Below are 68070 nucleotides of genomic sequence, written 5' to 3'. Positions count from 1 at the left end.
GCAAAGACGGTCACCGGTCACCCCACGTGAAAGAGGTTCTGCTTCGGAAGCCAGCCACCGTGACCAGGGCGGGGGTTTTTAGTGAAACCACTGGAGCTCCCCGGTTTAATTCCTGCTGTCCCCTGGGATGTGCACAGGACAGAGGGACCCCAGAGGAGGAGCTGTGTCTGGGCTTGGGTGGGATCTGGCTCACCAGCGCCTGCATGTCATACATGGTGCTCAGATGGTCCCAGATGACCTTGGATGGGACCTGCCGACCAATGTTCTGGCTGAACTTGTCCCGAATACAGATCATGTGGAAGTGTCGGTTCACACCTGTGGGAAAAAGGAGTAAGCCTGTGAGGGGGCTTGGCTAGCACATAAGAGGGGAGAAGAGACGTGGGAGGCAGCGGTCAGCAGCAAAACGGTAAAGACAGGGGCAGGAGAGGGGGCGTAGCAGCTGCAGACAGGGTTCAGGAGGGGACAGGGTTGGAAGAGCACAGGCAGGGGTGGGGGGTGACGGGGTGGGGGCGGAATACTGGGGGTGGAGGGAGGCAGAAGGGGAAGACAGCGGGTAAGAAAGGGTGGACGCGCGCAGGAGGGGACAGGAGTACAGAGAGCGGGGGTACAGCAGGGGCGCAGGGTCGGCAGAGGTGGGGCTAGGCTAAGGGGACGGCGGGAGGTACAGCAGGGGCGCAGGGTCTGAGAAGTGGGGGCGCTAGGCGACGGGGCGGACAGAGGGGGGGTGCCGGAGGGGTGCCGGAGGGGTCGCCGGACGCAGAGGGAGGAGGCGGTGCAGGTGGGTGGGCGGGCGTGAGCGGCCCCGCCCCGCGCCCCCCGGCCGTTGCCCGGTCTGCCCCGCCCCCACGCGGGTCCGCGGCCTCCGCGGCGCTCCGCTCACCGACGGGCTTGTGGCCCAGCATGGCGTGGAAGAGGCACACCTCCACCTCGGGGCTCCACACCACCGTCTCCTCGGCTGGGCTGGTGGCCGCCTCCCCCGGCCCCTTGTCCCCCGGCGCGCCGCCGCCGCCCACCTCGGCCTCCCCCATGGCCCGGCCGCCCAGCGACGAGCCCCCAGCGGGAGCGGGCGCGGCCACGGCCTCCGCGCAGGCGCACTTGCCGGGCGAGCGCGCGCTCGGCGGGTTTGCTCTCGGGCTCGTGCGCGGCGCCAGCGCAGGCGCAGCTGAGGGGCGGCCCCCGCGGCGCCCCCTGGCGGCCGGGCCCCGCGGCGCCGCGCGGTGGGCGCGGGCGGACTGCGGAAGCGCTCTGGCGGGGAGGTGGTGACGCCGGCGGCGCGGGGCCCGGGGCGGCCCCTCCGAGCCGTGCGCTCCAGGGGCGGGACGGCAGCCGGACTTCGCCGACTGAGGCGCTCAGGGGGAAGAGCAGGCAACTGACCACGCCCGCCGGCCTGGGCTCCCTGCGGCCTCCGCTGCCCCGGCCGGACCTCGGCGCAGCGCGCCGCACGAGTCCGCGGCGGGGGGCGGGGCCTCCTCCGGGGCGGGGCCAAGGCGGGCGGCCGGAGGAAGTCCCGCGAGGAATCGAGGCATTACCCAATCAGGGCCGCCGGCTCCGCCCCGTCCCGCCCCAGCCACGCCCACCGGTCTTGGGGCCCCGGGGCGGGCGCCCGCGTGCGTCGCGGCCCGCCCGGGCGCGGGCTCTGGTCCGGGCGGGGTGCGGAGCGTCTCTAGGCCTTCGCCTCCTCCTGCGTGCGGTGGAGCGCGTGACGGCGCGTTCCCGGGGTCCTGCCGAAGGTCGGGCGCCCCGCCCCCTGGCCGCTCGGGTGCTCGCTCAGGCTTCCCCCGCTGCCGAGCGCTGCCCCCGGCCGGTGCGGGCTCGGGTCAGCCCCACTCGCTCGGACGGACCGGGAATCAGAGCGGGCTCAGCGGGCTGGGGCCCGAGTCCTCGCTGCCAAGGGGGCTGCTGGCGACTCGCGCCCCCCGCGTGACACCGGCGAGATGTGGCTCTCCTGTCCCGGGGTCCGGAGAGAGCCCAGGGGTGGTGACCTTGGACCTGAGAACTGAGGCCTGGGACGCAGGCTGAGGGGCGGAAAGAGAGGCCTGTGTGGTCCTGGTGCCAGAAGGCGGCTTGCAGGGGGAGCCCAGCTAGGGGTCCGGTGGGCTTCAGAGCAGGCCAGGCCCAGCTCCTGGGAGGGAACTGGGTCATGGGTGGTGGCTTCTGGAGGCTTCAGTTCCTCGCTTGGTGTTTGACCATCAGACTGTCTTGAGGTTTCTCACCCTGACCCCCATGCAGAAGGATCCCACCTGGTGCCTCATGGGCCCACACCCCGCCAGTGCTCCGCAGTACCCACACTGCCTATTTGTCATCCAAACCATCCGTGACTGCTTGTTTGGCATCTGCCGTCCCCACCAGCTTGTCTCTCAGATCCAGGGGCCAGGGCTGATCTGGCCCACAGCAGGAGGACCGAGACCACTTGTTCACGGACCCAGTAACCAACTGACCAACTCTCTCTCTTGATCCCTGAAGCTGAATGATCCCCCGTCCCCCCACTGCGACCTGTGTCGTCCACATCTTCCAAAGATGCAGTAAGCCTCCCAAGCGTCCTCACCCCAGCAGCGGGGGCTTGGACCCCATGTGGAAGCACCCAGGCCCTGGAAAGAGATCTCTCCCGTGACCAACAAGCACACAAGCCGTCTGGTCTGTTCATCAGTCTTAGAGGAGTCTGGGTGCTGTACATTATTCCCAAGACATGCTCTGGGTGCTGCCCAAGTGGAGGTTCTTGCCTGGGAAGCTGATGTCACCTCTGGAAGGTAGTGACCGTTGCTTATCAAAGGGCACTTGTCCTTCACTCCTAAGGGGACATCTGGTTCTTGGTTGTGAGAGCTGGGTTCCCAGGAAGGAGAATTTGGAAGGCTTTGGTCAGACGTGCTCTTGTGTGTCCACCTTCCTTTGGGCACTCTGTCCTCGCCTCTGAGTCTCTGGGGTGGAAACGGAATCCTACCCCAGCTTGGCTGGCACTGCTCTGTGGACCACTCCTCTGTGGCAGAGAGAGGAGCTCACCGCCGGACGCCAGAGGAGTATGCTGATGCAGAAAGCACGGCCTTCAGAGTTGGGAGGCCCGCCGTGGTGGTTCACGTCCACTTGCTCAAACCTGGGCCTCCTCGGACCTTGTCCTGACATCTGGACGTCCAGGGCAACAGCATTATCCCCGATCCTGGGCTGAGGGGCCTCAGAAGTGGGAGGTGCCCAAGGCACCCAGGGTTGCCAGCGAGGGTGACAGGAATGTCCCATCCGGTGCTAGCTGTGACTTGCAGCCCACACATCTCGCCGCTAGGGGACGTCTCCCACCCACTGTTTGACTCGGACGGGCACTCTCCACTCAGACGCCTGCAGTCGGGCACCAAGTGAAGGCTTTTCCTGTTCCCTGGGAAAGAAAGTCCAATTCTTCACACGGGGCATATGAGGAATCGCCGGATCACCGGGACGACCCGGTTTGTCCTGCCCACCAGGCACGGCTATGCCACGTCACCTGCGGTGCCAGGCCTGGCCCAGGGGCAGCGGGGAGCCGTGCGGACACCAGGCTCCCGGCTGGTCACTGCAGATGGGTTAGGTGGCGTGTTGCCTTCTTTGCGGGGTTGCCAAATTTAACACATAAAAATAAAGGATGACGCTCAGTTAAATTTGAATTTCAGATAAAAAATGAGTAATTTTGCAGTACTGGTATGGCTCAAATGCTGTGTGAGATATGCTGATATCCAAAATTATTCTTTGTCTATTTAAAGTACAAATCTAACTGGGTGTTCTGTGTCGTATCTGCTGATCCTACTCCTTTTGCCTTAATTACGGTCTGGTCAGCAGCTTGCTTTGTCTTGCAATAGAGAGACTGCCAGGCGCGAAGTGTCCCCTCTGCCTGTCACTGAAGTGAGCCACGTGAATGAGGGAAGGGGAGGTCCTGTCCCTGCTGGCGCTCATGAGGGCTTGAAGGGGGAGTGAGCGACTCAGGCTGTGTGCGATGAAAAGCCCTGCTGGCGTGGAGTGGGGTGCGTGTGTGCACTTCCCACCCCTGGGCTCTGGGACAGACCACACCGAGGGGGGCTAAGTTCTGGCAGCCCGGGTTTTTGCGAAGGCAGCCCCTCGCCAGCAGCTTGCATGGCACGGGACAGGTCAGAAATGCAGATATTCCCACACATGCATGCGCATGCCCGCGGCTCTGCTGAGTCAGGGTCTGGGGGGCCAGCGCTCTGGGGGAAGCAACCCTCCAGGGGCTTCATGGGAGGCACACAGAGGGGGCTCCACCCAGCAGCCTCTCTAGCAGGCTTCAAGTGGCCTTGAGGCAGGGGCGGGGGTGGGGGTAGGGGGCGGGCGAGGCTGAGCTGCCCGGGATCATCATCTTTTCCATTTCCAGTTTCCTGGAGAAAAGGAGCCTCCTGTCTGCTGCCTGTCAGGGGACACGTGGCCTCCCAAGCCCTTGGTCATCAGAGCCAGCCCTGCATACAGCTGTGGGTGCAGTGGCCTCACCTCTGACCGGAGGGCCCAGCCGTCAGCGAGGACCTGGTTATTTTTTGCTGGTGGCTATTACTCTCCCTTCCGCGGATGGGGAAACTGAGGCACACGACTGTCGGGCAAGTGCTCTCCTACGCCAGCTGGGGAGCCAGGCTTGGACCGTGGAGGGCCAACCCTGTACCGTCTCACCATCTCTGAGAATGGGGTTCCCCAGGGGACTGCACTCCTTTCATCCCCCCGAGGGGACTGACGACCTGCCCCTGCTCCTTCTTGTCCCACGGTCCCGGAGCCTGTGGGCCAGTTTGTGGGATCGCGCTTATCCAGGACAGTGTGGACGCTGAGGGCCGTGGAGAGTGGGGGCGGGGATGCACGGAAGGGAGCCCCGGCACAGACCGGGTTGTCTTCTCAGCTTCTGGGCTGGACAGGGCCCAGCCGCGGGGCACAGGAACAGACCATTGATTTGGAGCTATGGATGTCGGCTTTGAAAACCTCCTGCCCCCCAGATGATTCAGAGCCAACTCCAGCCCTACTCCTGCCCATGGAGCTCTTACCCCTCTATTTGTTTAACATGAAGGTCTTTGCTGGCCATCTGATGCCAAGTGTCCTGCAGCATTTCTGACGGTTGCCCCCGCTTCCTTGGATCTCTAGGAGCCCTGGGACGACCCTGAGGGCTGGGATGTGACCACAGTAAAATGCCCTGGCACCGTGCCTGGGCTGTTGGTCATTTCAGCTTCACGTCCATTTCAAGGGTACCGACGAGGGGCCCAGTTTATTGCTCACAGACAGAATCCTTCCCCATTCATTCACCTTCCCAAGGCCAGCTCTGCTTCCCTGTGTACATACGACAGAAGGAAATGCTTCGTGGGGTCAGCGCGGAGAATGACTAATGGTCTCTTTGTACCAGCGAACAATTCTGTTTCATAGGCAAGAAAAGTCACCCTGGGAGCACACCCCCACGTCCCGCGCTTCCCCCGCCCCGCGCCAGGCTCTGAGGTCTCCAGGCTTTGGTGCAGCTTCTGTCCCCTGTGAGGCGTATTGGCCAGGTGGGAGGGCGGTCAGCTGGAGCCGTGGCTGGGACGGACCACGGGGGGACGTGAACCTAGCCGCACTGGGGCAGAAGGGCCCACCTGCTGGGCCTGTCTCAGACTCCAGAGATCAGGAGAAAAAGAGTGAGCTTTCGGAGGGAAACAGTGGCACGGCCGCGAGACAACTCAGAGCTGGGATGAAGGCCGGCTCAGGCGAGCAGAGGTCCCAAGGACGACCATGCTGGGCTCAGACCCCCGCCAGCCTGTGTCCTAGTCTGGTGTGAAGACACAGTGCCTCGGGCCCAGGGCCACAGCTCACCAGACGCCCAAGCCTGGCAGCGAAGGGAATGTGGGGGCTGGTGCAGCTGGAGTCCAGTTCTATGGTTCAGTGGAAGGGGACAGAGTTTCCTCCCCCAGGGCCCAAACCCAGCACTTCACGCCTCATCATAACATTGAGTACTGACAACCAGCGTGGCCGGTTACACCCCACCTTACAGAACGAGCCGGAGGGCCTGAGCTTGTCAGGGAGCAGAGGGCATGCGTCCCGTGGGGCACAGGGTGGGCACCGGGCGGGCGGAGGTCACAGCCCCCACGCTGACCTGTGTCGAGTCACGCAGGTGTCCCCAGAATTTGAGGAGCCCTGTCGCGGCCGGAAGAGTGTGGGGAGACGCGGCCCAGGCAGGGCGTCCTTCAGAGTGACAAGCCCTGAGGGACCAGGAGGGAAAGCCGCCACCGATGGAAACTTCCCGCCCAACTGCCGTTCAGCGTGATACATGCGGATGCCCCGTCTCAAGCTCCACCTGTGGCCGGAGCCCCAAGGTCATGGTGCTGCCTCTGCCCAGGCTGTGTCCTCCCCAGGCGCAGAGCAGGGGTGGAGGTTCCCTCCCATGCCTTTTAGAGGCCTCTGATCTCATCATGGGGCTCTGTCCCCACGATCTAACCACCTCCCAGAGACCCCGAGAGCGAAGACCATCACTCTGGGCATTAGGTTATCAACAGAGGGGCTTCGCGGGGACACAGGCACCCAGAAGGGTTAGGAGGAAGCCTGAGACAGCGTCCCTGGGGCGGGGGGCATGGGCCTGGCCTGCGCCAATGGGAGAAGGGGGCGTGCGGTCAGGATGGAGCCTGGTGCGCGGCCTGAAGACCGTCACCGCGCTGCCCCACCGTCTGACCTTCCCCACCCACTCAGCTTTTACTGTTACTAAAAAAATGAAAATACACAAAGAAAATAATCTCAAATGATCCAGAAAAAGGGTTCCCAGAGACAGGGATTGGAAGGCAAATCGGGGGAGCCCGGAGCCTGCGGCCGCCTGGGGCCTTGCACAAGCCAAGCAACTGCTTAGCTTCAAATTAGTTTGAAATAAAACTTTAAAGAAATATGTAAGGATTGGGAAGGAAAACAGACACATGAAGGAGACCTACCCCCATGGCAGCTTTTTACAAACAGCTTTTGTGTAATTGCACACGTGATTCCCCAAGACGGAGGCGGCGATCAGGGCATGTGGGCACGTGTGCGTGCACACTCTTCCTTAGCAACCGGGGGTCTCTGCTAGGACCGCACAGAGTCAGAGGTGGGGTGTGGAGGCCCTGTGGGGAGTCATGCGGTCTGGGTCCCTGGGGACTTATGCAGAGCAAGGTTCCAGCTCTGGTCGGAGGAAACACACGCACAGATGGCAAGCTGCCCCCTTGGTTTTAGACACGAAGGGAAGCACTCCCTTGCTCTGTTGTGGGGGCAGCCGAGGGCCCCCCCATGGCTTCTGGCTGGAGCAACAATGATCATGTGAGTTTGGGGCTCTGGTCCCCCCTAGGGCCACCGCAGTCCTGGCAACAACTGTGGTCTGTCCCGGACGGAGTATTTGCAGAGAGCTGCCCCAAATGGCTGTGCCTCGTCCTCCCGGTCGGGTGTGACGGCGGGGACTCTGGTCCACCCCTGGGCACTCAGCTCCTACCGGCATCTGGTGCACATTGCTGGGGTAACTCCTGCCGGGATGCGCCTGGGGGTCAGTGGGGGTGACGACTCAGGAGGGCCCTGGAGGGAAGATGTCGGCCGAAAGTCCTCTCCGTGGCAGCCGCTGGTCTGACAGTGCGCAGGGTGCGCACGGGGCTCTTGTCTTGTTGCGCCTGGAGGGCGCCTCTCTCACGCCCCTTCTTGGAGACGCATGGGGTAGCATCAGCAGAAGGGACCCTGGCCAGCTTAGGGGATGGAGAATGACCGAGTGCCCTGGGCTTGCAGAGCTGACGGGAAACAGGGGGTGACCAGGGGCCCTGAGTCCCCGCTCTCAGACTTGGTTCCTCTGGTCTGGTGCTCCTGCTGGTTAGCTCCTAGCGGGGTGGGTTGTATCGGGAAGAAGGCCTTTTTTTTTTCTTCTTCTTCTTCTCTCTCTCTCTCTCTCTCTTTTTAAGATTTTATTTATTTATTTGACACAGAGAGACACAGCGAGAGAGGGAACACAAGCAGAGGGAGTAGGAGAGGGAGAATCAGGCTTCCCGTTGAGCAGGGAGCCCGATGCAGGACTTGATCCCAGGACCCCGGGATCATGACCCGAGCCAAGGGCAGATGTCCCGGGAAGAAGGCCTTTTCTTTCTTCCTTTCTATCTTTCTTTCTTTTTTAAAGATTTTATTTATTTGATAGAGACACAGTGAGAGAGGGAACATAAGCAGTGGGTGTGGGAGACAAAGAAGCAAGCTTCGGAGCCTGATGCAGGGTCCAATCCCAGGACCCTGGGATCATGACCTGAGCCAAAGGCAGACGCTTAACAACTGAGTCCCCCAGGTGCCCCAAGAAGGCCTATTCTCTCTCTCTCTTTTTTTTTTTTTAAGAGTTTATTTATTTAACACAGAGAGAGAGAGATCACAAGTAGGCAGAGAGGCAGGCAGAGAGAGAGGAGGAAGCAGGCTCCCTGCTGAGCAGAGAGCCCCCCCAATGCGGGGCTCGATCCCAGGACTCTGGGATCATGACCTGAGCCGAAGGCAGAGGCTTTAGCCCACTGAGCCACCCAGGCGCCTAAGAAGGCCTATTCTTAAGGAACGTTGAGGTGTTGGGAGAGAGACTGGGGGCCCCACCGCATGCAGGTGACTCCAGGTCATGTGAGAACGTGTGTGCCTGCTGCCTCCGTTGGGTTTGAAGGGCAGGGGCAGGCCCTACAATCCTTGTGTGGAGCCGGCCTCTCGGGCTCAGAGCCCTCCCACCGGGCTCCCTGCCCTGGAGCCCTGTGCACTGGGTCTCCGGACCCTGTGCTCGGTCCCCACACAGGGCACCCGCCCAGGCGGGTGCCCCTGACTGGCTCATCTCTGAGGCGGGTGAGGTCCCAGTGGGCAGCTCATGCTCATGCTGGGTTAAGCTGGAAGTGCCGGCCCTTTCCGAGACGAACTCCAGCCTTGGGATGATGCAAGTAGGGCTCAGAGCCAAGCACCCCTTCCGGGGCCGATGGTGGGAGCCAAAGCTGGGAGCTGGGCTCCAGGCTGGGTGGAGCTGAGCAGCGGCTGATTAAGCCCAAAGCCAGGGATGTCATTCGGGGCCTGGGCTGCCTCAGCCTGGAAAGCTGCCCTCAGCGCCCCGGGGTCATTCCAGAGCTCCCAGCGGTCGGGCATGGCCCCTGAGCCACACGCCAGCCTGCTCGCTGGGGCGCTACGGGGACGGCGTGGTTTGTGCTCCCGGCCAGGGAGCTGAGCACATGCGGTTTTCTGGCAGTCCAAGCTGGAGAGCCGTGCTGCTGTTGCTGATGCCTCTGGCTTGGGTAAAGCTCTTGGGTTTTATGTAGCGAGGCTTGGCGGGTGGAGAGGAAATTGTGTGCTTCCTCTGGGACTCCCTGCCGGCCTCTCCCTGGGGCCACCACGGTCTAAGCGTAGCAGGTGACGGTTCTGCTGCTGGCTCTGGGCCAGAACTTGCTTGTCCACAACCCCCGAAGGAGCCTCTTGCTGGTCCCTCGGAGTACCCTGGGTCGTCTGGGCCTGTGTCCGGGTCAGGGGGAGGATTCGGGGAAGAAGCCCTCTCCTGGCGGCTGCCCTCGCAGCTTCAGAGGCGCTGCTCACAGGCTCCCCGGTCCCTGAGGTCCCCCGTGTGGGACACAGAGCCCCTCGCTCCTCCCTGGCAGGGAGTGATTATAAGCACAAGACTTTGCCGTATCACACTGCCCCATGAAGTGGGCACCAGACCATCCTCAGACCGAGGCCCCGGGCTTTGGTGGGCGGGGGTAGGATTCCCTGATTTTCTAGGTCAGGGGCTTCCCCAGAGGAAGTGGGGAGGAGGCTGCCCAGAGCCCGGGGTGGGCTACTTGCTTCCTCACCTGGTCCTGGACTGGGTGCTGGGGGCTGCTGCCAACCTGGGCACCCCACACCCTCTCCTTCCTCCTTGCCCTCCCCGCCTCCGCTGTCAGTGGTGAGGAATTCACGCTCGTCTTTGGAGGCCTTGCTTGTCCCGCTCGAGTCATGGCCCAGAGGTGCATAGTCCCCCGACCCCGACACTGGGATGGCCAGAGGTGGGAGGTCCCTCAATGTGAAGCCCCTAACCAAGGGAGGAACCGTCTAGAAGCTTCAGGCAGAGAGAGTGCTGGGAAGGGCCTGGATCTCCAGCCTCTGGGCTGGGCCTATTTAGGGCTCCCTAGTGTGGGAGTCTGGGGCTTGGCCCATGGCTGATTTTCCACCCTCGTGTTCTATGGGAGTATCCCTGTCACACCCCGACTTGAGGCTGCTAGCGGACAGTTCTAATGGTGATGTGTGCGCTCAAGCACCGTGTCCCTGAAGTCCATCTCCGTGGGCACAGCTGCTCAGTCCATCTCCGTGGCGTAGCTGCCGGACTCAGCACAATCCTAATTTCCAAATGGAAATTTCCGCGGCAAAGTTCGGCAGAGACTGCCCTTGTTATTAGCTGCTGTTTTGGCTTTACAGGGAAGAAGCTTCCTCATGTTGGCTCTCTGCTGACAGGACAATCCATGCAAAGAACAGTGGGTTCTTCCTGTAGTGCCCTGTACAGCTCCTTCACCGTCCGTCCGTCTGTCCGTCCGTCCGTCCCTCAAACACTTAAGGGGTGCCCCCTCTCTCTATGTGCCAGGCACTGAGCAGTGAACACGCCTCACGCTGGAGAGAAGAGAGACCGGTGATAAGAGAACGTAACACGCTGGTAGTGAAGAAAAGCGTCAGAAGGCTGAGGCGGGTGTCCCCAGCAGCAGCGGGAGGCCCCATTGTCCCGAGGCCTCGGGGCGCTCCCGTGGAGCTCCGCTTCGTACCGTCGTCCGGCGTATCTGACAGCTGTGTCTCCCCCTCAGCACTGCACTGTCCAGGCCAACCCAGTTTGCCCGCAGCTTTGCAGCATCGTGGTCAATGACACAAATATTTTTCTGTCTGTGTCATTTTTCCCTAATATCCTGATTCTTGGCCATGGAGAATTCTGTTTCCCATAAAAACGGACCCTTGATTTCCCCTGAAGCCTTCTCTTTCCTCCGCCTGATTGTCAGGTTGGGAACGATTGCCTCTGTGATGTCTGGGGCTCCACTTGTGTCAAATCAGCTTGGCAGCCTTCACGTGGCAAGTCCAGGAAACTCCGACCAAGGCCAGGAAGGCATCCAGCTTCCTAGTGTGGTGGACACAGGCCAAGCCAAGATGTTGGACCAAACTGTTTCCTTTGCAATTTTGACACAACCGGCTCAATTCCAGGACCCACAGACCCGGCATATCTGCCACAGGGGTCTCCCTCCATGTTGTTGAGAAATGACCTGGAGCATTTTTCTGCAAAGTAAATCCTTTCTCCTAGACCTGAGTAAGAAATGGACCCAGCACCTTCAGCCAATCCATACACAATCTTTCTTTGTTGTTTTTGTTTTTTGTTTTTTTAGATTATTTATTTATTTATCTGACAGACAGAGATCCCAAATAGGCAGAGAGGCAGGCAGAGAGAGAGGAGGAAGCAGGCTCCCCGCTGAGCAGAGAGCCTGGTGTGGGGCTCGATCCCGGGACCCTGGGATCACGACCTGAGCCGAAGGCAGAGGCTTTAACCCACTGAGCCACCCAGGCACCCCCACAATCTTTCCAGTGGCCCCAGCGCTGAGCCTGTGTCGCAGCTGGACCCTGGGGGCGTAAAAGGCCCTTCTGGGAAAGCCAGAGGCTTAGCCCCGGTAGCCGACAGCCACATTTTGAAGCATCAGAGGGAAGGGGCTGGCAAGGCATGGGCCCAGCTGGGGGTTCAGCCAGCTTCGAGTGTCCTGCTCCCTTGTCTGCCTTCTGCCTTCCCTGTCACTCACCAGTGACCGTGCTATCCTGGCCCGTATTGCCCTACAGCCATCTTCCTCAAGAACAGTGCTCAGAATGCCACAGAGAGTAGGGCCTTGCTGGTTTGGGAGCTCAGACCGGCCCATGCCTTGAAGACAGAGACCATGCCCCGTGTGGCCTGTGGCCCCCAGCTCAGGTCTTGTATGTCGCCTGCTTAGCACAAGGCAGGTGAGGGCTGCAGAGCTCCCAAAATTGGAGGGCGCCTGTAGGGAGAGGACATGCTCAGGATTCGGGTCCCCATGACTGTAGGACTGAGTCCCTGGTCCCCTCTGGCCACAGTCGGAGGAGGTCCTCAGTCACTCTGGCTTGGGCCTCTGTCTCCATCTCCAAAGGCAGCAAAAGCAGCGGGGTCTTTCTCACCTTGGGGTCTCTCAGACTTCCCATCCTCACTCTGGAGATGCCCAAGCAGGTTCTCTGCATTGAAGGGTTCACATGACTGGGGCCCGCCTGGAAATCCGGGATATTCTCTCTCCCTTACTGGTGACGACCTTAACCCCATCTGCAGAGAGCCTGCGCGCTGCCAGCAACAAGACTCACTCTTACCGGCCCCGGGGACCGAGGAGTGGATGTCCTGCCTCCCGCGGGTCACGGGCAGCCTGTGCCGGAGCCAGGGGTGTCTGTGCCTGACCTGGGAGAGTGCAAAGCTGCAGTCAGATGCGGGGGCGTACCTGTTTGCCCACGTTCTGGAGGCTTCTCCCTTTGGGAGGGCAGAAACAGCCTCGCGGGCTGCCTCTGGGAGCCCTTCAAGGGCAGCGGGGGAAGGGTGCTTCCAAGCACCGGCTTCGGCCCTCTTTGTGCCGTAAGTCCCAGGGTGGACTCACATGCAGACTTGCAGGTTGGGGAGCTGTCTTGGGCTCCCTGGCAAGTAATTAACGGAAAGTCATTTAAAGTCACCTACAGGCACTTGCCTTTGAAGAACCGTGAGCTCAGCCTGGGGCTTGCAGACTGCCGGCTGCTGTCATGGTTCCTGCGCTCACCTGCTGCGCTCTTCTGGACGGACGGACGGACGGACGGTGACTGTGCGTTCTGCGTGTTCTGGGGCTGAGGGAGGTGGTGCGGGGTTTCCCTTTATTTTTAGGGGCATCAACACCTTGGGGTAACACATACCACTCTCTTGGTGGCATGTGGGCTCCTTGCGGAAAAGATGCCGCGTCCACGGGTGTGTGAGAAAGTCAAGGCTTCACAATCAATCAGCTTCAAGCTGGAGCGCGGCCGCGTCGGCTGGGCCCCCAGCGTCGGACGGACCCATGGCCTGTGGGGGAAACAGAGCTAAACACAAAGTCTGCTAGCCGGATCGGCCTCCCCACGGAGGCGGAAGAGAAAGGACACGGTTTGGTGACTGAATGAGCACTAACGCAGAATGCAGGGGACCGGGCAGTGTGTCTCACAGACCTCCTGCCAGGAGGGGCCACAGACAGAGGAATATGGCACATTTTCGAGCACCGAGAACACACAACCCGTCGCACGCGCGTTCTCCAGCACGTTTGGCTTGCTGTCAAGGAGGGGCTTCGCAGCTCTGTGCGTCCCACCCGGTTCATCCTAAACCACCTGACATTGTGTGCTCACCGCGTCAGCGAGCTGACTTCCTCGGAGGAGGGACAAGCTCTCGCTCGCATCTTTACAGCAGGAGGGAGCTGTGGGGGGTCTGGCCCTTGCCTCCTTCGGGCTGGGGAGGGACGCCACCTTCCTCGAGGGTCCGTTTCAGAGACGTGGCTCCAGGCCCTCGAGAAACAGTCCTGGGTTGTAAGCTGGCGAGACGTGTTTAGCTTTTAAAAAGATTTCCGTACCTCTCAAAGGAATGCACACGCCTTTGAGAAAGGATTCAGTTCCTAGTTTTCTAAAGGAGAGGCTGGAAGGGAGGGGCCGGGAGGGTCCTTCCCTCGCAGCAGCAGCAGCAGCAGCAGCAGCAGCAGGGGCTCGTGGTCCCCTGGAGTGGGGCTGGTCCGGGGCCCTGGGGTGCTGAGGGCACAGGGGACCCTGGGTCCAGGCCCCAGCCCCCATGGCTCTCAGCCTGGCGATCACCCCAGAGCCCCAGGGCCCCCAGGACACGGCTGTGTTGATGTTCCTTCTCTGGGGACACGGCAGGAGGTTGGTAAGCACAGACGTCATGCTGGGGAAATGCGGCCTTTGGTCACCGTCCCCATGGTCGGGGAGCCAGATCACAGGGCTAAAACCTGGCACGTGCTTCTGGGGAAGTGGGCGTGCGGGGGGCGCGGACAGAGGCTGCCCCCGAGGGGCAGCAGCCGGCCGTGGAGCTGCGGAGGCGAGAGGCAGGTTCGGGAGCGAGGGAGCAGCGGCACAGGGCATCCGAGGCACGGCTGGGGCCTCCCAGGACTCAGGCCTCACCATGGCCACTGTGAGGCCGTCCCGTCGCAGACCTCACCTCGTCATGCAAGAATCCACGTCTCCCCCTCTTCTTGGTGCTCCGACCGGGTGAGACCTCGTTGGGGTCGGGGCAGGGGAAGGGGGGCTCAGGACACAGGATGGAAAGAGACCCCTAAAATTCATTTCCTGCCCGCTCCCGGCAAGGCTGGATTCCTGGAGCAGCTGGGGACGGGGTGACCGACTGCTTGGGACTCCCTCTCAGCAGCCACCTCCCCTACTTTTTTTTTTTTTTTTAAAGATTTTATTTATTTATTTGACAGACAGAGATCACAAGTAGGCAGAGAGGCAGGCGGAGAGAGAGGAGGAAGCAGGCTCCCCGCTGAGCAGAGAGCCCGATGCGGGGCTCAATCCCAGGACCCCGGGATCATGGACCTGAGCCGAAGGCAGAGGCTTTAACCCACTGAGCCCCCCAGGCGGCTCCCTCTCCTATTAACAGACAGTGAGGAGGGGCCGGGGCTGCGGGGAGGCTCCGAGGGAGCTGGTCCACAGGAGACTTCCTAGGCTCCTTCCTAGAGCCCTGACCCGGGGTCCCGACCCAGAGAGGCAGCCTGATGTTCGGGCTCTCAGGGCCTCCCCCCAGGGCCCCAATCTGGGTTCCTTCTCTGGCATGGCACTTCGAGTAGATGCCCCAGAAACAGAGGCATGGGCTGGCTGTGTGGGCCACGGGGACAGGGGGAGGCCCCAGGGCACCAGAGTCAGATATGGGGAAGCCAGTGGTGCTCGGGGGCCGGGAGGGGTCCCCTCTGGTGGGCCGGGGTCAGACAGGAGCCGGGGCTCTGTGCGGCGCGCGGGTGTGGCTGGACCGGGCAGGCCTCTCCCCCTCCTGAGGCCCCTCTGACGTGTCACTTTCTAATGTGAACGGATGACAAGGACGCCCGGAGGAGCCGGACTGCCGGGAGGAGGAACGTGATTAGAGTCATTTGGGCCCAAGAGCCGTGATCGATGCGGGCGGACAGAAGCAGCGGTGCCGGTCCCCCGCTGAGCCTCCCTCCGTCGGACACCAGGGTCCCATCGGCAGGGCTGGGCCCGAGGCTGGGGCGGGGGCTCTGGGGCGGCTCGGAGGCCGTCCCCACCCGACGGCCCCGAGAGGCGCAGGACGAGGCCCCCAGCTGCCTACTGGTCCTCCCTGCCCTCAGCTGCCTGTCTGCTCCCACGGGCCACTGCCCCGACCCCGGGGACAGGGAGCTCCTCCCGGCCACCCCGCCTGCGCCCGCCCCGATCTCCACATCTCCTGTTCTGTTTCCCTGATTCCCACCTGGCAGCCCCAGGGCCCACCTTGCTCAGCTCAGGGTCTCCAGGCAGCCCAGGTCTGGCACTCAGGAGGGCGCAGGTAAATCTGTCCATGGGAACCTCCGTGTACTTGGAGGGCTCTGGGGGAGCACGGCCCAGGCTGTCCTCTCCACGGCCTCCTCCAAGCAGCCTCCCAGGATTACAGCCACCAGCCTGCCTGGGGTCTTGGGGGGCTCTGCTTCCATGCTGGGCTGGAGGCTCTGTCCCCCCACGGGTGGCCCCGTCTGGGCAGGACTCCCTGGGGGACGTTGGGAGGTGGGGATTTGGGTGGGGATTCGGGGTTTTCTCGGGAGCCCCTCCCTTGGGGCTGAGGCATCCAGGGTGACAAGACGACTCTGAAATGGGGTGTCCACGTTCCCCTCAGGCTTCTCAGATGACGTGGGAGCAGCGGTCAGCTGTGCTCACAGGCCGCCCAGAGAAGAGCTCCAGAAGAGGCGCCTGCGTGGGGCGTGCGGGCTGAATGCAGCCCAAGGCAGGGGCGCGGGAGGGTCCCAGGTGGAGAGAACTCTGGGCCGCGGCTGGGAGACCAGAGCGTTCTCCGCTTTGCCGCCGACCCTGAGGGACGCCGCTGGGTCTCCCTCCCAGACTCCATTTCCTCACCAGGAAAAGGAACTTCCTTCCTGCTTAGTGACCACCGCGAGGCCATCCAGCCGACCAGTGTGCAGCAAGGGTCTTCGTGTCCCTCTCTGCTGTCCCGCCCCCTTCTACTGTGCCTGTCCCTCCCCTGCTGGCTTGTTCAGTGGGGGGTAGAAAGGCCGGGCCCCCTGTGTCCCCGGCAGGACACCTGGAAGGCCATTCTCATGTCTGAGCGCCCACGGGTCAGCTGAGGTGTGTGGAGACACGGCGAGCCCTCTGCGTGGGCACTCCAGGGACAGGGACCTCACTCTGTATAAGACAGACCATTTCCCTTTTGGAAACAGCTGAGTATCAGAAATTTATTTGAACTTTGTGTCCAAAGCATGGCATTGCCGGTGTGCAGAGGGAGAGAGCACCGTTGGGCGATGGGCAGCGCCGCGTGGGGACACGCAAGGGTGCCCACGTGAGAGTGCACCGGCCGCCGTCCAGGCCAGGGATGTTTCTGCGGCGGCTGGCATGGCCCCGGGCTGGGCAGTGGGCCCCCCGCCAGCAGGGGTCACCTCTAGGTGGGACCAGGGGGACACTGTCCTCGGGACACTCTCTTCCATGTCATGAGAGAAGGTATCACTTCATCACCGAGGAAAACTGTCCTGCATCTTGAAAGTGAAAGTGTGCACAGCCAGCCAGACGGCTGGGGGTGGGGGCGTCTCCCTGCCCCTTCCACTCTTGCTCCAGGTCCTGCCCCGCCTGAGCGGCGGAGCTTGGGCTCTGTGAAAAGGAAGGAGGCAGCCAAGGCGCTGTGTGGACCGGGAAGGGGTCGGAGGGTGACACCGGCAAGAAGCTCCTCAGCAGGCTGGGGCCCAGGCTAGGGGACTGGGGGGCTGGAGTCCCGGGATAACCTCGGGCAGCCTCTGCAGATGGCTCTCTAGAAGCTTCCTTGCAATGTCAGCGTTTCAGGATTTGGCCGGCCATTGAGTATTTATTTATTTATTATTTTCAAAGATTTTACTTATTTATTTGACAGAGAGAAAGACGCAGCGAGAGAGGGAACACAAGCAGGGGGAGAGGGAGAAGCAGGCTTCTCTCTGAGCAGGGAGCCCAATGCGGGGCTCGATCCAGGACCCTGGGATCATGTCCTGAGCCAAAGGCAGAGGCTTTACAACTGAGCCCCCAGACGCCCAAATATCTTACTATTATGATGATTTTATTTAGTATTTCTGAGCCAGCACATATCACGTTGACAAGACACACAAACACTCAGAGAGGGTGAGCGTGGTCTCAAAGACCCTCCCGGGGAGCGTCTAGGCGGGGAAATCGCTGCTGAGAGGTGAGACTCTGCTTGGAAGGGGCGAGTCAGGAGTCACGTCCAGTGGGACCAGGAGGGGTCGGTTGGGGCTGCAGTCCCCCTCACCTGTGCAAATAAGCAGCTCCGGGTCCAGGTCCCCTTCTTTTCCCGAAGCCCTTGTGCTCCCTGAGGAGCCCACAGCCTAGATGGGGAAGCCGGCGGCTGCAGGTGCTCAAGTGTGTGCGTCAGGCACCCGGGGGCCGGGCTCCCCGTGCAGATCACAGGAAATGGCTCATCCTAGAGCTTCAGTGAGGCCATTTTCCTCTGACCTGCCGGTGGCAGACAGACAGTGTCACAGAACACACTCCCAGAACCTTCTTTTCACGGGACTGCAGAGTGTCGGGGTGAGCGCTGGCCGCCGGAGGGACGGGCACTCGCACGGTGCTGCAGAAGGCGTGTGGCTGTAGCAGTGAAATGAAAAAGGCACAAACCCTGCGGCTGGAGATTCCGACCCACCGTGGGGAGGAAGGGGTTAGGTGCGCAGGAGCGAAGTGGAAGACGGGCCGGGCTCGAGCTCCCTGGGAGAGGGAAGGGCTGGAAATGGCCTCCCGAGCACCCGCATGCGCCGGTGTGTCCGTCCGGAACATCGTCTCCCGCGCTGGGAAGGCGCTGGTGCCCCACCGCGAGCGGACTCGGCTCCGGCTCTAAGATGTCGGACGTGGAACGGGCAAGTTGCCCATTTATAGCTCCAAGTGGGACAGGAGAAGCCAGAGGCACTTTCTGTCCCGCGGGTCACCAAGAGCAGAACACCCTGGACGGAAAGCAAAGAGCAAAGAGCAGGGTCGTTCCTGCAGGCGGAACCGCCCGAGGACAGATCCAGGCGCGAGGTGAGCGCGGCGGGAGCTGCCGGGGGGACCCTCCGTTCCCAGCTCCCAGCTCCGGTCTGACCAGTCCCTGAGTCTCACCCACCCTGGGACAAGGGACTGCGTGTCCCCCCCCCCCCCGCTGCTTGTCAGAGAGGCAATCCTAGGAGGGCACCTGGCTGCGGAGGGGAGGGGCCAGCCTGCACGTGGCACCCGGGCTGCGCACGGTACCCAGAGCGTCCCCCGCTGTCCGGCACCCGGGGACTCCGACTCACGTGCTCGTCTGAGCCGCCTCTCTTACAGGGGTGGGAGGCTGCTGGGCCTCCAGTCCCAGAGGTTGGGGGCGGGGGACTTCCCTCCCCCACAGTGATGGCAGGGGGAGCCCCCAACTTGGGATGCCCACCGGCCCGCGGCGCAGAGGACCTGTGGGTCCTGGGAGGCAAGCGGGGCTGTGCAGGGCACCTCCAAGCTGAGGGGCGGCTGGCAAGAGACCGAGACGTGTCCTTTGTGGAGTTTGGTCCGGATGGGACGTTGGGAGGCAGAGTCCTGGGGAGCTTCTTGCTTCCCGGGAGACAGTGGCCCCAGCACCCCTCAGGGCTTCTGGCCAAGCTGCAAGTCCCCGAGGGGATGCTCGGGGCGGGGGACTTGGGCACTCACGCCACGCCAAGCTGCACCCAGGCCGGCTGTGGCCCCCTGGGCTACCATCCATCCTCACCTACAGGATCACTTCCTGACAGGGATGCTTTGCCAGAATGTTCTGGGCACGTGTGCCTGGCTGCTCGCCCTCTGCTCGGGGCGGAGGGACAGAGGGTTGCTGAGCTGTGCAGGTGACGGCCGTTCCGGGCCTGTCATTCCAGGGGACACCACAGTGGGTCCGACTTTGCCTCGGGTTCACCTTGTGTGTCTGGGTCGTCTGGGCGCCATGTTTTAGCGACGCGACCCCTGCCCCTGGCCCTGTGGAGAGAGGCCCTGTGGCCCCCCCAGCAAGAAACAGGGAGGGATGTGGATGTTTGCTTCTTGGTTAGTTTGTTAGATTTTCTGAGCATCCGGCTCCGTGCAGGCCAAGATCGGCAGGTGCGGGCAGGGTCTGACTGAGACCCTGCAGGCGGGGCCGGCATTTCTCACGGTGTCCTGAGTGACAGCCCCAGGGCCTCCTGTTCAATTCCCAGCTGAGACAAGACAGCGAGAACCGTACTTGGGGATGAGAACAAGGCTCCCTGGGCGCCTGGGGGGCTCAGTGTTGAGGCGTCTGCCTTCAGCTCAGGTCATGATCCTGGGGTCCTGAGACTGAGTCCCGCATGGGGCTCCCTGCTCAGCGGGAAGCCTGCTTCTCCCTCTGCTGCTCCCCCTGCTTGTGTTCCCTCTCTCTCTCTCATAAATAAATAAAACCTTAAAAAAAAAGCTTCCTGGGGTGTGGGCCTTGGGGCCTCTGTGTGAGCGGGCTGCTCCCAGGGCCACAGGGTGAGTGAGGCACCGGTCCCTGCCGCCGCCCTGGAGGGGCCCTGTCAGAGGTGACAGGTCGGGGTGGCTGGGGCTGAGCTGATGGGTCTTGCCCTGGCTCTGGGTCTGGCTGGGCCTCCCCAGGGGCTTCCTAGAGCAGCGCGAGGCCCTCACATGGCTCTGCCCAGAGATGAACGCAGGCATCGGGCGTCTGCCCCTCAGGAGCTGGGCCTTGGGCCTCTCGGAGCCACAGCAGGAGGCCCAATGGGACAAAGGGCCGGTGCCCTCGCGTGTGGGCACATGTGTGTGCGTGTGTGCCCATGTGCACACACATGTGTCCCCTCAACGTGCAGCGCAGGGCTCCTCCCTTCCCGACTCTGGTTCCTGGCTTTGCCCTTGTCCCCGACTCTATAGCGTCATGCCCTTCACAAATTCAGCCTAGACCTGGTTTCCATGGAGTTCTGATGAAAACTGGAATTGAGATCATGATTGTGGCATGGGGGGGGGCACCTCCTGCGCTTGGGCTCCAGCGGCAGGCCCAGGCTGACGGCCGTCTTTTTCTTCCTTCAAGTGTGTAAATTCTCTCCCAAGCTCTCCTCCTGTTGCTTAGCGATGGTCATAGGCCAGGGTGCCTCTAGGAGAACCAGGAGGGGGGACTCGTCTCCTGTGCACAGGGGCAACAGGGGTCCAAGCTCAGGAAACTTGCCGGAGGGCGTAGGGCTCTGGTCTCCTGGGACGGTGGCACGGACATGGGGTCTGGGCTGCAGACTGCCTGCCCACTGTCCCCCAACTTTCCCCTCGTTGGTTGGCCTGAACGTCTACCATTAGAGTTTCATTCCTTTGGATATTCTTGTGAGATGTCAGTGCACCCCTTGGAGCTGGCCGGTGAGGCCCTCACCCTGGGAATGAAGGCGCGTCCGGGACTCCCCTGCTGACCAGAGGCCGGAGACGCCTGCGGCGGAGCTGGAGCCTCTGGAGCCTCACGCCTGTGCCCATGGCCGCCAGAGCTGAGCAGCGAGGCCGCGTCGCGGAGCTCCCCGCGGTGAGCCAGCCAGTGAGTGACCAAAGGGGGGCGTGGGCGTGGCACTCTGCACCCAGCAGGGGAGCGAGGGAGGGACAGACGGAAGGCCACGCAGGGGGCTGGGCGAGAGAGGCTGTTGCAGCCGGTGCCCCCCCGCCCCAGGGTCCAGGAGCTTCTCTGCGTGCACACGGGCTGGGCTGGGACCTCCAAGCTGGCGCGCCGGGCGCATGGTGGTTCTGAGACCAGCCGGCCCCTCCGGTCGAGGACACGGGGGCTGCGGAGGGCCCTCCCTGGAGCCCCGCGGCCCGGGAGGATGCTGCTCGTCCTGCAGGCCGGCCCCGCGGGGATGCGCGAGTGAGAGGCAACGGCCTAGCAGGGGAGGCTGGAGAGGAGGTGGGCGGGGCCGGCTATGTCAGGGGTGGGTCCCCAGGGGATCCCCCCACCACTGAGTCCTGGGGGGAAGCTGACTTGCTTCCCTGTTTCCTGGGCTGGAGGGCTGAGTGTAGGACCCTGCATGCCCGCCAGGGGGCCTCCTCTGTGCCCGGCCCGTGGCGTGAGAAACCGGGCTCAGGGCAGGCAAGGTGCTGGGCACACAGCCGGCACGGACGCGGGTCTCCCTGACGTCAGGCCTCGAGGGGACCCCATGGTGTACGGGGTTTTCTTCTGCACACATTCCTTCCTCTCCTGCTGCTTCTCAACACTACGGTGGGGGCAGGACCAGAGCAGGGGAATCAGTCCCCAGTCTCCCCAGCCTTGGGGAGATGTGGCCAAAGCCTGTGTGGTTTTGGCCCCAGCGCCCAGGCAGGGCTGTCTGCTGTGCCCATGCGTGCCCACTGAGTAAGTGAGTGAGTGAACAGATGCCTGCAGGTCCCCCAGCCCCAACAGAAGACGCCGGCCGCGGCGGCCACCGCCTCCTTTACAGAGACACTCAGGGCTTTGTTCCTGCAGATGGCAGGGTGTGGTGGTGAGGACTGGGAGCGCGTGTGAGCGACACGAAGGGCTTTCAGCATCACTAGTGACCAGGCATGCTGGCCGCTGAGTCTGGCTGGGGGTGGGGGCTACAGCATGACGCAGCCAACCGCCGATGCCCCGGGGCTGCACGGGGCACAGACATGGGATCGTGCGGACCACAACAGTAAAATGGGCTTGGGGCCACAGCACAGACCCTGTCCCAGCTGCGTCTGGGCGGGTCTGGGCTGGCGGGAGCTCCCCATCCCACGTCAACTCTGCCCCCAGCCTGGGGAGCTATCTCTTCTGTCCATTCCGGGCGGCGTCCTCCAGGACCCACACTGTCAGCCTCGAAAGAGGGCCGAACGGCCACGTGCACTTGTTGGGGGCAGAACCGAGGCTCCGAGTAGCAGGTGTGCCCGAGGTGCCAAACACTGGGTCGGGGAGGGGGGTCTGAGGGTCTCTCAGAAGGAGTCTAGGCTCTTGCTCCAATGCCCACCGCCTGGGCCTCGCCTCAGCCTTTGCCCAACTGATGGCCGCTCGCTGCCCGCCCCTCAGGGCCCAGTGGCCCCCTCGCCCACCCGGAGCAGGCGCCTATGCGTGAGGTCCGGGCTGGCCTACTTCCCCTTGCGGATGGCCCCTGGGTTGTGCCCAAGGACCGGCGCTCAGCCGACTGCCCGGAAAGGTCCTGTGGCTTGGAGAAGGATCCTGTAGAGTTCAAGTCGGGGGTCCAGATCCAAAGCCACCATGGAGACTTACCAGCTTGCCATTTTTGGGGTGGGGGCACTCGGACCAGGCCTCTTGTGTCCTGAGTCAGGGAGGCTCACGGCCATCTGCCTAACAGTCCCCCTTCAGGGCAGTGAGAACCTACTTTAAAAAAGCCTGCATTTCATTTTCCAGACCTCTCGCTGTTCTGGGCAGCTCCTCTGGGATCTGTCTCCCCCTGGCTCAGGGGACCTTCTAGGGCAAGGCCAGGAGGCCATCCTGTCTGGAGACCAGCTCTTACAGATCAAGGAGACCCCTGCCTTCCCGGGTGCCTGGGGCTGGGGCTGCGGCCTGGGGCCTGGGGCTGTGACAAATGATGCTGGCTGCTGGCCCAGGGAGCTGCCTGGACCCACGGCCCCTCCCCCTCACCTGTGGCCTAGTCCCTACCAATGGCCTCCCTCTGGGACCTGGCCATGGCCTCTGCTCTTCAGGGAGCCTGCCCTTCCCCTCAGGAAGCTCACCCATGCAACCGGGGCACACACGGCCTGGCTTGGGATGCACGGCAGGTACCAGGAGGCAAGACTGACCTCGCCCCTGCCAAGCCAAGCAGACATCCAGGCCAGCTCCCAGTGGGCGGGCGTCTGGGTAGAGCCTGGCCGTCTTGGCAGGGAGGAGGGGGAGGCCTGGGTCTGGCCAGTGCCTGACCCACGGGACCCCTGTGCTGTCCTTCGGGGCAGACCAAAGCTTCCTAGGAATCGCCCTTGGAGAGGTGGGAGTCCGGATCCCTGCCATCCTGCGCCCTTCTCCTTGCGGAGGGCGGTGGCAGCCCCACCAGCCAGGCTCCTCCCGGCGCCCTGGCCTCTCGGGGCCGCTGCCTCCCCGCGTCTGCCCAGCCTGGCCGGTGCCTTTCATTTCTGTCCTGACACCCAGCGGTGTGGGAACAAAGGAGCCTGCCTCTCAGCCACCAGTAATTTCTTCTGATTAGAGGCCCTCTCTGGATCTGGGAGAGGAGCGATCTCTCCTGGTTTTCAAAGAGGTGTGGAGGGAGGGGTGCGGGGTGCTGATGGAGACGCTGAAAGAGATGGGGCCTCTGGGGGTGGGCGCCAGGTCCTAGGCCTCCGCTGAGCCCCATTCCAGCTCTGGGGGTGGGGGCAGGGAGCCCCGTGGCCACCCCTCCCCGGCTCTCCCGGCCCCTCCTTGGGCCCCACCCCGGCTCTAATAGAGCGTCTCCCGAGTGGCGTTGCTGGAGAAGGTGTGGTTGCTGGACACACTGTTGGTCTTCCTCGAGAAGGCCGGCCTCTTCCTCCTGCGTCCCCACAGCGGGCAGAGGCCGGCCAGTGTGGACAGAAAGGCCTGGCGGAAGCCGGCGGAGACCAGGTTGTAGAGGATGGGGTTGACGGCAGAGCCGGCGTAGAAGAGCGCGTTGGTCAGCATGTATAAGTAGTGGTAGACGTCGTAGAGGAACCTGCGGGGACGAGGGAGAGGCTCTCAGGCCTGCACGGCCTCGCAGCCGCGGACCCTCGCTGGCTTGGGACAAGAATCGTAAAAACTCCTTGTAAATGTTTTGACGTGCGGATGTTTCCTAGTAAATTTCAGGTTCTGGCTTCTCTGGAGAAGCTGGACGTTCTGCTCACATTCCTGCTGGCACCAGTCGGCTCAGCCGGGTTGTGGCAGCCCTGCTGGGCCCGTCTCCACCTCTCCCTGCATGGCACCTGGGCTGCCCTTCCTTGAGCAGAATCCTGGCACGCCTGGGCTATAGGGCGTGCTGGTCTCCAGCTTCCACCGAACAGCCAGGGCAGGAACCCCCTCCTTGCCTCCCGGGCAGCTGCATAACTTTCCCTCAGCTTGCTTGCCTCCACTCACAGGCATCTCACTCCCTCACCACTTTCCCAGCAGGCAGCCCTGAGTTTCAAGAACCCTTTACCTTGGGGCTCTGCTCCCTGCCCTTCTCCTCCTCTGCCCTCAATCTGCCCTCCCCGCCAGCTCCGCGTCACTGTAAAGAACCTGCACCCCGGGCTCTGAGCTGCACAGAGAAAAGCTCACATGGTGGGCCCAGGGCTGCCGTCTCAGAGGGGCCTGCTGGCCAGGCTAGCCTCGCCGCTGTCTGGGAGCGTGGATTTCAGGGATTCTCCGTCCTGAGAGGTGGGGCTCTCCGGGCCTAAACTGTCTGTGCCAACAGCGGGGTTGATGCTGAGCAGCTCCTCCCCGCCGGGAGTCTGGGATTTGGGCCCCCGCCAGCCAGGGGTGCCCCCATGACCGGCCCCAGCAGACGCCCTGGGTGCCGGGCCTCTGGCAAGCTTCCCGGGAGACAGCATTTCACACGGGGTCTCAGCTCGTTCCGGGGCAGATAGCCGGGAGGGGGTTCTGGACGCTGTGCCTGGTCTCCCCTCCCCTCCCCTCCGTAGGCTTTTCCTTTTATTGATTTGCCGTGTGTCTTTGGGGTACGACAGGGCACAGCAAGGGTGTGGGTCTCCCTGAGTCCAGGGAGTCCTCCTGGCAACTTTCCCAGCGTGGAGGTGGTCTAGGGCGCCCACATAGCTGTCCCCCCCCGCCCAGCAGAGCCAGCCCTTCCTGTTGCTCTCCAGACGTCTCTAAACTTGTCTCATTCCCCCTCTCTTAGGGGCTGCTTTCCTTTTCTGCTATAACCTGTCCCGTGGCATCTGTCCCTCCGTGGCCTTCCTTCCTTCCCCCACCCATCTGCGGCCACACCACGAACCCATGTGTCCTGCACCCTTGTCCTGAGCTTCTCTGTTCAGCATCCCCACCTCCCATGCCAACCCGCGGGATGAGCTGCTCCCAGCCCAAGGCTCCCGGCTCTGCCCCAGGCTCCCAGTACTCACGGGGTCCACTGCTTATCAGAAATGTAGCAAAACATGAGCCGCCGCACATGGTAGGGCAGCCAGCAGACCACGAAGGCGATGACCACGGCCCCTGAGACACAGAGAGACATGGGTCCTATTCTGCGCACAGAAGACTGAACACGGTTAAAACGTCACCCGCAGCTAACACAGACTCTGCCACCTCTCTCAAAATGCTGACGGTGGGGGTGCCTGGGTGGCTCAGTGGGTTAAAGCCTCTGCTTTCGGCTCAGGTCATGATCCCAGGGTCCTGGGATCGAGCCCCGCATCGGGCTCTCTGCTCCTTGGAGAGCCTGCTTCCTCCTGTCTCTCTGCCTGCCTCTCTGCCTACTTGTCATCTCTGTCTATCAAATAAATAAATAAAATCTTTAAAAAAAATGCTGACAGTGTTTCCTGCTGAAAAGAAAAACCTGTCTTAAGATCCACGGGGAGACTTGAGGGACCCCCTGAGACAACTCGAGGGAGAAGAGTGAAGCTGGAGACTCTCATGTCTCGGTTTCAAAACCCACCACCAAGCGGCAGTGGTTGGAACAGTGGGACATCGGCCTGAAGACAGACACAGAGACCACGGGACAGAGAGTCCAGAAATAACCCTCACTAATATGGGCAGACGATTTCCTACAAGGCTGCCCAGACCACTGTGCCAGAAACAATACTGGGGAAATGGGACAGCCATGTGCAGAAGAAGGAAACTGGACCCCTACCTCACACCATATACAGAATTAGCTCAAAATGGATCAAAGATCTAAGTGTAGCAAAGAGTACAAAATTCTTGGAGCAAAATGATGGGCACCAATTTGACAACACTGAGTCCAGCAGTGAGTGCTTAGGACCAAAGGACACAGGCAACAGAGTGCAAAGTTAATGCACAGAACAGGAAAGAACACTCCATCACACATCTGATCGGGGATTAACATCCAGGACACACAGAGCATGAAAAGGCAACAGCAAAAATGAAACAACCCAATTATGTGTTTAAAAATGGGCAAGGGGCACCAGGGTGGCTCGGTGGGTTAAAGCCTCTGCCTTCGGCTCAGGTCATGATCTCAGGGTCCTGGGATCGAGTCCTGCGTTGGACTCTCCACTCAGCGGGGAGCCTGCTGCCCCCTCTCTCTCTGCCTACTTGTGATCTCTGTCAAGTAAATAAAATCTTTTTAAAAAAATAAATAAAAATGGGCAAAGGACTTGAACAGACATTTTCCCAAAGACACACAAGTGGTTACTCAGCACATGGGAACGTGCTCGTCACTCACCCTGCGACGAATCCAAACCCGAACCACAATGAGGTGCCATCTCACACCCACCATGGCTCTATAAAACAAACCAACTCCCACAGCCTGAGAAAATGGTGATTTTTGGTGTGGATGTGGAGAAATGAGAGCCTTTCTGCAGGGTTGGTGGTAATGCAAAATGCAATGTCCACTTTGGATGTCCGGCGGGTATCCAAAATACCCACTTTGGGAAACAGTATGGCAGTTCTTCAAAAATTAAAAATAGAATTACTCTATGAGCCAACAATTCTGCCCTTGGGTATAATCCCCAAGGCATTGAAAGCAGGGACTCAACCCAATGTTTGTTCGCCCGTGGCCCTGTTCACGACGGCCAAAAGGCGGAAGCAAACCAGGTGTCCACGCACCCGGCGGGTAAACGCAGCGTGTCTGGACCCTGGAGTATGCGCAGCCTTAAAAAGAAAGGACGTTCTGCCACCTGCCACGACTTGGGCAAACGGAAGGACATCGTGCTCAGAGACATAAACCAGGCATAAAAAGATGATCCCACTTACCTCGGCCCCTCGAGTGGCCGAATTCATAGAGACAGAGAGGAGGGGGTGGTTGTCAGGCTTTGGGGAAGAGTGACCGGGGAGTTAGTGCTTTACGGGGACAGAGTTTCCGTTTGGTAAGATGACAATGTTCTGGAGACCGATGGCATGAACGTATGTAATGCCACTGAACGGACACTTACAGACGGTCCAGACCGCAAATCGCGTGCTAGGTGCATTCCACCACAGTGAAAAAGAAAGCAATAAAAAAGCCACTTGGGAGAACCTGGGGCTGGCTGGGCTGTCCTGGTGCCAAGAGAAGCTCGTCCTGGACATGGTGTATCCTCATCTTGGGACATGGGGGGAACCCGCAGCAGGTGCTTGGTTTGGGGGCCCGGGCCCCTTGGCGGCTGCCCTGACCCATCTGGCCCAGGAGACCTGGCCTGGGGGAGACCCCATGATGGGAGGGCCACCTGTTGGTGGCAGGAGACGGGTCAGAGGCACTGGAATGTTCCAGGAAGCCTGTCCCTGACACAGCGGAAGCGAAGGCGGTGTTGCTGACCCCTGGACACAGCCTGTTGGTCACTGGCCACAAGGTTACTGTGGGCTGAGGAATGCTCTTATACTATTACCATGACTAATGCCAAAATGACAAGACTTTGGAAATATTAGCCCAAATTAATTATGTAAATGAATTTTATCTATTTCTTCTTTAAACAATGTGGTTACTAGAGCATTTACAATTGTGTGTGGGGTCTGGGTCATATTCCCAGACTGAATGGTGCAGCTCTGGGACTCTTCCAAGAAACAGTGGCTGCTGCGGGGCAGGTGGCCGTCTGCTGGGGTCAGGATGACAGCAGTTGGGAGGGCTGCTGGGAAGCACGAGGCAGGTGGTCGGGGTCGGGGTGGGGGCTGGGTTGGGTGGGGCTGCTTCAGCAGTGGGGACTGGGGGGCGGGGTGTTTTGAGCAAGAGCCCTCCTCAAGGATGCCGCCTTTGGGCACGAGCCAGGCCCAGGGACCCCCACAGGGAGCACCACGACCCGCAAGAGCGCAAGCTCGACCCTGCGCTCTCCTGTGAAGGGGGCTGGCTTGGGGCCTTTTTAAGGGCTGGTCTTCAGGCTTCCTTATTAGAGTGTGGGCCGCCGTCCGGGGGGTTGCACTTCACGTCTCTCCAGCCGGCATCGGGCTCTCGGCACACACGGTAACCCACACCTCTGCGCCCCATGGCTGTGAGAGCAAGCGGCCTGACCTGAGTTTGTGCTCGGGAGCCTTGGGAATCGGTGAATGGGTGAGTGATAGGATGGACGGACGGTTAATGGGTGATGGGTCAATGGATGGACGTACAGAAGAAGGGAGAGATGGATGGACAGACGGACAAATGGACGGAGGGATGGCTGGGTGGACAGATCCGCTGGTGGGTGGGCAGATGGTGGACCGAGATGGCTGGGTGGTGGCGGGCAGATGAGTGGGTGCAGTCAGGCTCTAAGTCTACTGGGGCTGCTCCGTTGCCGGGGTCTCAAACTCGGCCCTGTTTGGGGGCATGAGGCTTGCTGCTCTGCTGGCCCCCAGCTGCCACCCATCCCTAAGGGCCCAGAGGTTACATACGTAAGACCCGGACGCCGTGCTGCAGGGCTTGGATCCTGCCAGGCTCGATGGACATGCTGAAGGAGCTGTGCTGGTCCCCCACCGTGCACACCTGGCCCTGCTCAGCGGCCTGGCGGACCATGACGGTCAGCTTGTTGGCGATGATGGTGTTCAGGATGGAGATGACCACCATGGGGAACACAAAGGACATGAAGGTATTGATCTGCACAGAGGCAGGGAAGGACAGCGGTCAGGCTGGTGTGGAGGGGACACCACCCGCCCTCTGCCCCACCAGGCTGGGACCTGGAGTATGGAAGGTGCTTGGTCTTCCGGGGGAGACTGGCTTCCCACCCACCCCGGGCTCAGAAGGGTTCCCAGACCGTCTGCCACGTCGGCAAACCCCTCAGCACAGGGCTCAGCCTACCGACAGTGCGGGGCACAAACTCTGGTGTGTCCTCGCTGTGGTGAAGGGCTGGGCTCGATGTTCCCAGGTCAGGACACAACGCGTCATGGTTGCAGTCCCCGAGCCCCGGGCTGTCCTCCAGGATGGCCAAGCCCAGCAGCCCTCCCGTATACGGACAGCCCATGTTTGGACAAACAGGCGAGACCCTTCTCCTGCCCCACCCACGGCCCCTCAGCTCCTCGAAAAGAGTTTCTCACGAGCACCTCTAACTTCCACATCATTTGTATCCGGGGAAGCTGAGGCCCGGACAGTCCGAGGGGCTGGGCTACACTTGACCAGGCCCTTCCAGGACACCAGGCTAAGACCAATCCCTGCAGCCCCTCTGAGGGGTGGCTGTGGTGTGTGACGGGGAACAGGTATCCCCTGGGGCTGGTCCTAAAACTGGCATCACCTCCCAGGGCAGGTTTTGTGGCCCCTTGCTCCGAGCAGGGGCTGGGTGACCTCGCCTGCCAGGGGAGTCACAGGGGCGCGTCCCAGGCCCTGCCAAGCTGCTCTGTGGGCTCCCTTTGAACTTCACCTTCACAGAGGCTTTTGGCTGCCCTTGGAGAGGCCGCCTGCACTGGCTCCGGCCTGGCAGCTCTGACTCCCTGGGAAGTTCCAGGGGTCTGCACGGGGCCTCCCCGGGCTCCAGGCGGCCCCTCTTGCCACCCCTAACCGGGTTTGCCTGCAGCCCGAGGACCCTCAATCGTTTGACGGAGACGGTCTCCCCTGGGTGAGGACGGCCGCACCTCTGTCCTGCTCACACACGCAGAGCCCAGCCAGACCCAGCGGCCGCCCTGGCTGCGGGCAGCTTTCCTCTGGGCCCTCCTGGCGGTCGGGCGTCTGTCCAGAACAGGGCAGACTCCCATGCCTGCTCCGTTGAGCAGACGCCAGCTGAGACCTCCAGCTCAGACCTGCAGAGGGCCTGCCCACCCTCACGGTGCTCCAGGCCCCACCCGGGAGGCCACGAGACCTCCCAGGAGGCAGTGGCCTGAGGGTCAGCTCCAGTTCCACTGGAACAAGGCCCTGCTGAACGGGAGGACACACAGGCCAGAGAAAGGCCCCCGCGTTCCTGACAGCTCCCACGCCGGCACCCTTCTCTCCTGTGTCTGCCGAGCCGGGGGGCAGCTCCCCGGTGGGGCCCCTTCCCAGTGGGGAGGTGACAGGGGCAGAGAGGCCACTCCAGGAAGGTTTCTGGGTCTGCTCCTGGGCTGGAAGCCGGGCCGGGGTGCAGCAGGACGTCGGCTCTGGGCCCAGGAGACAGACTAATTCCCTGTGACTCACCTCGGCCCGGCACAATTTAAACAGAACGAATGTATCCAACACAGATTTTAAATGTCAAAACATTGAGATACCAAACCCCGCTGAGCACAGGCGGTAAACACGGCCACCTCCAAGGGCCAGTGGGGGTGTAAGCAATGGGCAGGGCCCAGCTCGGGGGCCTCTGGGGTCTGTTCGGAGGCCCCCATGGATTCCCCATTGGAAGAGGTCCAGGCCCTTGCTGCTGAAGGCCGGGCCGAGGAGCGGCCTGACCCGCAGGCCTGCCCTGATCGCGGGCTCAGGCCAGCGCCGGCTGCTAGAGGGCAGGGGTCTTTCCCCGAGTCCCCCACCCCTCCAGCCTGGAGACCGAGACTGCAACTGGCTGTGGAAGCCCTGGGGGGACACATGACCTTGGGGCTTGCCTTCTCTTGCCAAAGCTTGCAGCGTGGTTGGGGGCTCCTTCCTGCCTCCTGGTTCTGGGAACGGGGAGCAGCCCACCCTCTCACCATGAGCCAACAGGACCACGTCTGGTGAGCCTCGTGGACAATCTCTGGGGATGCTGTCCTGTCAGCACAGGAGGGCAGGAGGGCTCGGGTGCGGGAAGCCGGGGCCTCCCCAGGCAGGGGACGAAAGATGGGTGCCGGGCCTGGCCCACGCATTTGTCCCAATAACACAGAAGGCCTGGGGACAGACTGGCTGATTCTAAGATTCAAATAGAGACATAATGTAATAGCGGCCAGGAAAGTCCTGGAAAGGAACAGCGATGGGTCAGTACTGTCAACTTACCACCCACTTATCAACCACCCCACCCATGAAACAGAGAATTTGCGAGAACAATTTGGCACAGATGAACGGACAAAGAGATGGGCGGCGCAGCAGAGGCCAGAAATGGCTCCCGACGAGGCCAAGTGCGGCATCTAAGCAGGCGGGAGCGGGTGGGTGACGGCCAGAAAGCCTCTGTCCCCTTCCCGGGACCTCCCCGCTGCTTCCCTGAAACCGCCCACCCCTCTACGCGGTGGCTCACCCTCCAGCAGGCCTTTAATTCAGGAAGGAGCCACGACCTCTTTGTCCTGCTGAGCCCGCGGCGGAGAGGGAAGATGCCTTTGTCAGGTTTGGTACCATTTTCCCAGCCCGTAAGGAGCCCGGCCCGGAAGAACCCAGCCCGAGGGGGAGGAGGACACCCAGGGCATTGCTCGAGCTCCGGGATCCAGCCGCTGGCCGCCGCTGCCAGACTTCTAGTTCTTCCTCAGGTAAAGGCTTCTTTATTCCCCTTAGGACCATCCGAATGGGGTCTCGAAGCTTGTCCCGTAGCTCAGAGATCCCACACCAAAAATCCGGATGGAGTGAAGATGAAAATGTGGAAATCAAAGCCAGGCGACCGCCAGGAGAATCGCGGAAAGCCTACTCTCATCACAGACATTCCGCTGTGGGAATTTGGGAAATAGTCATCCCGGCGCTGCTGTAAATTTTGCTGTAAAAAATCAATGATGGAAAAAAACATTCTCTCGGCCCCAGGAGAAATTCCTGTCCCACCGCACCTGCAGGTGTGCCCGTCCCCCTGGCCCCTCCCCGTCTCCCTCTGTGGCTTTGAGGTGGACCCGGAGCCTCCAGAGACCCCTAGGCCGGAGCCTGTCCTCCATCCCCCATGGCCCTGACTGACCGCTTGGCCAGCTCCGACTGATTGGGGGAGGACAGCTCTTCTGAGCGCCAGGCCAGGACTGTGGAGGCCTCCTGCCTCCCTCCTTCCCTGCCCGGCCTCTGGGCTCCGAAGCCCAGGCCTGAGCTGGAAACTCCTGAGGCGGGCTGGCCTCGGGGAAGCAAGGGCGCCTGGTTGGGGTGTGGACCTTGGTCTCAGACAGACCTGGCTGTGCACTGGCCGGTGAGCTGTGGCTTTGGGCAGTTCCCGAATGGCCCCCGAGACCCGGCTTTCTCATTTCTAAAGGGGATAGTATGCGCACTCGGCTCAGTGCTGTGAGCGCAGTCCGTACTCAGGGGTGCCCGGGCTGTTACTGGGAGAGCCGAGGAAGCAGGTGGGGGGCGCTCAGTGTGGGACTGCGCCAGCACGCCCGAGACATTGGCACGGCCGGCCCTGTCTGCGGACTCGGGGCTGGTCTCTGGCTCCAGCACTGGTCATCGGGTGAGGGGACGGAGTGGAACCGGGAAGCAATAAAGAGGAAATCTGCCTTTAGGGACAGAAGGTCTGCCGGAAGGGAGGGCTGACCCCCAGTACTGCGGGACGCACGCAGCAGGCGGGGGTGCAGGGAGCCGAGCCCAGCCCCGGGGCCCTCCGTCTGCGAGCGGCTTTGCCAATGAGGCTCCCCTCCTTCTGCCTTCAAACCACCTACGCCCACTGCTCACTTCCTCTGCAGAACCATCTTTTGTGTAGTACAGTGGCCTGTTTCTCTCTACTTCAACCCGTGTATTTAAATAAAGAGCTGGGCCCTGGGCTCACACTGCTTCCAGGCTCAACAACCAGCCTGTAGTGAGGGGAAAGGGATGAATCCCGGTGGTTCAGCTTCTTGTCCAAACTCCCCAACGGAGACAGTGCTGGGACCTCCTCAGCTGGCTTGGCAGGTGAGCGGCTGCCGCCAGGCCCAGGCTCAGAGGGGTGGCCTCCAGCCTGCAGTCGGTCCCCAGGTGGAACAGAACCCCTCCTCAGACCCAGCAATCGCGTCACACGAGCAAACACGCACCAGGCTCCTTCTTCTGGCGCTGCTGAGAGCAGGGACAGTGATGGGAGTCATTCCAGAGTCCTGGCGTGTCACCACCCCTCAGAGCAGCAAAAACCCAGCAAGAGCACCAGAGCCCACCCTTCGGCCATCCAGTGAGCCACGGTGCATCCACACCAGGAGCTGCCCTGTTGGCGTCAGGGATGAGTCCGACCGGGCGTGGGGCCGGGACACTAGTTGAGCGAAGAAAGCAAGCCCAGAGCAGCTAGTGCGAAGTAAGGAGACTGTTCCCAGGGGGAACCCCAATGGAGGCCCTACAGGTTGACCTGGGGGGAGGGCTGGGAGGCGCCTGTCGTGCCCTCCTGAACTGAAGGCACAGGAGTCAGTGGGACACGTGGTTTGCTTCTCCTACGTGTGCATCCGTGACAGGGGCCTGGGGTCCTTGCCCGCATGGTCACATGGAAATCCCGCATGCTCCCACCCCAGGACTGGGAAGGGTCAGAGGCACAAGGGACCGGAGCTCAGTGGGTTTGTCCTCACTTCAGGGGTGGACCAAAGACAAGAAAAGGGTCCTTCAAGGTGACACAGCCCAGAATCTTCCATTCCTCATCCAACAAGCCCCTTGACGCTGCAGACACTGCTGGGACCCACCACCCAACATGGACACACATCTGGGAAACAAGACAGACTAGTGTTGAGTTGCACACTGCACTGTGGGTCAGCGCTGGCCCCAGGCTTGGGCTTCTGGGGAGGAGCTGTGGACATGTCTGAGCCCACAGGTGGAAGAGGATGGGGTGTGTGACCTGGAGAGGCCACATGAGTCACGTTTAGTGTCTGCAGGGCCACCCAGGGAGGAGGACTCCACAGGTCAGGAGTCTGCTTCCGGCCACAGAGCTCACCGACCACCATCCTTCCCACACTGCCAGCTCTAGTAAGCAGATGTAACCAGGACACCGTGAGGGCCTCCAACTTCCCCTTCCAGGTGACACACAGCCGTCAGCTAAGCATGGACGGAGAGCTTGTCGCGAGCCGGACAGCAAGCTCAGTGCCCCGCACGTCCTTCATCGAATACGCACACTGGATGGACGAGCTGGACTCTGTCGGTGTTCTCACTTTACAGAAGCTGCGGCCCAGACCCAGCTACGCGCCCCGACCCTGTCCGACCCACAGTTGCCGCACTCACCTCCCGCCTCGCAGGCAGGGAGTGCATGGAAGGAACGTGCGTCCCCTGGGTTTGGGCAATGGCCGGACTAGCAGGCGGCCACTCTGTCTTTATCCGTGAAACTTTGCTGGACACGAGCCCTGCCCTCAACTGCCCAGGGAGGACACTGTTTTGGGGTGAGTATGGATTTCTGAGAACAATTTCCAGTCCAAAACTCATGACTCCTTGCTGATCTCTCCGGGCCGAACCTCTGTCCATTTCTCTCTCCTTTCCTTGCTCTCCCCTTTGCTCCACCGTGGTCCCCGTGGTCCCCTAGGGCTTGGATCTTCTGGGAGAGGAGGGACCAGACTTCCTGGGGACTCCCAGGGAGGGAATGATTCAGCCCAGGAAGCTGGGGCTTCAGCACCATGGACAGCGACACCAAAGCCGGCGACTGCTCTGGGGACAGGGGTGGGCTAACCAGAGGTCATGGTCTGCGGTGGGTGGACCTGGGCTGGGCTGGGGTGGGGAGGACTCGGGGAGACCCCAAGCCAGCTAGGAGCAGGCACCCTCAGGAATACTCCACCCTGTCTCTTTTCCTGATGAGGGGCAGGGGCGCCCCTGTAACCTGTGTGACCTGTGTGGGAGGTCTTCCCCCAACCCTGCCTGCCCCTCCTGCAGCCGCAGCCCTGCAGTCTGGGAGTGAATCTGGAGGACCCCCCCCTGGCCCCCCGCACCGAGCCGCATCCTGTCTGCCCCCGGCTGTGCTGCCGCGCTGGCTCCAGCTGGGCTGCCGGGAGACCCTCAATCAGATTAGGGAAACTGCTTCCCAATAGGCCTGTCCCTTCCTCCAGGAGGAGCAGGATGGCCCCTCCCCGGGAGTACACAGGAGGGGCACTCGAGGCCTGGCCCTGGCTCAGAGTTGGGGGCTCGTTAGCCTCCACAGAAGCTGGGGTGGCGAGCTGCCTCTCGGTCGAGCCGGCGCCTCTCGAAACCACACGGAAGCCATCTGTGCAGTGCGGCAAGCTGTCAGGGCTGTGGGCTGAAGGCCTGTTTGCCATGTTTTCAAATATCTGTTGGTTGAAAAGCCCAAGAGAATGTTCAAATCATCTGCTAAGTAGCAGCACGCAGGTTGACAAGGACGGCGGAGTAGTGAGCAGCGAGCGGGTGCGTGGCTGGCCAACCCTGCGGCGTGGTCCCGCTTCTGTGCCTGCGAGGGGGACAGGAGGGTGCCTTGGTGGCCACCGACACACAGAGACCATGGAGCACGTGAGGCGTGCCCGGTTCTCGCCCCTCCCCGCCCCTCCCACCGTGATGGCGACGGTGTTCTTGTGGTGACCAAGTCTGTCTTGTGGGGTGGCTCCCAGTTCGTAAGAAGTCAAACAGTTGCTGATTTGATCAGGTTTGCTAAGCCTTTAGTATGCATTTTTCTAATGTGCAGGGAATTAATTAGACTCCAAGGGATTACACGTCATGCCAAGTCTGCAGATCGTCCTGGGGATTTTGCATGTGCCTTTGACAGAACCCTGGGGCATCGAAGCTCTGCTCCATGCCAGGAAAACGTGGGACCTGGTCCCCCTCAAGACCCAGGTGGGGTGGGGGGCCAGGCGCGGATGCTGGCGCGAGTGGGTGTCAAGGCAGTTAAGCAGGTCCCTCATCTGTGTCTGGGGGGTTCTGTGAGACGGGGAGCTCCTGTGCTGTGGGGCGGGGAGTCCGAGCCAGAGCAGGAGCAGGCGTCCACGGCACCTCAACAGCGGGGTCAGGAGAGCTGTGCACAGCCAGGGCTTGGCGGGGGACCATCCTCCACATCCGCCCTATTCTCTGTGCTCCCGGCGTCGCCAGCAGATGGACCTGCACCCCATGACCTCCAGTGTTTTCTCGCCATGTAATTGTGTGGGCAGTTCAGCAAATATCCTGTTCCTTCCCAATTTCAAATTACTGTCCCCCGGCAGAGTTGGTCACTGCTCCCATGGACATCTGGTCTGTACCCAGCTCCTTTCAATAGAATTAACGCTCTGTCCCTGATTTAGGTGAATCTGATTATGGTGGACCCGGAGTGGGGTGGCCAGTGCGAGGGAGGAGGGCCGGAAGGGGCCACCCACACCCCAAGCCCAACTAGGGCTGCACATGACTCCGGGGCCCGGCGGGGACCCTGTTCTCTGGCTTCCCTCCCAGCGGCGATGCTTCACTCTCTCCCTGCCAGGTGGCCACTGGGGCCTCCACCCAGGGCAGCTGTGACCTCAGAGACGGTGGCGGGGTCCCCTGCCACGGCTCCCCCCAGCCCCACTCAGCGAGGGTTGTAGTCCTCAGCTAGGCAGGAGCGCCCGCCGCCCGGTTACCCCAGAGCAGGGTACCCGATGACCATTCCTCCTTCCACCCCCGAGAGAACACGACCATGTGACCAACGGGGCCTCACTCTGCTTCCCTCCTTTCGTGGACTCTGAAACAGTAAAGAGGCCTGACGGACCCGAGACACGCCGCCCTCCGTGCGAGAGCCGGCCGCTGCGGTGACAGGGGCCCAGCTCTCTGATTCTAGGTACCAAAGAGCAAAGCAGCCAGGATTTGGGCCCAACGGCCTGAGCTCATCTATTCTCAGGCTGGGCCTGCTTCTTGCCGGTAAAGCAGGGGGTGGGCTGGTCCATCTTGAAGACCCTGGTCCTCAGGAACGGGGACGGTCCAAGCTGGAAATGAATTGAGGACCAGGACAAATGTGGTCTGTGGCCTCCAGCTCCCGTGGTCAGAAGGGTGGTTTGCTGGAAGGACCCCACCGCCCTGGGCCATGGACCTCTGCCGTGGGTGGTGCTCCGAGCCCGAGGGCCAGAGGGGCTGATGGGCTCCAGGGAGGCCTTGCTCCCGAGAGCAGAGACAGGCAGTGGGAGGGTTTGCCGAGATTTCCCGGTATTGCGCTCGGGGAACCGGCAGCCCTTTCTCTTGTAGGAGCACAGCGGCCACCGAAGTGGTGTGAGGGGACCAGGCTGTGAGCGGGGCCTCCCTGGGACTCAGGCCATCAGATGGACACAGGCCCAGGACAGCAGCTCCTTCCCAGCTCGGGAGCCCCAGCCTGGGGCAGCCCCACGTCCTGCCCTGGCGTCTCCGCTTGCGATGTCTCAGCACCCAGGGCTGCACCCTCCCTTGTGTCCACCTATGTCCCCCGGTTTAGCAGCCCACCCTCCGTCCTCTGCACCAGGTGCCCAGGTCCTCCTTATCTGACCTTGACGAGCGTTCACGGAGCATCTGCTGTGTGCAAGGCAGTGTGCGCAGACTGAGGTGGGTGCAGAGGACGGGGAAGGTGCACGACTCGGCGGCGAGCATGAGGCCGTCCGGTGGAGACAAGGGGCCGTTCTCTGGAGGAGGAATCTTCATGCAGAGCCCCGAGAGATGAGGGGCACGGACGGGGGGGAGGAGGTGGGCCTCAGGCCCACGGGGGCTGGGTGGGGGTCGCATTACGAAAGGCTGTCGCAGAAGCAAGAGGAGGGGGTGAAAAACCGGGTAGAGCCGGGGAGCAAGGAGGGACCCGGGCCCAGAGAGCGGTGCCCACGGGCACGGTGCAGCAGACAGTTGGGAGAAACTGGGGGGCTGAGGCAGGACCCAGGGACAGGCGGGTGGGGGGACAGTGGCAGGCAGGAGGCAGTCAGCGTGAGCCCAGGAGGGACCCCAGGGAGACTCTTGGCTTCTCGGGCTGCACAGTGGCTCCTCGGAGGCGCGTCTCCTCCCGCTTTAGTAACCCCTACGCGGCGTCTCAACTGCATGTCCTCGCAGGCTAGAGGCTCCCCCACGGCGCCCTCGGCCTCCGCGACGAGGCGAGGCTCTTTCTCGTGCGACGTCTCACGCCCTGGCTTTCCCTGGTCTTCCCGGAGGCCTTCCCGCGGAGCCGTCTGCGGGCTGTCAGCGTCCGTCCCCGCAGCAACTCCCGCACGAGGCGTTGGTGAAACAGGGTTTGTCCTGCTCTGGTGGAGTCAGAGAAAGCGCAGCCTGGGGTTCTCGGAGGTGCCCTCCCGCCGAGCCCGGGCAGGCGGGAAGGTGCGGGCAGAGGTGGGCAGAGGGGGCGAACGCGCTGCCTTCGTCTGCCATGGCAACGCGCGCCGGACACCCCGACGGGCTGCGGCCGCCCCGGATCCGGGCCCGCGCCCGCTGCCGCTGCCGCAGATCTCCTGCTGTTGACGCGGGGGCTCGCTGTGGGCTCTGGGAGCCCCGTCCCCGGTGTGCAGCGTCCGGGGCATTTACCCTTCGGGGCGATCTGCTGCTGTCGATCCAGCCCTACACGGTCAGAGGAGTTTTCTCGGCTCGCTCTGTCGAGGCACCTGCTTCCTGCGCCGGCCGGGCCAGTGGGCAGACTACGCTCGAAGGTGCCAATGTGGTCACCGTGCAGTGGTCAGTCCGGGCGTCAGTGCTGGGGGTCTCAGCTTCTCGTGGCCGGTCTGCTGTTATCCCAGTGAACTCAGCCACCTGGAGACAAAGTCTTATTGACCAGAAACTGCTGGGAAAACCCACAGCTTTTCGGGGACCGAGCAGAGAAAGAACGTTCCTACAACTGGAACAACACCTTGGAGGCCACCCTCTGGGCTGTGGGACATCTGACCAACGTGTCTGACCAACGTGCACAAACCCCACGCCTGCTCTGTCCCCAGACCAGCTGCCACCAGTCCCCATATGCCCCGAAGTGGCATGCTTGCCCACCAGCACCTTTGCCATCCTCGGGACCTCCAGAGCTCCTGAGAGTTGGCCTTAATTGTCACTGGTGGCCCCAGCCTTGCGGTTGGGGCCAGGCCATGGGGCACTGTCATGGGTCCCTCCACTACCAAGACTGTCATGAACTCGCCTGCTGGTGGCCCGTGCAGGAGGGTCCTCCAAGACGGCTGATGGTGTCCCGCAGCCCAGACACACACCTTTTGCAACATGTCTGGCTGCTCCTCCCACAGAGACAGGGAGTCTGTGGCCCGCCCCCTTGCTGGCCTGGCTGGGACCTGGGACGTGCCGTGGAAATGCAGCCTTCTGAGCCAGGCTCACGTTCTCCGCTCTCGTTCCCCCAGAATGTGGCTGCCACAATGTGCGGAAACCCTGATTTGTCTCCTGGACAGCGAGGCCCAGGCAAGAGCCAGCCCCAAACTGAGACAGGAGAGGGAGGCCGTCTCAGGCTCACCCCGGCCGGTGGAGCCGCCAGATGACAGCAGACGCAGACCTGCGCCCAGCTCAGACCGGCTGAGCCAACCCGGCTGCCGCCTGGAGGAGACAGGCGGTGTCCCTGCTGGAGCCAACGGCTGTGGGCCGTCCTGCGCCGCGGCAGAAGCTGGCGGAGGCACCGTGTGCTCCCTGAGTCACGGGCCGCACCATGGAATTTTCTCTTTGGAGAGAAACACCCCTTGAGAAAGGAAAATACACACGCCGGTGCCGACGAGGCGCCCCAAGGAGGCAGGGAGAGCCCTGGGACCCGCGTGTGCCGCGGGCTGGGCCGTCCTGCCCGGAACCTGGTGTTTTGTAAAGGCGACTCATGAGGGCTGTGGTGTGTTGCCCCTGGCGGTGCCACGGAGCTGGGTGACGGGTGCGCAGGAGGACCGGGATGGTTTCTTTTCGTTTTCATTTCCCGTGAAGAGAGGCTCCTCCACGGCTCTGACTTCTTGAAGAAGCAGCAGCGCGTCCTTCAGCCTCAAAAGAAGAGAACCAGCTCTCTGTTGGGGCTCAGACTCAAGTGCAAAAACAGACGGGGGAGCCCCTGGCTGCCGGGTGGGGCGGGGGCGCCTGGTCCCGTGAGGGCTGTGCGGGGCTGGCGGCTCAGGGGCCTCCATCCCTGCAATCAGCCAACGCTGGTTCCTGCCTCAGCTGGCTTCTGGGGCGTTCGCGTGCCTATACGTGCATGAGTGTCTGGGTGTGTGTGTGTGTGTCTGTGCGCTGAGCTCCCATACAGGTTCCTGTTTTGCTTCGGCTCATGCAGAACCAGGGAAGTCACTCGAGCGCTGAAATGTCTCACGACGGTGCGGGGCTGGACGCCTCGGCCTCCCGCCTTCGTCCGTGGCCCTCAGGATTCTGAGCAGAGCCGCCGCCTCCGGAACCTCAGTCTGCCGCGGAAGCGCCATGTTTCAGAACAGACTTTCCCCGGCGAGTACGTGGGCTGTCGTGGCCATGCTGGTTTCTGCTGGCTGGGGGCGAGGCTCTGTGGTCCGGATGGCGGTCGAACACGGCGGCCAAGTCTGGCGCATAGACCGGATCCCCGACGATGAAACCGAACCCGAAACAGGGATCGCTGGGGCGCCGGTTCTCGGGCAGCGCCTCCCCTGCTTCGCACTCCCGGCCCGAGCGTCCCGTGCATGTCCCCCTTCACCCCGACGCCAGCCTTAGGGGTGCGCTCGCCTCACGCGACGGGGGGGCGATCCTGCCACAGACTGAACGGTGTGTCCCCAGCTTCACAGGCTGGGCTCATGCTCCCAGGATGAGGTGAGGCCTTGGGGGTGACTCGGTCACGGGATGGGACGGGACGGGAGCTTTCGTCACAGAGACCCCAGGAGCTGCTACGCCCCGTCCACTGCATGCAGACACGGCGAGAGGCCACCATCGCTATCGGGGAGTTGGGCTCTTGCCATTGCGTTCCTGTCGTGGACCTCAGCGTCCGGAGTTGTGAGGCGCACACGTCCGCTGTTGAGAGGTGCCTAGTCTCTGTCAGAGCGGCTAGAGCGGACGGACGGAGCAACGGATGGAGTGGACAGACAGAGCAGCTACGGCAGATGGGCGGAGCGGAGGGACAGACTGGACAGAGCAGATGGACAGAGCGGCTCTGAGTAGTTGTACGTCTGCCAACAGCTGTCCCAGCGCTGGCCTACCTGGGAAGCATGGGGCATGGGGTCACTGTCCCCCGTGCAGGACAGAGGCCGCCCGCGGAGTCCACTCAGCCTTGTGGGGAGGCTGCTTCCGGAGCCGGCCTCTCATCCCAGGGCCACTCCCGCTGCATTGTCCCTCCAGCCGTGAAGGGAGTTTTATCTCCTTCCTAATAAGGTGTTTGTCAAAAGACTAATTTGTACATTTGTTACACTTGGGAGCATTTCAAGCAACGCTGGGTCTTGGTTGCCGACTGGGGACCGAGCTGAACCTCCGTGAGCCACCGTGGAGGGCAGAGGCTCCGGCCGTCCCTGCCTGGCGCTGCCCCGGTGCGTCCACCTCTGTCACCTGCCGCCGTGAGGGCGACCTGCGTACCTGCCGGGGGCTGGCGGGTGCCGGACTGCTCAGAGCTCCAGGTGTGGACAGGCTGACCTCTCCGGCACAGACGGCGGCAGGCTTGTCCTCTCCCCTGGGCGCCCTGGCAAGCCGGCCGGTGTGGCCGGAGCACCAGGCGGGAGTGAGAGCCGGCGTTGCTCCGGCCGGCACGCAGCTGCTGTGTTGAACACGGGCGCGTCGCCGTCCCCCACTCGCAGCCGGCCGTGTGGGGGCAGAGCCTGGCCCGTTGAGCCCCTGAGGGCTTCCTGCGTGAATGAACCGAGAGATGAGGGGCTGTCCGCTCGCGTCCCTGTGACTAAGGGCCCAGCCCGAGAGGTTCACACACAGTACAGCGCTTCTCACAGCTCTGGGTGCTGGGGGCCGAGACAGGGTTCTGGCTGCAGACGGCCGCCACTTGTGCCCTCACGGGGCGGACGGGGGACGAGGCGACCCTCCGGCGTCTTGGGAAAGCGGCGCTAACCGTGCCCACAGCCTGCTCACCTGCTGGGGGTCCCCTTCTGACACGGTCCGCCCCCCAGGAGGAGGGGCAGTTAGAGCTTCAGAAGATGATTTCGAGGATGGGGGAGAGAGTCGCACAACCCCCCGGCCCCCAGCTCCCCCCAAATCAGGACGTGTGCACGGGACATTTAAAACGGCCCATGAAAGCGTTGTGCCAGGAACTGAAGCCCTCCTACAAGAACAAAGGGGCAGGAAACCCCTTCGTGAAAGGCAGTGAGCTCGTCAGGGGGACGCCGGACCACCTGCGTCTGAGGCCACGCTTTCCGGAAACGGCACAGGCCCACTCTGCAGCCCCCTGCAGCTGCTCCCGAGCGTGAGGGACCGGGGCCAAGTGTGCCACGGGTTCCATGGGGTGGGAGGCCCACAGGGCGTGGCCGGGGGCGGCACCGTCTTGTCTTCCCTGTCACGCCGTCTCAGATGAACTAAGCCCCGGGGACGGGGACGGGGTGCTGGGGATCAGCACAGACTCACGGCAGGGTGTCTGGCCCACAGCGTCCCCGTCGGAAGTCTCCTGCCTCGTCAGTGGGGACAGTCCCAGGAGCCCCCGCCAGAGGGTGGCCGTGAGGTCAAGTTAGCTCTGAAAACTAGGATGAGTGACGAAAGCCATCCGTGGGGGCAGCCACCGGGCTTTCCTGCGTCAACAGGTCCACGGCAGCTGGCCACGGTCCCGTCTGCGCAGCCAGCTCGGAACGCCCTGCGCCCGCGGAGGCCCCAGGCCGAGTGGCTCTCTGAGCGTGGTGGCCTCCCGCCCGGAGTGGCCTGCCTGCGTCCTCGGCGAGGTGACAGCGGCAGCCTCTCTCCGCTGCCGGGGATGCTGGAACAGCCCTAGGGACGGCAGAGAGGGGTGCAGGGCACCCAACCGGGCCCCCCGGGAGCCAGCGCTCGCCTCCCCTAATCAGCATTAAAGACGTCCCCCCAGAGCTGGGACTGTGACGGAGCCCCCGGCCGGCCGCCGGCGGACCACCGAGGAGGCCGCGTCCCTGTTATGACTAGTGATCAAGATTCATTTTCTCTGACAGATCTTTCCACACGCTGGTTGTGACATTTAAATTACTTGGAATTTGCGAGTCCAATGCCGGCGTGAATATTCATGATGTGTTTCTCTCCTCGCCTGGGGTGCCACGCCTCTCGGCAGAGACGTGACAAGTCCTCCCAATGTCTCCGGTGACTTCTCACCAGAGAACGTTCTGGAACCTGAAAGCCGCCAGAGGTCCCTTCCACAAGGCTGTCAGCGTGGTCCCCAGGCTGCCCCACGGTGACCCCGACAGGCTGGGAGACAGAGCCGGGAGGGGCAGGAGAGCTGGATGAGGGAACGTGGGGGTGGACAGGGGTGGACTGCTCGGGCCTCTGTTTGGCTTCCCTTCCTTCAACCACGGGAGGCTGTGAGGGGCGCTGGCACAGGCCTGGGGCTCCCCTGCCCTCAGCCATGGCCGTGCCCTGGGAACAGGACGAGCTACGGCCTCCCCAAGGACACTCCGGCCCTCCTCGTCCACTGCCTGGCACCGAGCGGGCAGCCTTGGGGAGGCTCTCCGCAGTAGCCACGGACGTGGACCAAGGGCTGGTGACCTACCCGTGAGTCTGGACAGTCGGAGGGAGCCAGGGGCCCACACCCCAACCACGTCCGACCTTCTGTCGAGGCCGCGTGACCCGGCCAGCTGAGCTGATCCACACGATGGCAGGCCCTGTCCCTTCCTGAGCACGTGGTTTCTATGCAAACAGTGGGCAGGTCCTCAAAAATTAATAATAACTGGGGGCCCTGGGGGGGGTCAGTCGTTAAGCACCCGCCTTCAGCTCAGGTCATGATCCCGGGGACCTGGGATAGGGCCCCGCATCGGGTTCCCTGCTCGGCGGGGAGCCTGCCTCTCCCTCTCCTGCTCCCCCGGCTTGTGTTCCTGCTCTTGCCGTCTCTCTCTCAAATAAATCAATAAAATCTTAAAAAAAATTAATAACAAATGAAAAGGGCGACAACGTGGCCCAGAGATTCCAGTCGGGCGGGCGCCCCGAAGCACGGGAAGCAGGGACCCAGAGGGAGGTTCGCGCGCCCTCACGGCGGCCAGCGGCAGGGAGCAGCCCGGGGGCCGTCCACAGCCTGCCAGAGCAAGGGTCCCCAACTAACGGACACCTGAACCCCAGTTTAGGGTGTACTGGGGCCCCCTCCCTGGCACGTGGGGGGGGCACCCTGCCTGGTTTGCCCGAGACACACATCCGGGTCACCCTCCCCACGGCCACAGGGGCTGAGATCCTGCTGCTGCCCCTCCCCTGGGCACGGCCCGCTGGGCTGAGCTCGGGTCCCACGCGGGGCTCGTGGACGTCCCCGCGTTCGTCAGCCGCCCGGCACCAGTGCTGGAGGGGCCGGGGGCGGCACCCTTGGGCCGAGCCCTCTCTCTGGCCCTCACAGCCTTTCCTGTTGCCTTCGCCCCCACAACCACAACCTCCCAGCCTCACACCAAGGCCGGGGGCCCGACCGGTGGGTGAGGCCTGCCCCCCACCCCTGCCTGTAGGGGAGGAAGCTGAGGGCTCGGCGGCCTCGCTGAGGCCCAGAGAGGGCGCCCGAGTCTCTCTGGCCCTCGATGGCCACTTGTCCTCATAGCCACGGGACCAGGGCAGGGAGGCTGGAGTGCGAGGCCCACGGGCTGGGACGCCGGGCTCTCTCCCTCGCCAGGCACCACCACCACCATCCCTCCTGGCTCGCCTGCCCTCCCCTCCCTGCCGGACGCACGGCCACCCATCTCCCCGCCGGTCGGTCGCCCCGAACATCGCCAGGGCTGCTGGGCACGGCTCCCAGGGGCTGGACTTGGGCAGGGCCTGCCCCCTGGGCTGTGCCTGGTTGGGGACCTGGACAGGGGTCCCCGGGGACGTGGAGGCTGAGGAGGCTCACGCCTGCCTTCCTGCAGGCCTTGCGCCGTCTGACCTGACCACTCCCCGCCCGTGACTCATGCGCAGAGGTGGACCGGAGAACAGAAGTCGTCTGCCGCAGAGAGCTCACCCGGCCCACGTGCAAGTGTGGACCCAGCTGTGGCCGGCAGTTAGAGCCACAAACGGCTTCAAGTGTGAAATGGAAACCGCCTCGCAGAGGGGACGTTGAGAAATGAGCCCTCTGCCATTTTTAGAAACCAGACCGTAAAAACCCGCAGGAGTGGCCTGTTGGGAACGGAAGCTCCACTCACTGGCGGGGGGGCCGTCTGAGGGGCCGCCCCTGAGCTGAGCTTCGGGGCTTGCGGGTCCCGTCGGCGGTCAGAGCGGCCTTGTCCAGCTCTGCCCTTGTGACCCAGCGAGGACGCAGAGCACAGGGACGGGGCACATTAGCTGTGAGGCTGACGGATGGAGGGCTTCGTGGAGGAGGCGACCCCCGGACCCAGCTGAGCAAGAGGGGAACGTGGACATCTGGAGGGAGGTGAGGACACAAATTCAAGGAGCCCTCCCTTCCGTTGGATTACAGCTGGGAGAACACGGGGCGCAGTGGTCCACCCACTTTCCCAGACTCAAAACTGCTCACCCCTTCCTCCAGGAAGTCCTCCCTGCTGTTCCAGCTCACACTGCTCCTAAGTCGATGCTCTTCCTTGTCCTCATAGGGAGCCCTGGGAGGGATGCAAAGAGCCCGACGGGCCCTGTTTGGGCTCGTAGGTGCTGGGGACTTTTGGGGATCCCAGGGCTGTGCTGGGACCATCGGATGCTGCACAGTGAGCAACACGGGGCTGGGGGCTGGGTGGTCCTGCACTGGCCACAGAGCCAGGGGCCCAGGACACAAAACATGGCTGATGGCTTTGTTCAGGAGCCAGAACCAGGTGATCTGGGACAACATCTCTCCTTGGACCCCGAGGAAGGATCCAGGACTCTTTCTTTTCTCTCTTTTTTAAAAAAGATTTTATTTATTTCTTTGGCAGAGACAGATCGCAAGTAGGCAGAGAGGCAGGCAGAGAGAGAGGAGGAAGCAGGCTCCCCGTGGCGCAGAGATCCCCATGCGGGGCTCGATCCCAGGACCCTGAGATCATGACCTGAGCCGAAGGCAGAGGCTTAACCCACTGAGCCACCCAGGCACTCCTCCAGGCCTCTTTCAAATTAGCTTGGGGCAGCGTCCTGGGCACCCATGTGGGCCTGCCCTCGGGCGGTGCCTCTCAGCTCTGCAGTGGCCCTCGGGGAGCCCCTGCAGACTGAGGCCTGGCCCTGGGCTGTGGATGCCCAGGTCTGGGGCCATCTGCTGTGAAAGCTTTCAGGGTCCACTACTTCCAGCCCGAGCCTCCCCATCCAGCCTCCCGGATCCGCGTCCTTGTGGAAATTCACGTCCAGCTGCACATGTGGGCAGCCTGTGGCCGTCTCCCCCGCCAGCCCCGGGCTCAGAGTGGCTGCCCAGCGGCCACGCGCAGCGACACACCTCAGAGCCCTCCTGCTAAGCGCCGGGGGCTGCTCAGAGTGCGACATCAGCTGCAGACCTGCCTGCTGGGAACTCGGTCTCGGGGAAGCTGTGGCTCCGGGCGGGGACGACCTTCTTTCTCTCTGGTGACAGACAAAGCTGTTGGTGCCTCACTGTGCTCCAGCACGTGGACCCCCGGTCCTGGAAACCCCAGGCCGGGGCTGGCTCAGGGACCGTAGTGGTGGCCGAGGCAGAGGTGCCTGCCTCAGTGACAAGTCCAAGGGGACTGTGCAGGTCCTCGCTGGGGGAACGGTGTGACCAGACCTCGTTTCTCAGCCAGACCAGACAGGCGCTCTGAGACTCAAGGAGCGCCTCTGGGACCCGTGAGCACAGGTGAGGCCGAGACCCTCATCCCTGCCGCATACTCCCACAAGCGCCAGAGCCCACCGTCCAGCCCATCAGCACCGCCGTCCCCTGCCTGGACTCAGGGACCGGAGGGAGGGACCAGGCCCAGCACCTGGTCTGCCGGCGAGCTCTGAGGCGCTCACGGGGTCTCGACACACCTGCAGCCTCGCAGGTGGGACATAGGAAGGGGCAAGCTGGTCTCCTGGCTGCGCTTGAGGTGGCCCCCGTATTGGCACAGAGAATGGTCCCACCTGACCCCCAGATCAGTAATCAATAATGAAGGACAGTAATGAAGAAAGCCTTTGGCGCCTGTAAAGCCCTTGGCTGGGCTCTAGCAGCCACGCTGCGTGGGACAGCCGGCTTCTCTGTGGACTGGCCGGCAGGTGCAGGGGACAGCAGCGCCCTCTCACGGGCGGGACATGGGATGCAGAGTGAGGGGTGGCCCGGGCCTGTTGCCCTCAGCGTCCCCCCGCCCAGGCTGGCACCTCTGGGATTTCCTTCAGAGAGAGCCTGTCCTTCTGGGCTCCCTCGCCCATGGTGGCTGTTTCTCCAGGGCAGGAGGAACGAAAACACGTTTAGTTTATTGCTGGTGGAAGTGAAAATCCCCGTGTGGGGCCCACACAGCCGGCCCCGTGGAGTCGCGCTGGAGGGCTGCTCCTGTCCGGTCAAGCCCTGGGTCTGGGACAGGCGAGGAGACCCCTTGGCTCTCCCGGGAACCCCTGGGGCCAGGGCAGCGTATGGGGCAGGGGCTTGGGGCTTGAGGCAGAGCCACTGGGAGCCCTCCCGTGCCTGGGGCAGGAGCTCTGGCAGGTGGCAGGGGTCCCCATGCGTCTGGCTGAAGAGAGCCAGGGGTGCTGACCCCATCCTGGCTTCCCTGCTTGTTGTCCCGTTTCCAGCTTGCCGTCGGGCCAGAGCAAGCTCCGGACCGGGTCCCAGCACCCATGTCTGCCCCCCCGGCCCGCCCAGCACAGCAAAGCCACCTCGGGTCTCCGTCTCAGAGCGAAGTCAAGACCGGCTTTGCACGCATGTCCCTTTGGCCTTCCGAGTGGCCGCACGGAGGAGCCTTCATGGGGCCCCTGACCCACACTCAGTGACTTGTGTTACGGGCTCAGAGCAGAAGGGTCGGACCCGGAACCAGGCAGGCTTCGCGGGCACCTCGTCGGAGGGTCGTGAGGTCCACTCGCGTCCCCTTCCCATTCCTCCTCTCGCGCTTATGGGCTCCTGCTCTGCACTGGGACTGAGCTCAGCAGACAGAGTGCGTGTCTGCCCCAGAAGAGAGCCCTGCCAGGCAGGCAGTCCTGGTCCCGCCCTCTGCTCTGTCCTGAACGGTGGTCTGGTGGGGCTTTTGGTGGACCCCAGAATCTGTGAGTGTAACCTTATTTGGAGAAAGGGTGTTTACAGATGCAATTAAGGACATGGAGATGAGCTCATGCTGAATTAGGGTGGCCCTAAGTCCAATGACATGTGTCCCTATAATGAAGAGAGGAGACACAGACGCAGAGGAGACACCCTTTGAAGACAGGCAGAGACTGGAACAAAGCCGGGGGCCACCAAAAACTGGAAGGGGCAGGAAGGACCCTCCTCTAGAACCACGAGGGTGTGCAGCCCTGCCCCCCCCCCCGCCCCCTGGCTTCAGGCCTCTGGCCTCCAGAGCTTTGAGCAGCAGTTAGGTCTGCTGTCCACTGTCACCGTGGCCCCAGGGCACTTGCCCTCGGCTCACGAGACCCTCACAACAGGCGGAAGCTGGAAAGGTGCTGGGGGTTAGAGCCTTTTCCCAGCATGAGTATCTGTCCCTGGTGGTTTCAACTGGACGCTTTCTGAACACCTTCCAGCTGATCTCCAGATCTGACATAAACGTAGGTATTTTAATGCATTAGACGGGCGTCTTTTAAACAAGCCGTCAGGAGAATGAATTGCAGGAAGTCGAGTGGGTGTTAACCTCGTCTAGTGCCCCGCGTTCATCCGCGAATGGGGGGCCTCCCAGGAGCCGCGCTGCTCCAGAAAAGCTCCCTGGGCCTGGGGCGCACGTCGCGACCCCAGATCACCGCTCACGTGTCTCGGCAGCCCGCTGTGGCCGGCTGGTGCGCTTCCCCAATCTTCTGGGCCTCTGAGGGTGGAAAGAATGTGCCCCAGGACCCGTGCCCCTCCCAGCCCCCAGCCTGGCAAGTGCCCTGCTCCTCCTCCAACTTCACCCAGCACCAAGGAGAGCAGGGGGCCCGCAGGTGGGCTCCGGTCCCCTGGAGGACGGATTGCCTCGGTCACATGGGCCTTGGGCCGGGGCAAAGGCTAGAGCCCAGGCATGTTGGCAGCCTGTGGGGAACAGAGGGGCCTCTGGGCCAGCCACTTTGCTTCCTGCCTCACGAGCGCATCCTGTAAACGCAGCACAGGATGGGCCCAGACCCAGCCACTCGACACCTGGCTCAAAGGTGCTCCTGTCTGTGTCAGCTTGTGCCCCCCACACCCCCGCCCTGGACCCTGGTGCTGGCGCTCAGCGGGGGCCGCCTGCTGTCGCGGGAAGATGCGCAGAGCACCTGGAGGCCACCAGACGGCGACGGTTCCCTGGAAGTCCCAGCATCCATCTGTGGCTGGACCCTGCCTCCCTCGGGCCCTCCCCCCAGTGGGGAAGATCAAGTGGTGAGGGCTCCCTGCACCAAGGACATCCCAAAAGGGGGTCTCTGAGCTGCGTGGGCAAGACTGTCCCTGGGCAAACCGCCTGCCCCCACTCAGCGCTCCTTTCCAGTCAGGGTTTCCAGCAGCAGCTGGTGCGCCCAGCCCCGGAGATCCGGGGAGCGAGGTCGGCACAGATGTGATCGCCTCTCCCTCAGCCCCAGCGGTGCACAGCGGCCCTCGGCAGCTCCCGAGTGCGCACATCCTGTCGGGCAGAGGGCCTGAAGCAGACGGACTTACAGCTGGACGCACCTTGGACTTTGGCTCTGCGCCAGCAAGTGCTGGATGTCCCGAAGCATGGGGCCCCCGGGTGACACGACCCACATGCACTCGCACTCCTGCCTGACCCTCGGGAGCTGGAGGTTTTGCAGTCCTGCCAGATAATGGGGAAATGATACTCCATGAGCAGTTACAACCTCGCCATTCCTGAGTAGGGATAAGTCCTAAACGGCTGAGGCCTCTGGAACTTCCGGAAGTTGAAATGTGTGGGGTTCTTTTTCTTTTTTAATAGAGGAAGTGTTTTTGAGTTATCAGGGCACAAAACTCACTGAAGAGTGCTCTTAACCTTTAAATCCGTCAAGGGAGAGTTACTGAACTTTACAATAAATTCGCCTTTTAATAGACAACGAACTAAAAACGTTTGAGTCCAAATAATGTCACCCCGTCTCGTAAGCTTCAGTGTGAGATTCACGCAAGCCCAGAGGCGCCCTCCACCCTCTCGTCTCTAGGAGGACTCTGCTTCTTTGCTGGGCATTCTGCTGCACCTTTGTTTGAATAGTTCCTTTGAAGCCAAATCTTCTATCATAAACTGTCTCAGATGTTTTTGGAAACAGGCAGTGTTTAAAATCCAGGGCTGACTCCCACTTGGGTTACTGGACTAACTCTCTTGTCATAAACAACGTGAAATTGTACCCAATGCTCCAGCCAGTTGTTTTCAAACACAGGATGAGCCACCATGCAAGACTGTGGTGGCCGAGAGCAGGGAAAGTCACAACATGAGCCCGCCACCCCCCATCTCCCTCCTCGGGGACATCTTCCGGATTGTAGCACGAGGAGCTGCGGTCTGGACGCGGCATGCTACTCTGGCTGAGGAGGCAGAACTGAGAAGCTGGGGCCACAGAACAGTTTGAATCTAATCTGCAGAGAAGGCACTTGAGAGGGGGCCCTCAGCACCGGGGGTCCTCAGAAACCCGTGAGGGGCTCTCCATGGCCTCCATGTTGGTGCGCTCTGTACACAGACTGAAACCCCGATTGGTTATGGCCCGTGGCTGGTGTTCTGACAGCGCTGGAGGGCAGGGGTCTCATTCACACACCTAGTGTCCCACTGACATGCCAGGAGGCCACATCCGAGGAATGAGCTCTGGGCCCTAGAGGGAGGCCTCCTCTAGATGCTCCCACCTAAACCTTGAAGCAAACCCCTGCAGGGGACACTGAGACTAGAGTTGAGTCCTCCCAAGTTAGAAGGGCTTGGGCTTTCCGGAAAGCTGTGCAGGTGAGGTGTCAACCAGGGTGTTGGGTCTGCAGCTGAACGGCCTACAAAAGTAAGTCGACACTCTTCAAAGGAACATAACAGAACACAGAGTCTCTTCAACGCACTATCTACAGCACTTAGTATAAATTTAAAAATACCAGATATGCAAAGTAACAGGGAAATGTGACCCACTGATAAGGAAAAGCAAAAAGCAATTGCTTAGAATAGCCCTCAAGGTAGCAACAGGAAGTGGGAAATATCAGGCGTGAGCAGGTCCAAGGCGAATTCTTGTTGGACTGTGATGAATTAAGGGTGCGCACTCACAGCCCCCGAGCAGCCATCAGAAGAACAAACACAGACAGGTATTCCTAAAACAGTTAGTCGAGGAAATAAAATGGAGTATTCTGGCTTCCCCTTCAGAAGACTAAGAAAAGAGTCTCTGGAAACTGGAGAGCGTGGGAGGAAATCTCAGCAAGGAGTGAGCTGGAAAGGGGATCCCCCCCAATTCCATGCATGAATTGACATGAACCCTGGGCTTATCCTTCACCTGCCAATGCGTGGAACATACCTAGAGAACCGGGGTAAAGGAAGGACCTGAAAACTGCATGTGATATAAACCACCTCCCAGAACCAGGACAAAACCTGGAGCCGTGTGCCCTGGGGAAGAGCAGGACAGCACTACAGAGGGTTTGCAAACGGCACTGGCAGTGGAGCCACCACCAGACAGGGAGGCAGATCAGGCTGCTCCACCTGGGCTCCCTGCCCAAAGAAGCCACTAAAAACACAGACATTCTCCGGAGTGTTCTAGATGACCTAAAACAACACAGCAATATCCAAAGTGTTCAGAACGTAACTGTAGATGACTTATTATGGGAAGAACCAGGAAAATGGGACCAACTCTCACGGAAAAGACCATACAGACTGCTCTCGGGGAGACTCAGATGGTGGCACTCTAGGAGAGGACTTTGGAACAGGTGCAGGCACTGTGCTCTTCAAGATAAAGGCAAATCTCTTGAAATGAATAGAAACATGCAAGCTCTCCGAAGATGAAAAGAAACGACATCAAAAGAACCAATGGAAGTTTTAGAACGAGATGATATAAGAGAGCGATATACCGGACAGAGCAAGCAGTGTCCTGACGCACACATCATCCCCAGCACAGACCGCGACTCTGAGCCGACAGACAGGCCTGAACTCCTTCAGGGAACTGAATTCACACCGGTGTGTTCTCTAAGCATAAGGAATTACAAATCAATGACAAATGCTGTCAACGTTTGGAAATTAAGCAACATGATTCTCAACAGTCCAAAGACCAGCAAGAGTCCCAAGAGAAATGACAAAATATCTTGACCTGAATCAGAATACGTTGCGAAAATCTTGAAACATTACTAAAGCAGCACTTAGGAGGGAATTTATAGCGTTCGATGTTTAACCTACAAAAGAGCAAAGGCCCCAAGTCAATACTCCAAGCTTCCACCTTAAGAAATTCAGGGAGCTGAGGACAAATTAAATCCAAGCCCAGCATGAGAAGGAAATGAAGACCAAAAGCAGAAAGGCCACAGAAAAAATTCAGGAAACTGAAAGTTGGTTATTCGAAAAAGAATAATAATACTGGTAAACCCCCAGCGTGCGGACCGGGGGAAAGAGGGTGCATGGGTCACCGGTACCAGGAATGAGAGAACAGGTGGTCACAGGACCCGTGGGCAGCCTAGGGGACAGGAATGCCACCAGCTCCATGCCCCCAAAGGGGACTACTTAGATAACACGGACCAGTTCCTTGAAAGACACAAGTTGCCAGAACGTGCTCCAGCAGACGCACAACACTGGAACCCCTCTGTGCCCATGAAAGGAACAGAGTTCACAGCTGGGAACCTTCCGACAAAACTCCTGGCCCAGACAGAGTCACTGAGGAACAACATCAACCCTTTAAGGAAGACAGACGATCGCTTCCAGGAAACAGAAGAGGAGCCAGTACTTCCTAAGCCATTTTACGAGGCCAGCATGACCCTGACACCGAAACCAAAGACGCACAAGAAAATAAAACTACAGACCCATACCTCTCATGAGCATAGACACAAAAATTCCAACAAATATTAAATCAAATGCGGCAACATATACAAAGGATGATGCGTGGCCAGGTGCGGCCTGAGCTAGAAATGTGAGGCTGGGCCAGCAGTGGACACTAGTAACGTTTTCCACTGAGACAAGGTCCCCAGAGTCGTCAGGTCCACAGAAACAGAGGCAGAGTGGTGGTCTCCGGGCTGGGGGAGGGGTGGCGGGGGATGGGCTCTTTCATGGGGATGGGGAGGTGAAGGCCTGCTGGACACAGGTGGTGGGGACGGTCACACAGCAGTGTGAACATGTCTAGTGCCACTGCTCTGTACACTTAAAAATGGCTGGAATGCTAATTGCACATTTGTGGCATTTTGCCACAACAAACATTAACCGATGTAATTCACTGTGTTAACTACGGAAGGAGAACCACATGGCCGCACCAACAGACGCAGGAAAAGCACGGAACAAAATTCTACATCCATTCGTGACTTCTTAATCCGATACATGACCTCCATTAAAGACTTCAATAAACGAAAAACCTCATCTTTGATAGGAAAGTATGAAGACTTTCTCTCTAATCTCGGAACAAGGCCAGGAAGTTTTCTCTTCCACTCTGATGACATGTCGTGCTGCAAGTCACAGCCGGAGCGGTGCGGTGGTAAGAGGAAATTAATGGTGGACCGAGTAGAAAGGAAGAAATAAAACTGTATTCACAGACAACACAACTGCCTGCACAGAAGATCCCAGGGAACCTACAAAATAATTTGTGGAGTTCGTTAGCGTGCTCAGCACGGTTGCAAGACACAGCATCAGCACGCGAAACCCGATCACACTCCCAAACGCCGGCCACAAAGGCCTGGAAACAGAAAAACAATCCCCCAAACATGAGTGTGCGGGGATCTGTGCGCTGGGGGCCAGCACCGAGGACGGCAAAGGGGACCCAACCCGACGGAGTCACACAGCGTCCTCGGGGACTGGAGGTCCCAGGGTGAAGACGGCGAGTCTCCCCACCACGACAGACGCGCTGACCCAATCCAAACCCAAACCCCAGTGCTATTTTGCAGATATTTAAAAGCTGATTCTGAGATTTACGTAGACAGCGAAGGGCTGAAATTAGCCAAGCCGATTCGGAACGAGCTTCCTGAAGGGTGCCGGCGGCAGTGTGAGAGCAGGGCCGGTGCAGACGCGCACACCCGGGGGGTCCGGGCAGGGCGCCGTGCGGGAGCACAGGCAGCCTTTGACTCAGGCGCCAAAAAGCTTCAGTGCAGGAAAGACTGTCTTTTCGTGAGCAGCGCTGGCCCCGTGGACACGTACATACGGAGAAAGCGCCCGCATCTCACACTCTAGGGAAATGAGCTCCAGACAGGTCAGAGCCCTAAATGCGAGACGTGAGCCCGTAAAGGCGGCGGAAGGAGGCAGGAGGAAGGTCCCCAGGATTCCCTAGACACAGCCCGGAAGGCGGCGTCCGCGCCACGGTCCGAGGGGCTGCACTCGGCCAGAATCAGTGGTCCTCGGGGACGTGCGAAGGCCCAGAGGGGCAGAGACCACCCGCAAATCACGTGTCTGGACGACGGACCCACAGGCAGAAGATATTTTGAAACCTCTCCGCATTCAACCGGAAGAAAGCAAGTCGGTTGACAACTGGGCAAACTCCAGGGCTGACTTGGGCAGAGGAGGGGCGCCCCGGGTCGCCTGCCGCCAGGGAGAGGCAAGGCAAGCCACGACGGGGCCCACCTCACGCCCTCGCGACAGCTGAGCGAAAGCGAGCGGAAAACCGAAAACCGACTGGCGGGTGCCCGCGAGGAGGCGGGGCCCCACGTCCTTCCACGAGGCTGCGGACGCGGATGCTCGGCACAGCACGGCTCTGCCACTTTGGAAAAGCCTCGCAGCTTCCCAGAAGGCTGAACGCACTTCCTGGGGGACCGGCCGTCGGGCTCCCGCGCCATCTCCCGGGAGAAAGGAGGAGGCGCCGCGGCGCAAACCCCTGCCGCCGGGTCCGGCATCCGCTTCACTCGCCCCCGCTCAGGCCGCAGAGGCTCCGTTCCCGCGATGTCCCGGAAGAGGCGCCCGGCGGGGACACGAGACCCCCGTTTCCAGGAGCGGGACGGGGGCTGACCGCCGAGCAGCAGCATGAGAGCAAGTGTGGGGGCGACAAGACTGACCTCGACCCTTCAGGGGTGGGTGGGGGTCACGCGGCTCTACGCGTGCACCTGAACTCGGACGTCCACAGCAGGGAAGCGGGGGCACTGGGGGGCTCCGTTGGTTGGGCGGCGGCCTTCGGCTCAGGTCACGACCCCGGGATTTCAGGATCGAGTCCGCGTCGGGCTCCCAGCTCCTCGGGGGGGTCTGCGTCTCCCCGTGACCCTCCCAGCCCCTCGGGGGTCTGCGTCTCCCCATGGCCCTCCCGGCCCCTCGGGGGTCTGCGTCTCCCCGTGGCCCTCCCCTCGCTCACGCTCCCTCTCACTGTCCCTCTCTCAGAAAAGAAAAATTAAAAAAGAAGAGAAGTGATTTTTTACCAGGTGCCAATTTTGAAATAAAGGGTTTCCTGCAGGACCCTGCCCGTGGATGACAAGGAACAGCTCCTGGCCCCGGGGGGGTGGTCCCCACACCAGCGGGCCAGGTCTCCCCACGCATGGCTACCTCACCGCTGTGTGCGGGTTACAGAGCCCTCGCTGGGCGTCCGGAGCCCTCCCAGTCACCTTGAGGGTCTGACGTCCCCCAGCCTCAAGGTCAACAACCCCGGCAGTCGGCCGGCAGTGGGGCAGGGGGTATGGGGCACCGGTTCTCCCCCTCCCCCAACCGGCCCTGGCTTGGCTCCAGGGGTGGAAGGACGCACCAGGTCATGTGACTGGCCCAGGGTCTGGCCGCTGTGCTGCCGATGGCCGTCCCAAGGTGCCCGCTGCCCGGCAGCACGGGTGCTCCCCTCTCCCCTTCCCTGCCCCCACACCAGCCCAGAAGGTCCACAGAGCAGCAGGTGCTGACGTGTGACGCCCTCCAAGGGGGCAGAGCGAGGCAGCAGGTCAGTGGCCCCACCATGGGGCACCAGGTCTGGCTCGTGTGCCCTGCCCTCTCCGGCCTCGGCTTCCAGGTGGGACCTGAAGAACCCGGTGTTTCCACCGGCACGGCACCTGGCTTGTTTGCTGGGTTGGCCTGAATGTTGGGGTGCAGCTGGGGAACAGCAGGGGTGCAGGGCGCTGGGCAGAGCCCACGGCTGGGAGCCCAGCAACATTGGACAATGGCTGTGGGACTCGGGCCTTCCCAGGGGCTGAGTGGAGGGGGCACAGTGCTGCTGGAGGCTTGGAGCTCCCCACGAACGTTCCCAGGACCCCTCTGGTCCTTGGGGCCACTGAGTCCCCAGGATGACTGTGCAGGCCCCAGAGGCCCGCCAGAGAGGAGACCTGGCCACCCCCCAGAGCCTTTATGGGATGAGGCCTCGGTGCGCTTCACGCTCGTTTCCAACAGACTCAAAGAGACGTAATAGTTCACGTTGCCTAAGGAGCCCTCAGTCCACAGCTTGTCGCAAACGCCCGGCCATGTCACCACCACTGCAGTCGAGGTGCAGAACACTTACGGCCCAACGTCGACCCCACCCCTGGCCCCTCAGCCACGAATCTGTCTGTCGCTTTGGCATTTCCAGAATGTCCTGCAGTGGGAAGCGTGTCTCGGCGGCCTTCAGAGGCTGCTGTCCCTGCTTGGCATAGAGGGTCCGTCGTGGACACTCTGGCTGTCAGCGAAGCCCGCAGACGGGCTGGAGAGCCCGCGGGCAAGGCCAGGACTCTAGGCACAGAGAGTAGAGTGCGTGCAGGGGCTGGGGCGGGCAGGGTCTGGCGGGGTCAGTGCTCCCCGTCTCACACGACGGCCGCGTTCTGGGGACAGGTGTCAGGGACGGCTGCACCGGAAGTCGGTTGAAACAGTAAATTTCATGCTATGTATCTTTCACCACAACAGAAAACAAGAAAGAAAGGTTTTGGATCCTGTTTTCTGCTCCAACACGAACCCCAAGGAGACCAGATGGGGTGCCTGGCTGCTCTTTCTCCGGTGGAGACAGACAGAGGCTCCCCGACACCTCGAGCGGGCCCGCCTGTCCCCGTCCAGGAGACTCTCCCCGGGAGCGAGGACGGCCCCCAGGTGCCCGCTGGGCCCACCCGCCCTGCGGACGGCGCCCTGGGGAGGGTGTAGTCCTGGAACAAGCACGCTCTCTTACAGAGGGGCAGCACAGCTCTCCAAATGGGAACCCACGCCCCACAGCGACGCAGCCTCATCGTCTCGCCATGGACGGTGCCTGGGTTTGGCGACCGCCCCTGTCGCGGACCTCACGGTGTTCTCCCCTTCTGGGCCAGCATCTCTTTGGTACGCAGGCGTGGTGCTCTGTGCTCTGGGTCTAATGCCCGGGGTCGGGCTCCACTCTCAGAGCTGGGTATGCCGAGAGTCCAGAAACTCCGTCCAGCCAGGAGACTCAGGCACAGGAAGGAGGCTCTGTGCTGGGGGCAGGGCCGCGCTGTCCTCGGGCCGCGGAGCAGGGGTACACAGCGGCGCCAGGGGGGAGCCTTTCAGTGGGGAGGGGGTGCCCTACCCTCAACGATGTCTGTTTTGTGGGGACCCTGGGGCTTGCCGAACTTAATGACGAGTGCCTGAGTCACTGAGGTCGGGCCGCTACCTATGGTTCACAGGCAGGGGAAGGAGCGGAGAACCAAGGGGCCACAGGATGGAAATCCTGAGAAAATGACTCGTGGTCCGACTCTAGTGGAACCAATTTTCTTCTGCTCAGTGGGGATGGAGGCTGCTGCCTCTGTGTCCGTGGAGTCGAATGAGACTCTAAGGGCCGAGCGTCACAGAGGCCACGGACCCCGGGCAGGTGGGTGTGGGGCACCAGCTCCTCCCCCTCCCCCATGCCCTGGCTCAGCTCCAGAGGCAAGAGGACGGCCCCCTGCCCAGGGTCAGCCTGGGCAGCTTCTTCAGCCCCAGCTTAGGCCCAACCCCCACCAGGAGCACTTCCATCTGAGAAGGAGAACAGAAGCAGGGAGCCCCCAGGAGCCCGAAATCCTAACCAGAAAGTGTTGGCACAGAGCGACACCAGCCGCTGCTGGTGCAGGCCACCCAGGCTTTCACCTGTCATGGTGGTGCGAGGCCGCGCCACCCCTGCCCTCGGCTCCCCCACCCCTGCCCTCGCCTGGGCACCGCTGGTGTGCAGAGGGGCCATTCTGCCCTGGGGAGGCTCCAAGGTGCCCTCTGTCTCTGTTCCCAGAGCTCATGTGCTCCCGGGGTGGAAATGCATGACCACCGGTTTGAGCATCACAAAGACTAAATTTACTGAGAAAAGAGCAGATTCAGGTCTCTGCAGAGATGAAGCCCTACCATCCCCACGGACGTTTGCCAGGGACTGGGCCCCACATGAGGACTAGCGTGGGGCTCTGGGATTCTGCCCAGCCATGTCTTTCTGCACCGAGGGCTGGCAGTGACCCCGACCCTGGGGGTCAGTGCTCAGGGCACCTGTTAGGGAAGTCTAGACTCTGACCTTCCCTCTCCTGCCCACCACGTGCATCCGTCCCCCACATCCCATGCCCCGAGTGGCACAGAGGCCTCTGCACTTCTGACGGAAAAGACGGGACCTCCCAGACCCCCTTCTGTTAACTGAGCAGCAGAGACCGCCTACAACACGGACGGGTGCTGCTCGGGCACCTGGGCACTCACAAGCTGTGTTTCCCTGTGTGTGTGCACATGGGGGTCTCCTCTGTCTGTGCACATGTGTTGCATCTCTGTGTGTCTGTGTGTCCACACTGTACGTGCATGTCTATGTACGTGTTCCTGCGTGTGCATCTGTGTGTTTGTATATGCGTGGACACAGCCCCCAGGCTTTCCAACACTGGACTGGAGGGGGTCAGCACCTCCCCTACTCTTCTTCATTAAGTGGGAAAATGAGAACACACGAGGGGACAGCAGACATCTAGGAGCTGCGGCTGGAACCAGGCCAGAGCCGGCGACCAGGAGGATGGCAACCGACCTGGGGCAGGCAGAGTCTCGGGTCAGGGCTGGGGGCCACTGGCATCACCAAGCCGGGCAAGCATCTGGCCGAGTCAGATCTGAACCGACGCTAGAACCCTCCGGGTCTCTGCCGCCACTGGTCTCTGGTCACACCGCAGGTTCGCTGGGGGGTGGACATGACCCCTTCCCCCAACCCACCCCAAAGCCAGCCACAGAGAGCCCGGGGCGGCGGGATCCCCGTGGTGCCTGAGGTCAGAGCAGGGGACCGGGCAGGGCCGCAGGGGGATCAAACGCGACCCGCGTGGGCTCACCCATATGGGCAGGACCCTTGTGGGGACTGTGTGCGCCCCAGGGAGACGGCGCTCGAGTGCGCGATGGGGTGGTGCTGTTCCTCAGGGGGGCTTTCTAGTGAGAAGACCCCTCGGGGGCAGGAAGGCTGTGACCAACAGTCTGTCCGAAAGTCAGAATCCACTCCCTCCAGGGGTCAGAGGAGAGCCCGGACGAGGGAAGGGGACAGCCCCGTGGGCTCCTCCTCCCAGCTACCCCATCAACTTGGGGCTCCGGGTCTGGGGCCTCGGCTGGCCTGGGCCTTGCCCCGCCCACTGACAGCTCCGCTCGGCCCAGCTCCCGGCGACACACCCAGAGATCACGCAGCTGCTTTCAGCGGGGACTGTTCAGAGTCGCTCGGAAATCCGATCCCAGGTCCCCTCATTTCTGAACAGGACTCCCGCAGGCCAGTGCCCAGGAGGGGCCCTTGTGGACAGGGCAGGGGCTGGCGGCTGACCCCCCTGCACTTCCAGCGCGGTCGGTGAGAGGGGACACACTCGGACACAAGCACGAAGCCCCCGCCCCCCGCCCCGGTCAAGCATCGCTGCTTGAAACCAGCGACATTCGCCCCGACCTGCCCAGGGGCCCCAAAGCCCAGATGGGGGACGCGAAGCTGGAGCCCCTCTCCTGAGCTGGAACAGGGTGTGCAGAAGGGAGTGAGGACGGTGGTGAGGCCCTGGCCACACTCCTGGGAGCTGCTCATGGCCGGCCGCCCGGAGGGAAGGCAGCTGGAGCCTGGGGCCTTCAGGGGAGACGGACCGTCCAGTCTCTGAGGGCGTCGGGCCGCAGCGAGTGTTTAGTGAAGGCAGTGTCTGTGGGCACGGAAGGGGGGCCTGCTGCAGACATCCGCCAGGACGCGTCTTGGGTGCTGCCGGTGTCCCTGCCTCGAGCCCAGGGACTCGGGGGACAGCCCTGTGGGGGGCGAAGTGGTGTCACCCAGATGTCTGATCCCATGAGGCCGGTGCGGAGGAGGCCGGAGTGGGGAGAGGCTGCTTCGGGGAGCTGTGCTCACGCCACCGTGGCTTGTTTGGGATTCAAACCCGCCTGCTCCTGGCCAAGCCCTTGGGAGCCCAGGGCAGGGACAGGGGTCAGAGTGGAAGCGGCTGCTGCGTGGGCGGTGAGTGCCGGCGACCTGAGCTGCTGAGCCCAGCCTGCCCCACGACACCTTCCAAGGCAGGAGGTGTGGCCGCTGGGCCCCCAAGCCCGCGCAGCTCAGGGGAGGCCCCTGCGCAGCTGGTCAGAGACAGCGTGGCCCTCTGAGGCCTCGGGAAGACAGTTTCCTACCGCGTGTCGCACGCGGCCCCGTGTGGCTTTGCCTCCAGCGCAGGGACGTTGTCACAGACAGGCAGCCGGGCTCTACGAACCTCCCTACAACGCGCGGCTAGGGGTGGGTTCCTCGGCACGCAGGGGACCCTGTGGCCATAAGCTGCAGCCTGGGGAGTGACGCGTAGATGACAGCTCCTGCCCGCGTGGCCGGCCCCCACCCCAGCCCACCGTCCTGCTTCCAGCAGGAGCCCTGGTCAGAAGCCGGAAAGGATGGCCAGATGGGCACGGGGCACCCTGGTCCCCTCCTTGGCTCTGCGCCCCCAGACCCTTCCCCTCCGTCCCACGCTGCACCTCCACAGCCGCCTGGTCCTAGGGCCACGACACCGCCCAGTGGGGCATCTCTGCCTGGACGCCCGCCCACACAGGGCCCTTGCTCAGGTGACGCCTTCTCTCCATCCTGTGGTGCCCGACCCTGCCAGGATGCCTCGTCCTAGCCGGTCCCCAGGGAGGGCTCCCACCTGGGCTCCCGCGGCACCCTGCTCAGACCCTCGGAGGGCTGTCGGGCACTTGGCTCCCGTGTTGTCCACCTCACAATGGTCCCCCACCTGCCACCACGCACAAATACCTCAGGATCTTCCCAGCAGAAGCAACTTTATCATTACCAAAATTGTGCTTCTGAGCATTTCCCCGAGCCAGGAACCAGCGAGTGCTTCCCACGCACTTTCTCCCGAATCCTCTACCGCCTGAGGTCGGGCTGGGGCTACCAGGTTCACAGATGCGAATGCTGAGGCTTAACTACGGAGCCAGTCGCAGGTGGCAGCAGGTTTGGCTATAGCTCCAAGTGTGAGTGGGGGCGGGGCAGCCAGGAGGCACTGGACGCAGGGGGTCGGGCACAGGTCAGTGCTGGCCTGCAGAGGAGACAGACCTAGCCTCCTGGGGCCACAGATCCTTTCAGGGACGCCGGCGAAAGGGGCTGTCTACAGCACACACACGTTTCCCTTAAACCTCAGCGAGTTTGGGGACAGCTGAGGCCCGTCTACGGACCCTCTGAGATGTCCCTGATCTGAGGGCCCAGCCCCTTTTGATAGGAGTGGACGGGATGGGGCGAGAGATCTGGCAGCTCCAGAGTGAAAGGTGCTCCTGAGCGCCCAGCCCCCTGCCCCCATCCCCTTCCCGGCTGCACAGATCCACAGTCTCCTGGGGACATCCTCTTGCTCCCTGCCCCAGAGGGCACACAGGCTGGAGAGGACTTTTGCGGGGAGGGAAAGAGCGAGGCGCCCGAGACGCCTGAGGCACCCCTGCGTGGGGAGTGCCTGCCAACCCTGCCCCTGGCCAGACCCCACTTCTTCCCCATCCTTCTTCCCCGACGCGGCTTCTCACCTGGATGACGACCTTGATCGTGGCGGTGCCCACGATGGGTGTACACACCAGGCCGCCGGGGTGCTGGCCGTCAGCGCTCCGGTTCTGCTGGCCCATGGTGAAGGGCATGGGCACAGCCAGCAGGCCCGAGGCGAGCCAGATGGCGCTGATGAACTTCTTGGTGCGGCTGCGAGACATGAGGGTCTTGGCCCTGAAGGGGTGGCAGATGGCCAGGTAGCGCTCCACACTGAGGCTGGCCACGTTGAGGGCCGTGGCATAGGTGCAGGCGTCGCGCAGGAAGTAGTAGCCGCGGCAGCCGGCGTCGCCGAAGGCCCAGGGGTGGTGCACCCAGATGAAGTTGTACAGCTCCACGGGCATGGCCAGCAGCAGGATGAGCAGGTCCGACAGCGCCAGGCTGCCCAGGTGGTAGTGCACGGTGCTCTGCAGGCTCTGCAGCGACTTCTTGCGGCCCAGCGCCAACGCTGTCACCGAGTTGCCCACAGTACCGACCGCGAAGAGCGCCAGGTACACGGCTGTCACCAGCACCTTGGAGTAGATGTCGGTGTTCACGTCCAGGTCGCTGCTGGGCGCCGCTCGCAGGCGCTCGGACTCGTTGCCCGAGCCGTTGCCGAAGCTGGAGACCAGGAGCGCCGCCTCCAGCCCGGAGGGCGGCAGCGGGAAGGGTTTGGCGCCGGGCGCGCCCTGGGGACCGGGCGCCGAGCCGTTGAGGCGCATGGTGGGCGCGGCGCCGGCGGGGACCTTAGCGGAGGGAGCGGCGGGGAGCGCGCAGGACTGCGAGCGGGCGCGCCGTCCAGCCGGGCAGCTCCCGACCCGGCCCGCGCCGCCCCGGAGCGCTCGCGGCGCGCTCACCGGGGGCCGCCGCTTCCCTCCCGCTCCTGGCGGGCCCGGCTCGCTCCGAACTCCGGCCTCCGCGACTCTGCGGGTCCCCGGCGCGCGGAGAGCCTGTGGCGCCGAGCGGAGCGCACGCACGGCCGCCCCGGCACGCTCACTCCCTCGCCTGCGCGGTCCTCGCTCGCGCTCCCCGCGCGCCCCCGCCCCGCACTCCGCCCGCCGCGCCCGCGCCTCCCGGGCTCCGCGCCTCCACTCAGCGGGCGGCAGCGCGGCGCGCCCAGCCGCGGGGGGCGGTGGCGGCGGCGGCGGCGCGGCCCCAGCCTCTGTCCCCGCCCAGCCCGAGTGTGGGGCTGGCGGGTTCCCCGCGTGCCGCCGGGGGTGCGTAGGGGATGTGGGGTCTTCCCCACACCTCTGCCAGGAGCGTGCTCTTCTTCGTTTGGGGTCTTCCCGGCTTCTCACGCCCCGCCCCGCCCCCCCAGGAAGGGAACTGCCCCCATGGCGCTTGCAGGGCTCTCAGGGGGGTGAGGGAGGAACAGGGGTACCGTGGGCTGAACAGCCCGCACGGCGTCATTCTGGGTGCCCAGGGGGGCTCTAGCACAACTGGGGGGGAGTGGTGAGTGGGGGGTGCAGAGAGCAGGAGGAGAGCAGCGCCCCTCCCTGCGGGGACTGTGGTCCTGCACGTGGCACCCTGCCGGGCTTTGTCCCACTGTACGTGCCAGTGGGGACACCGGCCTTTTATCACCACCTGGATGTGATCATCAGAAGTCACCCTCAGAGCCCATGCCCAGCAGGCTTGGCTAGGGTGACCCTGGGGGTCCCAGGGTGGGCCTGTCTGGCTGTACCTGCTGTGCTGAGAATAGGAACTGGAGGAGGCGGAGTGGGGGCAGAGGCTCGGCTGTGGGAGGAAGAGGTCGGGCATCAGAAGCTGGGCCAGTCCGGACCCAGCCCAGCAATGGGTCCGTATTTATTCCTCTCTTTTCAAAAGGCTTTGGACTTGACTGCTCTGCAGAAGCCTGGTGTTCTCATCAGGCGATCCCAGCACATAAAAACATGTGCTTAAAAACTCAGCCTTCAAAGACAACGTGAACCTCCCTTTGCTGGAAGCCGGTAGAACAGGCTGGGAGGCCCCCGTCATGGCTCCATCCCGGCCTCGATGCTTCGAAATTGGGCACCAAAGCACCAAAGCAAAGCGTCCTGTACCTCCGTTTGTCATCTGTGGCCCCGGCGTGGTGGTGGGACGGGTGGCCCCCGGCCAGGGCTGCTCTGGACGCTGACGGTGCAGGCACGCAGCAGGAGCTCCGTGGACCTGCGGCTGGGCGTTGCTGACGGGATCGTGCAGCGGCCTCAAAGGCGAGCGGGTGAAGGCCCAGGCCAGCAAAAGTCACATTAAACCCCAGATGGTAAGACCGGCTTGCTCTCTGGAAGGCAAGTCCACCAACTAAGTAAATGGCTCTTGGGATGGGGACCTGGGTGTGCTGGTCACAAGAAGAAGGGATGGTGCCAGACCACATGGGAGCCCTGGGTGACACCGGGGTCTTACCACGGGTGACACTGGGGTCTTACCATGGGTGACACTGGGGTCTTGCCACAGGTGGTGGCATCTGGTTGCCACTCTCAGGAGCCTCCCCAGGGGAAGGCACCAGCTGGTGGCCACTGGGGCCCGTCCCTTTGCCGGCCAGCAGCTGAAGCTGCCCGGGACGACGCTGGTGGAAGCGTGCTCCAGCCCAGCTGCTTAAGCTCACTGTTTGGTTTTCAAACCCTGACCTTTGCGGTAAGCCGGCCTTCTTTTCAAAGATTTCTTCTTGAGCCAACCTAGGAGCTTAAAAAATCATAAAAGTCAACTTAGTGCAAATATTGGACGAGGCATTTGCTTAACACCATGGAGGAAATGTCACTTGGAAGGCCTCGGTCTACAAAGAGGGCAGCAGGCCCTTGTTGGGGCTCCCTGGTGGCCCTCTTGGAACCCCTGTCCTGTGTCCCGGGAGCCTGGACGGCACAGAGGCCAGAATCTTCCCACTCATTTGGCGCGAACGTGTCCTGTAACAGCTGAGACCCTTCTAAGAAAGTGTCAGCACGGGGCGGAGAGGACGGATCCTGGGTCTGGCTGTGTCTATGGGTGACAGCCCGTGCCCTTGGCTGGTGTCTGCCCCCAAGACTGACAGGCAAAGCTTGGCACTTGGCGGGCTTCAGGGGGAGGGGAGCCCGTATGGTGAGCTGCTCCCGGCTGCTCTGAGAGCCTCGGGACCTGTCACCCCTGACCCCAGGCTCCAGGGCGAGCTGGCCAGTCCCATGTGCACGGATGTCTGAGCTTCACATACAGAGCCCGCTGGGCCGGTCCCCATGCTGGCTGCGCCTGCAGCCGTGGGAGGAATCGGGGGACTCACTCACCTGGGGAGCCAAGATCCAGGTTGGGGAGACGTCCGCTTTTCTGGGTGCAGGATTTCAGTCCCTGGAGTTATCAGTGCCCTGAGCTGCTCTCCGTCCTGGAGGTCCCTCTCTTTCCTCTGGGCACTCTGGCGAGCAAGTAAGAAAGTAAGAAAAAGTCATCAGTTAGCAGTCCGACCGCTGTGGGACATCGCGATGAGGTTTCCTGCAAGGCTGGGGGCGGGGGAGTGAGCGCTTCTGTGGGAAGGTGCTGTGAGGAAAGTAATTTGAGGAAACACAATTGCACATTTGCAGAGTTTTAGGTGTGGATTTTCCCATCCTCGACATGGAAATCGCACACATGCCCAAATGTACAGCATTCCGGAAAATTTTTAAAAATAGAGCCACACGTGTGTAAATGCAAGTGAGGTGTGAGTGTGAGCCGGCCGGAGGGGCGGGCAGAGCCTCCCTCAGCCGGGGCCCCCGCCGGCTCATGGCCTGGTCGGGCTGTCGGCATACCCCAGAGGTCCCGCTCCGGGCCTGTTGAGTTCCGCTGCGTCATCCTCGTCTCTCCTGGCCTCCTGGTGAGCCGCACGCCCTTCACGTGGTCCGTGTGCGTGTGTCCGCGTGGGAACGAGAACGCGTATGTAGGGCACCTGGGCACACGGGCTCAGAGATCTTCACCGGCAAGCGCATCGCCGGCCTCAGCCCCCGGGCTGGGTGTGTGCGTGTCAGAGAAAGCTGTGCGTGTGGCGGGGAGGGAGGAAGCCCCCGAGCGGGGAGCGTGCCTCCAGCCTCCCCCGGGAGCTGCAGCGCAGAACCTCACTGGGCCGAGGCTTTTTCTCCGAATGTGTGTTGGAACCACTGTGGGCGCCTTCACCAATGGGCTGGGCCCCGGCCCTGGGGCCCCTCATTCTTGGATCTCTGTGGACGAACGCTGACAGAGTTAGTCTCCATTGGCCAGAGACGCTCTCCCTAGGATTTCCCCTCCATCCGCTGTCCCTTTGTCCGTCTGTCCAGCAGTAACCGAGTGTGGTCAGCACCGGGCATGGGGGCCTGCCTTCCCAGGGCTCACAACACACCATGTGGGGAGCATTCCGTGCAGAAGTGTTTGCAGGTGGGGGCCTGGGCTGTGAGGGGAGGAGGCTGAGGGGCCTGGCTCCCGGCCAGGGGTGAGGACGGAGGGGCAAGGCCCCGGGGGCTCAGCGCCCGGCCCTGGAGGGGGACACAGCGGGGGCTTTATTCCCTCTGGATGTGCAGGCAAGGCTGTGCCGTGGCCGCCGGTCAGGGGCTGGTCCCCTGGGAGCCTCCATCGTCACTGCACCCAGAAGCCAGCCCCTCCTCCTCACCAGTCCTGGAGGCTTGTCAAACAGCAGCAGCTCCTGGCCCTTCCGGCAGCCGAGGGCGGGACAGCCCGGTGGAGCCGCGCCCGCGTGAGCCCCATCTGGGACATTGAGGCTTCGGTGACGCAGCACGCCAGGAAGCTGGGGTTTGGGAGGAAAGGGGCCAGGTCGGATCATTTCCTCAGGAGAAAGAAAATCCAACTTCCCAGACACGTTCAAGGTCGCTCGGTCCCCGGAAGTGTCCTGGGACGGCTGACTTCGGTTTCAGGCGGGCGTGCACACGAGGGTGCTTGTCAGAACTGCCTTAGAGGCGGCACAGCGACGCCCCCAGACCAGGCTCGAAACGGACGGAGGGGCCCTCTGCCTCCCCGCTCACCCCCTCCTGGTCATGCTGGGAGGAGGTCCCTAATTTGCTCTTGGGCAGAAGATGCGCGCGCGCACACACACACACACACACACACACACACACAGCGCGTCTAACACAGAAGGACAATCCCATCTGCTCAGTGTGCAAAGAAAAGCGGTGTGTTTGCAGCTCTCGCCCTAGGAGGCGGACAGTTTCTGAGCCTGTTATAAATTTACCAGTTTGTGGCTGAATTTCCCAGGCACACTCCGAACGTAACAGGCAATTTAAAGACGAGAGGGTCCCGTTCGGCTAATATGACGCTTCTATTTATTATCTGGAGGAGGGGGGACTGGGAGTTCTTGGCCTCGGGAGCCTGCTGGCTGTTTGACAGCCCTGTGCGGGGACCCCTCCCCATGCCCCCCGCCCCCAGCACCTCCCTGGGCGAGGCGGGAAGGGGCAGGTGGGCATCGGTGCCCCTTCCCCTGCCTTCCCGACTTCTCTCCTCCTTGGCGGGGAGCATGGAGTTTGCATAAACATGATGCTGACGGTTCCAGCTCTTTCTCTGCAGAGCTGAAGCTCCCTTTGTCTGTAATCAGGAGTTCTAGTTGCCTAGAAATATTTAAATAGAAGAAATGTCTCTCATCTTGTAGTGACTTCATACGAGTTCCAAAAATAAAACTCGAACCGGAGGCTCTTTTGTCATTCTTGCCTCAGAGCTCCGGTGGCTGCTCAAGGGCACGCCCAGCCAGGTGGGGGCACTGAGGGCGAGTGGCCGCAGGGGCTCGGGGCGGAGGCCGACGTGTCGCAGGGGTGCAGCAGCAGGCTGGGCAGCCTGGATTCCCGTGCGGCCCCCACAGCACGGCTGGGGCCCCGGAGAGCCGCGGCTGTGGGGCCGAGGGGGCGTCACGGGCATCCCCACTCCCTCTTCCCTCCGCCCTCCCTCTCCCCTGTGGACACAGAGGGTCCTGCCCCTCAGGTGGGCCACAGGCAGTGCTCCGGCCAGCAGGGGTGAAGAGAAAGGCGTCCCCTCGGTTAAGTCCTTCTCTGGCTTCTGCCGCCCAACATGGGTTTAGGGCGGTGGGACCCCGTGTTGGAAGCTCTGGAGGAGATGCCCAGCAGCAAAAGAGAAGGTGCTAGAATCCCCCTCCCCAGGACCTCCACCCCTAGAGGTCTTTGCCTCGTCCCCAAAGTGCCCCAAGACAGCCCTCTGTGACCTCAGACAACGCATTCACCATCTGTCCACCTGCTCCAGGCTGAGGGTGCTCGGGATCTGGGGCGGGGGGGGACCAGGGCCCTCTCGAGGGAGTTGAGTGTGGGTCTAGGGACGGGTCCAGGAGTCTGGAGCCAGCAGGGTGGACCCACCCAGGCCGCATGGGGTCCGTCTCTGGGACAGGAGCCCCGAGGTATGGGAGGCCTGGATGACAGCCAGGTGACTCCCGCTGGCTCTCCCCTCCTTACTTGGATGCCAGGCACTGTCCCCAGCAGTGTGTAAGGGGCCTGTTGTCGGCAACACGTTTATGCACGGTGGCCTTGCCCGCTGGACCTCACGTTCCCGAAGCGAAGGCCTCTGAGCCTCCCCATCCCCAGGCGGCCCAGCAATCACCAGCTGCAAGTCCAGCAGCCTG

The 68070-nt window shown here is 62.2% G+C and overlaps 2 protein-coding genes and 1 long non-coding RNA gene across 3 annotated transcripts in view; 1 reads left to right on the top strand and 2 right to left on the bottom strand.

Moving 5' to 3' along the window:
• Positions 1-314, top strand: part of LOC123389331 — an 8773-nt gene extending 8459 nt beyond the window's left edge. The window contains exon 2 of the long non-coding RNA XR_006603938.1: positions 1-314. This exon is cut by the window's left edge and continues 251 nt beyond it. This is a non-coding gene — a long non-coding RNA (uncharacterized LOC123389331).
• LOC101688584 (MRG domain binding protein) overlaps positions 1-1113 on the bottom strand; it is a 4853-nt gene extending 3740 nt beyond the window's left edge. The window contains exons 1-2 of the mRNA XM_045070799.1: positions 881-1113; positions 194-315 (exon numbers count right to left, since the gene is read on the bottom strand). Coding sequence (XP_044926734.1) covers positions 194-315; positions 881-1028 — 270 coding nt within the window. The 5' untranslated portion in view covers positions 1029-1113. The remainder of the gene's footprint in view (positions 1-193; positions 316-880) is intronic.
• A 22087-nt stretch (positions 1114-23200) lies between these two features.
• NTSR1 (neurotensin receptor 1) lies at positions 23201-62551 on the bottom strand. The gene is made up of 4 exons (XM_004759995.3): positions 61562-62551; positions 28466-28667; positions 25084-25174; positions 23201-23708 (listed from the first exon to the last, which is right to left on the bottom strand). Exons 1-4 carry the CDS (start codon positions 62273-62275, stop codon positions 23459-23461), a joined length of 1257 nt encoding a protein of 418 aa, XP_004760052.1. The 5' UTR covers positions 62276-62551; the 3' UTR covers positions 23201-23458.
• Between the last annotated feature and the right edge of the window lie 5519 nt (positions 62552-68070).

This window comes from Mustela putorius, unplaced genomic scaffold, assembly GCF_011764305.1.
Source record: "Mustela putorius furo isolate JIRA1106 unplaced genomic scaffold, ASM1176430v1.1 tig00003972_pilon_pilon_pilon, whole genome shotgun sequence".
NCBI classification, from domain to species: Eukaryota; Metazoa; Chordata; class Mammalia; order Carnivora; family Mustelidae; genus Mustela; species Mustela putorius.
The sequence above is the reverse complement of the archived record's forward strand: the minus strand, read 5'-3'. Positions and strand labels throughout refer to the sequence as shown.

Excerpts from the sequence above, each read along its gene's own strand:
- NTSR1 (XM_004759995.3), bottom strand. The coding sequence starts at position 62,275 with ATGCGCCTCAACGGCTCGGCGCCCGGTCCCCAGGGCGCGCCCGGCGCC. Across the intron at positions 28,668-61,561 it reads CGATCAAGGTCGTCATCCAG|ATCAATACCTTCATGTCCTT; the intron begins GTGAGAAGCCGC and ends GCCTCTGTGCAG. Across the intron at positions 23,709-25,083 it reads TCTGATAAGCAGTGGACCCC|GTTCCTCTACGACGTCTACC; the intron begins GTGAGTACTGGG and ends TCGTCCCCGCAG.